General features: G+C 47.1%; 1 long non-coding RNA gene across 2 annotated transcripts; it reads right to left on the bottom strand.

The window, feature by feature from the left end:
• Positions 1-4,323: 4,323 nt before the first annotated feature.
• Positions 4,324-38,760, bottom strand: LOC307217244. Of its 2 annotated transcripts, none has more exons than XR_013839480.1 (3): positions 38,736-38,760; positions 4,899-5,030; positions 4,324-4,450 (listed from the first exon to the last, which is right to left on the bottom strand). It is a non-coding gene; the product is annotated as an uncharacterized lncRNA (long non-coding RNA). The 2 variants fall into 2 exon arrangements; XR_013839481.1 differs by lacking the exon at positions 38,736-38,760 and adding an exon at positions 34,167-34,462.
• Positions 38,761-60,948: the final 22,188 nt, after the last annotated feature.

Here is a 60,948-nt window from a genome sequence, read left to right as displayed (position 1 = left end):
CTTGGCAGGGGGTTGGACTCGATGGCCCTTGTGGTCTCTTCCAACTCTATGATTCTAGGATTCTAAGGCTGCAAGCACAAGCCTGCAAGCAACTGGTGGTCAAAAGCATTGCTGCCTGGATGTCTTTCAAAGAGGATTGGACAAATTCCTGGAGGAGGAGAGGGCTATTGGTGGCTGTCTTCTGGCCAGGATGGCATAGCTGTAAACTTACAGATTTGAAAATAAGGGACCAGCAGCCTCAGAAATAAGGGATCAGCAGCCAAAATAAAGGATTTTCCAAGCACAGGTATATTCAGCTTCTGAGCCCCTCCGAGCCAAAGGCAGAAAGCCCAGCCAGCAGCCAAACGAAGCCTCAAGCGGTGGTTCCCACAGCGCAGCAACCCAGCAAAGGGGATGCAGCAATGAAAACCACCGTCACCTCTCCGCTGGGAAGCGCTGAGCAAAGGCAAGTCCCCAGGCAACGCGGCCAATTTGATTGGCAAAAAGCATGCAAGCTCCACCCCCCAGTCGTTCTTAGACTCCTTATTGGGTGAGCAACGCAGCAAAGCAACACAGTTGGAGCCTCCCTCCTCCCTGGCCGGCAGGGAGGGAGGGAGAGGAGCTGCTTCCTTTGAAACCTGGGAAATTTAAGGGACATCATCAATAAGGGACAGCAGCGGGACACAGGGCTGGGATAAGGGACTGTCCCGCCAAATAAGGGACGGTAGACAGCTATGCAGGATGGTCCTGCTCCATGGTTGGAGGCAGCGATGCTTCTGAATGCCAGCTGATGGAAACCTCAGGAGGGGAGAGTTGCTCTTGTGTTCAAATCCTGCTTTCAGGTTTCCCACTGGCAACTGCTTGGCCATTGGCTGGACTAGATGGGTCATTGGCCTAAGACAGCAGATTCTTCTTATGTTGACCAGCATGGGAGCAAAGCCATCGTGGCTGGTTGCCTTCGACAGGCCTCTCTTCCATGGAATCATAGCATAGTATACCTGAAGGAGCGTCTCCACCCCCATTGCTCAGTCCGGACACTGAGGTCCAGCTCCAAGGGTCTTCTGGCGGTTCCCTCCTTGTGAGAAGTGAGGTTACAAGGAACCAGGCAGAGGGCCTTCTCGGTAGTGGTGCCCGCCCTGTGGAACACGCTCCCATCAGATGTCAAGGAGATAAAGAACTACAGTGGTACCCTGGGTTAAGTATTTAATTCGTTCCGGAGGTCCGTACTTAACCTGAAACTGTTCTTAACCTGAAGCACCACTTTAGCTAATGGGGCCTCCCGCTGCCGCCGTGCCACCGGAGCACAATTTCTGTTCTCATCCTGAAGCAAAGTTCTTAACCTGAAGCAGTATTTCTGGGTTAGCGGAGTCTGTAACCTGAAGCGTATGTAACCTGAGGTACCACTGTATCTGACTTTTAGAAGACATCTGAAGGCAGACCTGTTTAGGGAAGTTTTTAATGTCTGGTGTTTTTATTGTTTTATCATCATCATTATCATCAATTCTGTTGGGAGCCACCCAGAGTGGCTGTGGAAACCTGGCCAGATGGGCACGGTTTAAACAATAAATCATCATCATCATCATCATCATCATCATCATCATCATAGAAATGTAGAGTTGGAAGGGACCCTGAGGGTCATCTAGGCCAACCCCTGCAATGCAGGAATCTTTTTGCCCAATGCAGGGCTCGAACCCTTGACGCTGCAATTAAGAGTCTCGATCTCCTACCTACTGAGCTATCGCATTGTTTTCTTACCACCAGCTCTGTCCCTGAAGGTTTTGCACCTCCACATTCCTTTATATATTTACCTGCCCCCATTTCCCAACCCTCCCTTGCCCTGGCAGAGAGTTTTAGGCAGAGAGAGAGAGGGAGGGAGAGGGAGAGAGAGGCCGCTGCCTCTTCTGAAGTGGCACCGCAGGGTGAGACCAGTGGCAGGTGCTGGGCGTCCGCCTAGCCTGGGGCGACGCAGAAGGAAAGCAGGAGGGGGAGAAAGGGCCGAGGCGAGGGCTGCATTTCTGATTAAACGCAGCAAAACACCTCGCCTGGGGCGACAGGTTCCTCTCGCTGCCTTCCTGGGGAATTGCAAAGCAAACAGCCGACTCCTCCGCCAGGCTGGGCTGCCACCTGTCAAGCGATGTTTGACAATTTATTAAATAAATAAAAAAGAGGGGAGTGGGAGCGGGGGCAGAGAGACAAACTTTCCCCTGTTTCCAGAACAAACTGTTTGCACAGAGTCCCGGGAGGAGTAACGAGACCGTGGTGGCCGCCAAAAGCCTTTTGTGAATGAATGAGCGACTGAATGAATTGTATGGATGGGTGCAGGGGGCGTGAACCAGAGGGCCGGGAGAGCAGCATATTTCTGCAGGGAAGATGGGGGCAGAGAGCACTTAGCGGCGGGCCTTGAGTCAACAGCAGATTAGAGCCACACGCCAGAGTTGCTCTGAATCGCAAGAGCGGCATGCCTCGGAGGCAGCAGCCTGGAAGGAGCAGGCCCCACGCTCCCAGGAGGACGACGGCGGCGGCAGCAGGCAGCCCGCCCGGGGCACAGAGCTGGGGAAGAGCACGTCTCCCAGCAGCTGAGCAAACGCTCACGAATAATAATAATAATAATAATAATAATAATAATAATAATAAAAATATTTATATCCCGCCCTCCCCAGCTGAAGCCGGGCTCAGAGCGGCTAACAACACTAAAATAAATCAGTTCATTATAAAATCAGTTCAAATCAAATTAATGGCAACCATTGGGCTAGAGTTCTCTGAGGATTACCGAAGGAGGGGGTCAGACTGTGCCATGGCCAAAGGACTGGTGGAACAGCTCCGTCTTGCAAACCCTGAGGAAAGATCTCAAGTCCCGCAGGGCCCTAGTCTCTTGTCACAGAGCATTCCACCAAATCGGGGCCACAGCTGAAAAAGCCCTGGCTCTGGTTGAGGCCAGACTAACCTCCCTGTGCCCCGGGACCTCCAAGATGTTTTTGCTTGAAGACTGTAAGTTTCTCTGTGGGGCATACCAGGAGAGGTGGTCCCGTAGGTACAAGGGTCCTAGGCCGTATAGGGCTTTAAAGGTTAAAACCAGCACCTTAAACCTGATCCTGTACTCCACCGGGAGCCAGTGCAGCTGGTATAGTACCGGGTGAATGTGATCCTGCGACAAGGACCCCGTAAGGAGTCTCGCCGCGGCATTCTGCACCCGCTGGAGTTTCTGGGTCAGTCTCAAGGGCAGCCCCACGTAGAGCGAGTTACAATAATCCAGTCTGGAGGTGACCGTCGCGTGGATCACAGTGGCTAGGTCAGGGCGAGAGAGGTAAGGAGCCAACTGCTTAGCTTGGCGGAGATGAAAAAATGCCGCCTTTGTTATAGCTGCAATCTGCACCTCCATGGAAAGGGATGTGTCAAAGATTACACCCAAACTCTTAATGAACGGTGCTGGCACTAATTGCACCCCCACAAGAGATGACAGTTGCCCCCCCCAATCCCATATCGTCCCGACCCAGCCAAAGGACCTCTGTCTTCAAAAGATTTAACTTCAACTAAAAAGGAGAGGAAAGGAGTCGGAAGGGGCCCGAGGGTCATCTAGTCCAACCCACGGCAATGTGGGGGAGGGGAAGGGGAAAGGTCGTTCTCTTCTGCAAGCCTGAGCAGGACTTTGGGTTTGGGGCAACAAGACAGCTGTCCTGAGGTTGGGATAAAAAAAAAGTGGTGGGGTCCTCTTGATTAGGACCCGAGTTCGAAAGGACGCGTGCAAGCTTCTGCACTGCACAGAACTCCGCCACGGGGTTTCTCTACCTTTATTACGTTTAAGAATCACTTTTTCACCAAGGGAACTCGTCGTGACTTACAACCAAGAAACACATATGTTAAAACCAGCATGAAAGAAAATGAAGGAAGATCTAAAGCGCGATCCTATTTTTGAGAGGCAAGATAAGAACATTCCTCCCATTCAAAGAGGCCGCAGATAATTAAAAGCCAAAAAATAATGCATGATCAAGTACAGCTTGCCAAAACATTTGGCAGGGAGCAAGCATCCACACATACAATATTTCTCATGCAACCACCACTTTGGACCTGGTTTACCTTCTATGGTAAACTGGTACTTTAAAAAACCCCAACCTTTCTTTCCACATATGCCCTGGACTATGGTTTATTTATATCCCGCCTTTCATCCCAGGAGTTCAAGGCAGAGTGTGTGGTTCTCCCTTCACCCTCAAGACACAGACACTCATCTTATTTTCACAACATCCCTGCGAGGCGGGTTAAGATAAGCGTCCGTGATTGGCCCAAGCGCCATGGGTCCTAGCCCAACATCCTAACTGCAGCAGCATGACATTGGCTACTCACCCACATTGGGTCTCTGATCTCCGAATCCTGCATCCGAATGCAATCCATGCTGATCTCAATTTTGTTCGCAGGGCCATTTTCCGTTTGCTCCTCCAGGAAATTCAAGTCAATGGGCTGGACCGAGCAGATCGGCCTGCAAAATAGGAGAGGGGTCTGAAAAGTGTTTCACTGGACATCAAAGATGGAAGCCCACACAAGGAGAGTCTGGTTGCTGGATCAGGCCAAAGGCCAAAGGCCAAAGGCCCATCTCGCCCAGCGTCCTCAAACCAGAAACCGAGATGGCATCGGTAAATCCAGGACTGTTCCCGGAAAATAGGGACACTTGGAGAGTCTGCTACTTGGAGACGCAAGGCAGGTGTGCTCCACCACTGAGTTACGATCCAAGCACCTTCAGTTAAGGTGCTTCCAGTCAGAGTAGACACTATTAGGCTAGATGGAGAAATCGACTGGCTGTCTCTGACATTCGGCATATTGGGCAACTGTTGGGTGGGACTCCAAGGCCCTTTCAGTTCAAGAAGTTGAACATAACACACCCCCACACCAGACAATCCCCCGTCCAATTCATCTATCTTGCTACTCACTGATGATCGAGGATATCCCAGATTTGCTGGAAAACTTCCGGACGGCCATATTCTCTCGCCTGCGAGCCTTGAGGCATGGTAGAGCGGTAATAACTCTCTGTCCAGGAGAAGTGGCCTGGAGTGTCCACAAACCTACACAAAAGGTCCAAATCATATTTTTAAATATATATATAGATTTTACCACCTTTCCCCCAAAGTGGATGGCGAAAGAAAAGGCAATCAGTAAAGTATTTTAAACAAAAATGATTGAATTGTCATTTAAAAGTTTTAAAATCTAAGACACAGTGGTAGGATTAAAAACATGCAGTCACAAATCTAGCAGTGCAATCTTAAACATATTTGCTCAGAAGTAAGTCCATGACAAACCTAGACAGCATCTTAAAAGCAGAGACATCACCTTGCCGACAAAGGTCCATACAGTTAAAACTATGGTTTTCCCAGTAGTGATGTATGGAAGTAAGAGGTGGACCATAAAGAAGGCTGATCACTGAAGAATGGATGCTTTTGAATTCTGGTGCTGGAGGAGACTCTTGAGAGTCCCATGGACTGCAAGAAGATCAAACCTCTCCATTCTGAAGGAAATCAGCCCTGAGTGCTCACTGGAAGGACAGATCCTGAAGCTGAGGCTCCAAGACTTTGGCCACCTCATGAGAAGAGAAAACTCCCTGAAAAAGACCCTGATGCTGGGAAAGATGGAGGGCACAAGGAGAAGGGGACGACAGAGGACGAGATGGTGGGACAGTGTTCTCGAAGCTACCAGCATGAGGGAGGCAGTGGAAGACAGGAGGGCCTGGCGTGCTCTGGTCCAGGGGGTCACAAAGAGTCAGACATGACTAAACGACTAAACAACAACAACAACAACAACATTGGCTCCCAGTATGTTTCCGAGCACAATTCAAAGTGTTGGTGCTGACCTTTAAAGCCCTAAACGGCCTCGGTCCAGTATACCTGAAGGAGCGTCTCCACCCCCATCATTCTGCCCGGACGCTGAGGTCCAGCGCCGAGGGCCTTCTGGCGGTTCCCTCATTGCGAGAAGCAAAGCTACAGGGAACCAGGCAGAGGGCCTTCTCGGTAGTGGCGCCCGCCCTGTGGAACGCCCTTCCAGCAGATGTCAAAGCGATAAACAACTACCTGACATTCAGAAGACATCTTAAGGCAGCCCTGTTCAGGGAAGTTTTTAACGTGTGATTTTACTGTATTTTTGGTTTCTATGGAAGCCGCCCAGAGTGGCTGGGGAGGCCCAGCCAGATGGGCGGGATATAAATAATAAATAAAGCTACAATCACACCATGCACTTAGAGCACTATCATACCACTTTAAGCAGCAATGCCTTCTTTCCTTTTCCCTTTTTTGGGGGTACAATTCTTTATTAAACTTTTCTGTTTTACATTTTAGAATATTCATTTAAACAACCTTAAAATATCAATGACTTCCCTTATTCTTCTCTTTCTATTTTGCATAACATAAATCCCTGCATATTTTACATAAACTAAACAATTCATTATTCCATCATTTCATCCATCAAAACCTATTTACAATGTTGAATTGATCTTAATGCTGCCAGTGTTTTCAAGGGTACACAATTGCCCCCCATATATTCAATAAACATTTTTCCAATCTTCTTTAAATGTATGTTCTTCCTGTTCTCTTAGTCTATGACAGGGGTCGGCAACCCGCGGCTCCGGAGACACATGTGGCTGTTTTACACCTTTGCTGCGGCTCCGGGGCGGATACTAGCAAGGGGAGGAGGCGCATTGTGTGCCCCGACACTCCCCACTGTGGCGGGCGCTGTACTGGCTGTGACGTCGCATGGGGCGGTGCGTGCGTTAGTCACGCACCGTCCCGATGTCACCTTTCCGCCCGCCCGCTACATTGTAAGGGGCATGTACGCTGGTCACTGCATTGAAAGGGGGCATGTACACTGGTCACTGTTTTGAAGGAGAGTGAAGAACACACACACAAAAAAGGTAACTTGTTAATTTAATGTTTATTTCTATGAGGAGGAGTAATTCTGAGGGGTCAAACAAAGAAATAATAAAAAAGTGACAAAAAAGTTATTTTTATAATGACGAGTTTTGCGGCTCCCAGTTTTTTTTTCCTTCGGAAACGGGTCCAAGTGGCTCTTTTTGTCTTTTTCTGAGTGCATGTTCTGGAAGTTGGGCAACAGGGGCAGTACAGGATTCCTTTTGGTGTACCGACCCCCCCCCCCCCCGCTGCACCAAGGATTCCCTGTCTGAGCTGCTTCAGGTCGTGGCGGATTTTCTCCTGGAGACACCTAGTTTGGTTGTCCTAGGAGATTTTAACATCCATGCCGACACGACCTTACAAGGGGCTGCTCGGGACTTCTGGAAAGCATGGCCTCCATGGGGCTGTCCCTGAATAAGTTTGGCCCAACTCATAGTCATGGACATGCCTTAGACCTGGTGTTCACCTCTAGTGACGTGGGTGATCTGACACTAAGTAAAAGTGAAACAAAAGAAGTGCCATGGTCAGATCACTTCCTGGTGCAACTGGACTTCTCCGCAACTCTTCCCCTCTGCAGGGAGGTGGGACCGATTCGGATGGTCCGCCCCCGCCACTTAATGGATCCAATTGGCTTCCAGAGAGTGGTAGGGGATGCTTTATCCCATGTTGATGGCCTTTCAGCTGATTCCCTGGTGGCCCGCTGGAATGCGGAGTTAACCAGGGCTATCGACTGTCTGGCTCCGAAGCGCCCTCTCCGATTGCATGGAGCCTGGACAGCCCCGTGGTTTTCTTCGGAGCTGAGGGCGATGAAACAATCGCTGAGACGGCTAGAGCGTCGGTGGCAAAAAAACTCACTCCGAATCTGACCGGACACAGGTTAGAGCTCAACGTCGAGCCTACCAAGTGGCGATAGCGACGGCGAAGAAGACTTTCTTCACCGCCTCTATTGCATCTGCAGAAAATAGTAGCAGGAGACTCTTTCAGGTTGTTCGTAATTTAACGGAACCACCTTTACCACCGGGGCCTTGTAAAGACCCCAAGATCTCCTGCAACGATTTTGCAAAGTTTTTTGCAGATAAAATCACTCATATTCGGAAGGAGCTAGACACCACCGTGGGAGCAGTGCCGGGGCGGGAGAGTGCTAGAGCTCTGTCTGGTCAAGTTGCATGGAATCAATTTCAATCCGTTACCCCCGAGGATGTGGACAGGCTGCTTGGACGCGTGAAACCAACCACCTGTCTCCTGGATCCTTGCCCATCCTGGCTAATAAAAGCAAGCCGGGAAGGGCTGGGCGATGGGCTCTGCGGGGTGGTGAATGCTTCCCTCTGTGAGGGAACATTCCCAGATCCGCTGAAAGAGGCGGTCATTAAACCGCTTCTTAAAAAACCATCTTTAGACCCGGCCAGTATGGCCAACTATCGCCCAGTCTCAAATCTTCCTTTCTTGGGCAAGGTGATTGAGCGTGTGGTTGCTGAACAACTCCAGGCACGCCTGGAGGATGCGGACCATTTGGATCCCTTCCAATTGGGATTCAGGCCTCATCATGGGACTGAAACTGCCTTGGTCGCACTGGTTGATGACCTCCGGCGAGCTAGGGACAAAGGTGAGAGTTGTTTCCTAGTTCTGCTGGATCTCTCAGCGGCCTTTGATACAATCGACCATAACATCCTTCTGGACCGTCTAGAGGGGCTGGGAGCTGGGGGCACTGTTATACAGTGGTTTCGCTCCTTCCTCCTGGGCCGTGTTCAGAAAGTGGTGGTGGGGGATGAGTGTTCAGACCCCTGGGCCCTCACTTGTGGGGTGCCTCAAGGTTCCGTCCTCTCCCCCATGCTTTTTAACATCTATATGAAGCCGCTGGGAGAGATCATCAGGGGGTTTGGACTGGGTGTCCATCAATATGCAGATGATACCCAGCTCTACCTCTCTTTCAAATCAGAACCAGTGAAGGCGGTGAAGGTCCTGTGTGAGTGCCTGGAGGCGGTTGGAGGATGGATGGCGGCTAATGGATTGAGGTTGAATCCTGACAAGACAGAAGTACTGTTTTTGGGGGACAGGGGGCGGGCAGGTGTGGAGGACTCCCTGGTCCTGAATAGGGTAACTGTGCCCCTGAAGGACCAGGTGCACAGCCTGGGAGTCATTTTGGACTCACAGCTGTCCATGGAGGCGCAGGTCAATTCTGTATCCAGGGCAGCTGTCTACCAGCTCCACCTGGTACGCAGGCTGAGACCCTACCTGCCTGCGGACTGTCTCGCCAGAGTGGTGCATGCTCTGGTTATTTCCCGCTTGGACTACTGCAATGCGCTCTACGTGGGGCTACCTTTGAAGGTGACTCGGAAACTACAACTAATCCAGAATGCGGCAGCTAGACTGGTGACTGGGGGCGGCCGCCAAGACCACATAACACCGGTCTTGAAAGACCTACATTGGCTCCCAGTACGTTTCCAAGCACAATTCAAAGTGCTGGTGTTGACCTTTAAAGCCCTAAACGGCCTCGGCCCAGTATACCTGAAGGAGCGTCTCCACCCCCATCGTTCTGCCCGGACGCTGAGGTCCAGCGCCGAGGGCCTTCTGGCGGTTCCTTTATTGCGAGAAGCAAAGCTACAGGGAACCAGGCAGAGGGCCTTCTCGGTAGTGGCGCCCGCCCTGTGGAACGCCCTTCCAGCAGATGTCAAAGCAATAAATAACTACCTGACATTCAGAAGACATCTTAAGGCAGCCCTGTTCAGGGAAGTTTTTAATCTGTGATATTTTAGTGTATTTTTGGTTTTTATGGAAGCCGCCCAGAGTGGCTGGGGAGACCCAGCCAGATGGGCGGGGTACAAATAATAAATTATTATTATTATTATTATTATTATTATTATTATTATTATTATTATAGGTTGCAGACCCCTGGTCTATGAGTTAGGTCTGCAATCTGTGCTTATTCCATCATTTTTAGTTGCCATTGTTCTTTGGTTGGGACCTCGCTTGTTTTCCATTTGGGAGCAAACAAAACACAGGCCATGGTAGTGGCATACATAAATAACCTTTTTTGACACCTGGGGATTTTCATCTGAATTATCCCCAAGGAAAAGGACTCTGTTTTTTTTTGTTTTTTGTTTTTTGTTTTTTTTTTGGAAAAGAACTTTTAAACATTTTTTTTCAATTTATTACAAATGATTTCCCAATACTCTTTTACCCTTTTACAAGTCCACCACATATCACATGTGGAGCAATGTCTTCTTACAGATTATCCCAGGAACTGTAGTTTGCTAAGTGTCCTGAGAGTTGTGAGGAACCTCCCTATTCTCCTCTGAGGGTTGCAGTTTCCACAGTGGTTTAACAACCAGTCCCTCTTTGCAGAGAATGAGAGTAGCTATGGTACTACCAACCTTAATGTATGCTTGTGAAACATGGAGCACTTATAAACACCATCTCCAACTCCTCAAAAGATTCCATCAATGGGGTCTCTGAAAATTTCCACACATGACTTGGGAAGACAGGAGAACTAATACCACTGTACTGGAAAAAGCAAAGATCACCATTGTTGAAGAAGTAATGATTCTTCAACATCAACTTCTTTGAACTGCCTGATTATCATCTTCCAAAGCAACTACTCTATTTTCAACATAAAAATGGAAAGCGTAATGCTGGTCAACAAAAACGGTTTAAAGACTCAAGGCAAATATAAAAAAATGTAGTATAAACATCAATAATTGGGAAACACTGGCCTGCGAGCGCTCCAGTTGGAGAACAGCCTTGACCAAAGGTGTCACGGGCTTTGAAGACACTCGAACTCAGGACGCAAGGGAGAAACGTGCTAGGAGGAAGGCACGCTTGGCAAACCCTCACCGTGATCAACTCCCACCCAGAAACCTCTGTCCCCACTGTGGAAGGACGTGTGGATCTAGAATTGGCCTCCACAGTCACTTACGGACTCACTTTTAAAACCGTGTTCATGGAAGACAATATTACTCGGCTACGAGGGATCGCCAAAGAAGATAAATGAAATCAATCCATCAATTTCATTCTCCCCCTGGCCACTGACTAGCACTGAAGGCCACACAACTTAAGCAAGCAAGCAAGCAAATGTCATTCTGGGAGTTGCATTGAGATCCAATGACCTCTAGCAGGATTGGGGTGCTGGAGCCTGCAGGGAAGCGCTGACCTGTAGATGAACCGAAGAGAGGTTGCAAAGGGGGTGGCTTAAATTGCTCAGGGCCCTCCTTATTTCTGCACGGTGCCGGGAGTTGCATGCCCTCCCTTTACTCTGGGCCCGTTAGCCTATTTGCGAAATTTGAGATGCTCCTGCAAAACAGGATGCAGCTAAAGACTGTCGGGGAACTGAGAGAAAAGAGCTGTGCTTCGTTGTTGGGGTGGGAAGTGGTGATTAAACAGGTTTATTAGTAGGAGAGAGAAGCCTGTTGCCTGTGCAGAATGGGCATTGTTTTAACTATGGAAAGGTGGCATACAAGTTACCATATTTTTTGCTCTATAAGACTCACTTTTTCCCTCCTAAAAAGTAAGGGGAAATGTGTGTGCGTCTTATGGCACAAATGCAGGCTGCGCAGCTATCCCAGGAGCCAGAACAGCAAGAGGGATCGCTGCACAGATTTTTCTTGTTTTCCTCCTCCAAAAACTAGGTGCGTCTTGTGGTCTGGTGCATCTTATAGAGCGAAAACTATGGTAAATGATGATGATGCTCATTTATCAGCTGTCATTCCAGCTGTAGACAGCATTGCAGAGATGCTGTGCTGTGAGTATCATGGGAAGAAGGCCCTTGATGGAGTTTGGAGGCAAAGTTGATTTTCTTTTTTGTGTGTATAATATTTATTAAATTTTCTGTTTTACTTGTTAAAATATTCATTTAGTAAAGGCCCCTGACCATTAGGTCCAGTTGTGACCAACTGGGGTTGCGGTGCTCATCTCGCTTTATTGGCCAAGGGAGCCGGTGTACAGCTTCCGGGTCATGTGGCCAGCAGGACTTCCAGCTTTCACTTCCATACATCACTACTGGGGAAACTATAGCTTTTACTATACAGACCTTTGTTGGCAAGGTGATATCTCTGCTTTTTAAGATGGGTCTAGGTTTGTCATTGCTTTTCTCCCAAGAAGCAGGCGTCTTTTAATTTCGTGACTTCTCTCACCATCTGCAGTGATCATGGAGCCCAAGCTTTATTAGTTTATGAAAAAAACCCCAAACTCTCTTTCCTCGGGGCTGCGTCTTCCTTCTCCTTCCTTCTCCAACTCTTCCCAGACAGATTCCCAGACCGACTGAGGCCACAACCATTACGATAAGTTTGAAGAGCCCTAGCAGCCCTCTCACAGTCTTGGCTCTCCCCATACCTCCCCACCCCAAAGATTCCTGGGAACTGTAGTTGGAGAACCTGAAGGAGCGTCTCCACCCCCATTGTCCATCCTGGACACTGAGGTCCAGCTCCGAGGGCCTCCTTGCTGTTCCCTTCTTGCGAGAAGTGAAGCTACAAGGAACCAGGCAGAGGGACTTCTCGGTGGTGGCGCCTGCCCTGTGGAACACCCTCCCACCAGATGTCAAGGAAATGAAGAACTATATGACATTTAGAAGACATCTGAAGGCAGACCTGTTCAGGGAAGCTTTTAATGTCTGATGTTTTATTCTGTTTTTAATCTGTTGGGAGCTGCCCAGAGTGCCTGGGGAAACGGTTTGGCAGATCATACTACTAGACTGTGCAGAGATGGCTAGACTGACGGGGAAAATCAGGAATCAGGAGGAAAAAAAACCTCAGCAGAGAATGGGATAAATACAGATTGTATTTGAAAGAAGACTGTAAACACTTGAAGTCTTTGGCAGGCTTTGAATAACTCTTGCGATGTTACAAGGCCTTTGGACATTTTGGATGACTATAACGACATTTTGGATGACTATAATTGGGATGAACTGCAATATGCAGTTGATTAAAATATTCAAAGGACCCGCGGAGGGGAGGAGAGATATTGAATATTTTGTTGGAAGCAGCCCAGAGTGGCTGGGGAAACCCAGCCAGATGGGTGATGTATAAATAATAAACTGTTACTATTACTGTAATTATTATTATTATTATTATTATTATTATTATTTATTTATACCCCGCCCATCTGGCTGGGCCTCCCCAGCCACTCTGGGCGGCTTCCATAGAAACCAAAAATACAGTAAAATCACACGTTAAAAACTTCCCTGAACAGGGCTGCCTTAAGATGTCTTCTGAATGTCAGGTAGTTGTTTATCGCTTTGACATCTGCTGGAAGGGCGTTCCACAGGGCGGGCGCCACTACCGAGAAGGCCCTCTGCCTGGTTCCCTGTAGCTTTGCTTCTTACAATGAGGGAACCGCCAGAAGGCCCTCGGCGCTGGACCTCAGCGTCCGGGCAGAATGATGGGGGTGGAGACGCTCCTTCAGGTATACTGGACCGAGGCCGTTTAGGGCTTTAAAGGTCAGCACCAACACTTTGAATTGTGCTCGGAAACGTACTGGGAGCCAATGTAGGTCTTTCAAGACCGGTGTTATGTGGTCTCGGCGGCCGCCCCCAGTCACCAGTCTAGCTGCCCCATTCTGGATTAATTGGAGTTTCCGAGTCACCTTCAAAGGTAGCCCCACGTAGAGCACATTGCAGTAGTCCAAGCGGGAGATAACTAGAGCATGCACCACTCTGGCAAGACAGTCTGCAGGCAGATAAGGTCTCAGCCTACGTACCAGATGGAGCTGGTAAACAGCTGCCCTGGACACAGATTTGACCTGTGCCTCCATGGACAGCTGTGAGTCCAAAATGACTCCCAGGCTGCGCACCTGGTCCTTCAGGGGCACAGTTACCCCATTCAGGACCAGGGAACCCTCCACACCTGCCCGCCTCCTGTACCCCAAAAACAGTACTTCTGTCTTGTCAGGATTCAACCTCAATCTGTTAGCCGCCATCCATCCTCCAACCGCCTCCAGACACTCACACAGGACACTCTCACAGGACACTGTTACTGTTACTGTTACCACACTGGAGAATGCTAACCTAAGCTATTGGGGAATGCAGATGTGTTCATGGAAAGTCTTGCACAATAGGCACCATGAAGCTTGTTCAGGGTTTCTTCTTGCAGGGAGGAAGTTTTCAGGACCTATTAGCTACAGGAAAGGAGATTCCAGCTAAATATTGGGAAGAGCTTTTTCCGAGGGCAACGGCCACTCGACAGTGGAATGCATGACCTCAAAAGGTGGTGGAATCTCCTTACCTGGAGGTTTTTATGCAGAGGTTGGATGGCCACCTGTTAGAGTTGCTTTAGCTGAAATTCTTGCATTGCTGGAGGGTGAATTTTTATTTTTATTTTTTATTATTACTGTGCCACTTTTTCTCCAGACAGGGACTCAAGGAGGCTTTACAAATAAAGCAGAAGTAGCTAAACCATAGCAGGGAAAAATCACTAGAAAGCAATTAAACACAATTTTTTTATTAATGAATTTGCACACCACCCTTCATCTGTAGATCTCAGGGCGATTCGTGATATAAAAATGCAAAATAACAACCTCAAGATAGATAACAAGAAGAAAAGACACAAACCAATAAACCCCTCTTCACTAATAATTATTAAATTAGAATTAGAACTATATATGAACTGCTGTATCTATCACTGTGTGAGAACTACTAAAACATACAGCTAAATACATTAAAAAACATTATATAGAGAAGGTGTGCCAAAGGCCTACTCAACGCAACAAGAGGGTAGGAGGCGATTGCAAACGTGTTCCAAATAATAAGCAAAAGGGGGAGGTGAGAGGAGGTCTGGGAAACAAGGTAATGGAAATAGGTAATAGAATATGATATTTGTTTTAATTGTTTCTTAATTTTGTATTTTTGTTACTTTTTGTGTATTTTTGTTTTTTGTTTCTTTTGTATTAATTTGGAAATTCTAATAAATATTTATTTAAAAAAACAAATAATAAGCACTGCAGGTACTATTATTATTATTATTAAACAGCAAACAAACCTTGTCTAAACAGCTGCTTAAAAATATGTAAAATGCCTTGCTTCCTTTTCTACCCCCCCCAAAAAAAAACCCCAGATGCAACCATTTATAAACTGACCTCAGTTTTTCCACATGTATAATGGAAATAAACTTACTAAACGGACTTTCCTATCTACTTGCTGGGGCAATAGATTTACTGCCTTCACGTTTTGTCATCTCTTCCATTGGAGTTTATTTACATATACCAAATTCATTTAAAGTGTTTGCAGACTTAGAATTTCCCGTTAGCTTCCTCTCCCAAACTCCACTCTGGGAGGGGGTCAGAGTGTACAAAATTGGCTCCTTCCACACATAATCGGTCACCTGACCAATTTGAATGGTAATGTCCATCAACTTGGGGGTGGGCCTGGCCCCCTCAAATATTTTATTTTGGGGTGGGTGCAAAGATCCCTCGGCCCCTAGGAGTTGGCTCCTAGGAGTTGGAAGGGATCCCAATCTGAACATATTGCCAGTTATGCAGATCTATAGGTTTATGAAATCGGAACACAACATACTAGTCTTTGTGACTGTATCATTTTATTGCAAAAGAGTTCTGTGTTGGCAGGTGTGCTGCACCAACAAGTACAAAATAACCCCTCTGCAGGGCCACAAATCCAACTCAATAGTGTAACGCTGGGAAATGTTGATCACTTCTCCTACCTAGGCAGTTATCTTTCCACACGGGCCAACACTGATGCTGAAATCCAGCATCGCCTGAGCTCTGCGAGTGCAGCTTGAAGTGCAGAGTGTTTGAGGACTGGGACGTTCGCAGGGAAACCAAAATGCTTGTTTACAAAGCTATTGTACTACCATTTTTACTGTATGCTTGTGAAACAAGCCATCTCCAACTCCTTGAAAGATTCCATCAACGGTGTCTCTGATAAATTTTACACATCACTTGGGAAGACAGGCGAACTAATGCCAGTGTCCTGGAAGGAGCAAAGACCGCCAGTGTTGAAGCAATGATTCTCCAACATCAACTTTGTTGGACTGGTCATGTTATGCGGATGCCTGATTATTGTCTTCCAAAGCAACTACTCTATTCCCAACTTAAAAATGGAAAGCATAATGCTGGTGGTGAACAAAAGAGGTTGAAAGTCTCTCAAGGCAAATCTAAAGAAATGTAGTATAAGCACCAATAACTGGGAAACACTGGCCTGTGAGTGCTCCAGTTGGAGAACAGCCTTGACCAAAGGTGTCATGGGCTTTGAAGACGCTCAAACTCAGGACGCAAGGGAGAAACGTGCTAAGAGGAAGGCACACTTGGCAAATCCACACCGTGATCAACTCTCGGCCAGAAACCAATGTCCCCACTGTGGAAGGACTTGTGGGTCCAGAATTGGCCTCCTCAGTCACTTATGGGCTCATTGTTAAAACCGTGTTTATGGAAGACAATCTTACTCGGCTACGAATGATGGCTGAAGAAGAGAAGAAAATTGCAAGAGAGTTCTGTGTTGGAAGGACTGCAGTTGGGAATGGCAGTATGGGGTTATAGGTAGGATAGCAATAAGGCTGGACTTGAACCAAGGGCTTCAAGTTACAAAGGAGATTCTGACTCAACATCGGGAAGAACGTCTTGACAGTAAGAACTGGACTGTCTTGGAAGGTGATGGACTTTCCTTCCTTGTAGGTTTTTAATCAGAGGCTGGATGGCCATCTCTCCTGGATTCTTCAGCTGAGATTCCTGCATTGCAGAAGATGACCCTGGGGGTCCCTTCCAACTCAACAATTCCATCATTCTATGGCTGTTCCTAGCACCCCAGTTAGAGGCTGCAGACTTGGGGAGAGCAATCTAAGCCCCTGCTTGCTAGCTGCGGTTCGAGCAGCTCAGCCACAGGATTTCTGAAGCCTTCAGGACCCCCCCCCCTGGGAAAAATGGTTGTAATGATTATTTATTGCATTTTTCTACCTTCCTCACTGAACCCCCACAAGAATCCTATGAGGTAGGTTAGCATAGCTGTCAACTTACAGATTTGAAAATAAGGGACCAGCAGTCTCGAAAATAAGGGATCAGCAGCCAAAATAAGGGATTTTGCTTAGCTTATACATAAATCTGGCACTGATGGAGCCAGGCTGCTTTGGCTGCGACTGACTGTGTTTTGCAGGGGGTTGGACTAGATGATCCTAAGGCTCTACAACTCCGACCAAAGAAGAGTGGCGACAAAACTGATGAACGACGTCGAGATGGCAAAGCTTACAGGCAGACTTAGAAACCAGGATGAGGACCTCTTTAATAAAGAATGGGGGAAGTTTATGATTTATTTGAAAAGCTATTGTAAAGAGTTACATACATTGGTAGGATTGACAGAAAACTTGTAGTAAAAATTTGAACTATGGATGGACAAATGATTTATAAAAATAGAGTTATGAAAGGGGTGCAGAGGGGGAAATCACTACATTAAGATGCTGCACTGGTTGGAGGGGATGCTAAGCAGCACGTCGGGGATGCCGTCGTCCTGGCGCAAGGAGTTCCATCGGCCCTTCCCTGCCCGAGAGAGAGGGGGGGAGAGAAACTCTCGCCCAGGCCACCCGCGAGCCCGGCATGAGGCGGTTGTGGCGCCGTGGCAGCCGCTGAAGCGCCGCCCTTCTACATCCCTCCCCATCCCTTCCTTTTCCTCCTCCCTCAGGCCGCCGCCTCAGCCGCTGCCACCACTGCCGCCACTGCCGCCTCCGGCATCCCCTGGCAGCGCGGTGGAAGTCTCAGAAGAGAGGGGCTGCCTACCCGCCCGCCGCCACCCGTCTCCTCATGGTGCACCCCTGAGGGGGAAGAGGGAGAGACGGAGACGCAGCAGCTTGTGTGCTCTCTCTCTCTCGAGGCGGAGGACCCCAGCCGCTGCTTCCCTCCCGAACCGGGCGAGCATGAAACCCGGGAAATTTAAGGGACATCATCAATAAGGGACAGCAGCGGGACACGGCACTGGGATAAGGGAGTTTCCCGCCAAATAAGGGACGGTTGACAGCTATGTAGGTTAGGCTGAGAGATGACTGGCCCAAGGCCACCCAGTGAGAGCTTTGAGGCCGAGCGGCGATTCGAACCCGGTTCTCTCTCCCAGGTCTGAGTCCCAACATTCTGTTTTATCGTGTGTTTTTTTAATATTCTGTTGGGAGCCGCCCAGAGTGGCTGGGGGAAAACAGCCAGATGGGTGAGGTATAAATAAATTATGGGTGGGGTATAAATAAATTATTTATTATTATTATTATTATTATTATTATTATTATTATTATTACCACTGCATGGCATTGCTCCCAGTTTGAAGCTGGCCTCTTGTTCCATTGATGCTCCAGGCAGAACCAGGGTCAGGAAAGCTGCTTAGGAAGATGGAGGGTGTCCATTCGGCCACGATTGCCAGCCAGGCCCTGGACTCTGTCCCTGTATTTTTAGCCCTTGACAGGGGGTGGGGAAGGGGGGGCGAAGGCACGTCAGAGCTTGAGGGTCTTGGCAGCGCCCAGTGTGCTGGAATTCCCCTCTGCTGCATTTTAACATGCGGGTGATTTGTAGACAGCAGGCAGGCTATGATATGGAGCGCGCAGCTGTGCGAGGGGAGAAGGAGGGAGGGAGAGAGAGGATTTTTCTGGATGGGCCAACCAGTTTCAAGCAAGGCATCCCATCATCTGGAATTCCCCTAATTCTGCAGGGTCCCATTTATTCCTCACATACCCCTGACTCCGCCATCCTATCGCCATCCGGGACAACCGAGTCAGGGACTTAAAAGCTGGCTGGCTGGGAGCCCACCCTCCCATATCTGCCCTGGGAGGAAACAGATTTTAATTGGATTTAGTATTTGCATTCTGCTCTCCCATTGACAAAGGGACTTGCAATAATTGCAATAATGGCATAGGGGACAACGACAATGTTTTCCATTTTAATCTTTTCCATTGCTAGAATCCCCAGGAAGGGAGAGCTCTCTTGTATTTGAACTCTTGGGAATCCCATGGAAGCAAAAGTTTGAAGATTCAGGGCAGGTGACATGAAGGGACTGCTCAGCGTGTCGGACTATGACCTGGGAGATCAGGGTTCGAATCTCTCCACTCAGCCACTGAGTGACCTTGGGGGGGGCAGTCACTCCCTCTCAGCCTAAGCTACCTCAAAGGGTTGTTGTTCCGAGGACTAAATGCAGAGGGAGAAAAGAACCTTGAGCTCTTTGGAGAGAAAGGTAGCATATAAATGCAAAGAATAAATGTTATTGTTACTTACCCACCCCCTCAGGCCCCAAGGCAGGTTACGACCCTTAAATCACATAATTAAAATCACTTTTAAACAGCTTTCCATCACAGAGATATAGTGGGGCCGAAAAATATGCATTTCAGTTGTCAAAAGAGCTGCGTCTTCGACATCCTCCGAAAGCTGGACAATACAGTGGCCAAGACAACTCTGTCCAAAAGAGGCCCTGGTTTGAAAGTGGCAAGATCACACACATGGGAAAATTTGCAGCGTAATCCTGTATAGTTCTACTTGGAAGAAAGCCCCATTGAGCTCAGTGGCGCTTACTCCCAGGGAAAGGGGTGCAGATTCGCAGGCACAGTCTTAGCTTCTAAAGACCCTGGGAAAGGGCTGAAACTTGAGGGATGGAAACATGGACTGTCCCTGGTAAATGGAGAATAGTTTGTGCTGGATACTGTTCTGATATCTGTTTCTGAACGTGTTTGTGTGTGTGTCTAGTGGGGGAGAGAAGAGTTGCTGTGGTTTGCATGGGGAATCTGCACCTCGAAGTGTGAACCTTTTTTTAATTAAAAAAAATCTATATTTCTTTTAAATGGCGAGTGTTGCGTGTTGAGTCCCACAATGCCACCCCCCAAAAAATTCACACTTCACACATCAATTTTTGTTTAAGGTTTTTGGCATAATTTTGGCCATAACTTTATTCAAAATACAAAAAATGTGAGTGGTTGCTTAGGCATTGGTTATGACTATCTGTCCTTGCCCTCAGGGACAGAGCTGGCCTTCCGGACACCAACGGAAGCCAGCGTGGGAAACAAGTATTGGGTGAGAAATGAAGCTGGGCATCAGACCCTCACTTCTCACCCTCATGTTCCTGTGAGGCTTGCACGGCCCAAGTCCGACGCCAGGGACAAGGACGAAAAGAATGGCAAGCCCCTGGATTCCTTTAACGGAATTCCCTTTCCGCATCATTTGGAGGGATAGGCACTTATCCCTCCAAGCACCAATTTAACCAATGCCTAACCGCCAACCTTACAAGTTGTGACGGCTTGCTACGCAGTAGGCAAAAACCAAATGGCTCCAGCCAATCGGCCAAATGGCAAAATTCCTACCAGGCCCCCGCTCCAAGGCAGACGACCCCATGACAGGCATAGCAAGGTCAAGCGATCAAGAAAAAACCACCCTATTAAAAGGGAGGGAGGGCGGGTGATCCGGTGCAAAACGGCCAAGAGGACGTCCAACGTCTGGCCCCTGTATTTAAAGACTCTGACCCCTCCTCCAAATTGGCAACAGTCAAAACTCCCCAGCAACCCAATTTTAACCACTTAAAGGCTTGGGTTCCTTACCAAATTTGCCTAGTAACGGCAGGGTGGCTTGTTCCCCCAACCGCAACACGGTCTCTCTGTTAGGGAGAACACGCTGATTTTGTGTGCACCAGGCTTTCGCTTTGAGGGGATCTCTCTTTCTGACTGTGTTTAAGGCAACTCAATTTGTCAGCAGAGTCTTGGCACCAGAACATGAATTCTGAACTTCAAATATCAAACTTACAAAATGGTCCCCGGAAATATCCTTGTGCAATACTTTACATTCTTCTGTCTGGTAGTTTGTAATTTTCTTTTTTTTCCCTGGTCTGCTTTGCAACATACCCCAAGAAGTGAAGCGCATTTGCCAGGGAGAAATTCTGAGGCACCTATTTGCACTTCGCAACTGCATCTCCAATACCTGGACTCTGATCTGTATTGGAGACAATATACTGAGATTCCAATAAACTGATATCCTGCATTCATGATTTGGAGTTAAAGCAAGTGATGGCATCTGCCCTACACTGCCTGGTACTGGTGGGAGGTGTAGTTCAGCAGCACCTGGAGGTGCCAAGATGCCAAAGGCTGAGACGGGCCTTTGGTTTGATTTAGCAGGACATCTTATGCAAGGGGACATGTAACATAACTGAGTAGAGAAGAAGAGTTTGGATTTGATATCCCACTTTATCACTACCCGGAGGAGTCTCAAAGCAGCTCACAATCTCCTTTTCCCTTCTTCCCCCACAACAAACACTCTGTGAGGTGAGTGAGGCTGAGAGACTTCAAAGAAGTGTGGCTGGCCCAAGGTCACCCAGTAGCTGCATGTGGAGGAGCGGAGACGCAAACCCAGTTCCCCAGATTACAAGTCCACTGCTCTTAACCACTACACCACACTGGCACTCAGAGTATTTATTTCTCACCACACTGGCTCTCGGAGTATTTATTTCTCATCATGCTTCTAAGCCAGCCTTCAACTCAACAAATCCTGGAGCAAATATATTTGTTGTTGTTTATTCGTTTAGTCATGTCCGACTCTTCATGACCCCCTGGACCAGAGCACGCCAGGCACTTCTATCTTCCACTGCCTCCCGCAGTTTGGTCAAACTCATGCTGGTAGCTTCGAGAACACTATCCAACCATCTCGTCTTGAAGATCCTGAAGCTGAGGCTCCAAGAGTTTGGCCACCTCATGAGAAGAGAAGACTCCCTGGAAAAGACCCTGATGTTGGGAAAGATGAAGGGCACAAGGAGAAGGGGAAGACAGAGAACCAATGACAGAGGATGAAATGGTTGGATAGTGTTCTCGAAGCTACCAGCATGAGTTTGACCAAACTGCGGGAGGCAGTGGAAGCCAGGAGTGCCTGGCGTGCTCTGGTCCAGGGGGTCACGGAGAATCGGACATGACTAAACGACTAAACAACAACAATGTCCTGTCCTTTATCCAGATGTAGAGATGGGTCTCTCGCCCGCTTTGCAGGCATGGCGCAACGCCAAGATCAAATGCATAATAACTACCTCTTACAGGAGTCACAGACCGGACCTTTTCAATTGGCCGAGGTCAGGCCCAGGAGTCGGGACCTCGACGAAGCGCCGGCATCAGGCTGATCTCGATACATTTGACAGACCCATGTCTCTATTTCTCCCCCATGCCTCCTTGCGACAAATCTCAAGGTTCTGGAGATGGTCAGCCTGGTGAGAGTACAGTGGATGCTCAGGTTGCGAACATGATCCGTCCGGGATGCACGTTCGCTACCCGCAGCATCCGCAACCCGCAGTGCCGCATCCACGCACGTGCGGGTTGTGATTCGGTGCTTCTGCGCATGCACAAAGCATGATTTAGTGCTTCTGTGCATGCAAGAGCATCAAAACCCAGAAGTAACCCATTCTGGTACTTCTGGGTTTCGGCGCATCCGTAACCCAAAAACGCACAACTTGAAGCATCTGTAACCCGAGGTATGACTGCACTAAGGGTTGCAGTGCTTTGGAGAGAGCAGGTGCTGAAGGGTTGCTATCACAGGTCAGGCAAGGCAGACATTTCCCAGATTCAGGCGCTGTGAGAGAAGCAAGAGTGACAGCCAGCCGAGGTGACATCATTCCCTGGGGGGGAGGGAATTAAAGAGGGGACCCCCCCATCTCAGAGAGAGAGAAAGGCTGTCGCAGAAACTGACGCCTCCTGGACGAAATGACAGGGAGCTCAAATTTAGAAGGCTAGCCTCAGAGGAGTGGGATTGTTACCACGCACCCCAGGCGTGAAATCGAGGAGGCTGTTGAAAACATAATAAAAACAACCCCCGGCAGGATTCGCACTGGTGCTACGCTGTGCTTTTATCGGTGTACAAAGCCCTCGGACGCCCAAGACCAAAGGGAGGTAACTAAAGGAAGGTCACCTTGCTCCTCTGGGCTCACCAGACCGCTTTGACTCCAAAACCAGCTCCTTCGCAAGTGCCACATAGTTTTTGTTCTGCTCTTGCGAGAAATCAATATTTTAGTTTTGCAGGTCTTTTTTTTAATATTAATTTTTTGAGAAAATTTTTCTTTTACAAATTATATAAACACACTCATATTCAATATGATAAACAATTTTTTAAACTTCCCCCCGCTCCCTCCGCAATCCTCATACTTTTATATTTATTCCACATTTCCTTTATAACTGTATTGCCAGTTTGTAAATCTTTACGGCTCTTTTCCCTTTTACAATACCCTTTCTCATTCACAAAGCCTCTTTAAAACCAACTAGCGTTGTCTGCTCATCACAAATATTTTCCAGATAAATCGTAAACTTTCTCCAGTCCTGAGTGAACTTGTGGTCTTTTTGGTATCTAATTTTTCCTGTCAATTTGTCTAATTCAGCAAAGTCTATCAGTTTCCGTCTCCATTCTTCCAGTGTCGGTAGTTCTTCTTGTTTCCATTTTTGGGCCATTAAGATTCTTGCCACAGTCACTGCATATTGAAAAAGTTTATAGTCACTTCTATTAATTTCTCTTCCTGTAATTCCCAACAAAAAGGCTTCTGGTTTCTTCACAAACGTATATTTAAACATCTTTTTCAGCTCATTATATATCATTTCCCAGAAACCTTTTACTTTCTTACACTCCCACCACATATGGTAAAACGACCCTTCCCTTTCCTTACATTTCCAACATTTATTACAGGTTTTATACATTTTTGCTAGTTTAACGGGAGTGATATACCATCTATATACCATTTTCATAATGTTTTCCTTTATCGTCATACATGCAGTGAATTTCATATTTTCCTTCCATACTTTCTCCCAATCTGCTAACTGTATACTATAACCAAAGTCCCTGGCCCAATGTATCATAACCGATTTAACTTCTTCGTCTTTTGTTTGCCATTCCAGTAACATTTTGTACATTTTTGACAGTACCTTATAATCATTATTTATTATTTCTTTTTGAAATCTAGACTCTCCTTCAATATATCTCCTCTCTTTACAATCCTTTTTAAACATTTCATTTGTTTGGAAATAGTGCAACCAATCATATACATATTTTTTGACTTGTTCATATGGCTTCAGTTTCCACTTCCCCCCTTCTTTAATTACAATGTCTCCATAAGTCATCCAATCCTCTCTCATATTTGTCTTTTTGACACTCATGACCTCCAGTGGGGATAACCAATGAGGTACATTCGGTTCCAAAATATTTTGGTACCTATCCCATATTTCTATTAAAGGTAAAGGTACCCCTGCCCGTACGGGCCAGTCTTGACAGACTCTGGGGTTGTGCGCCCATCTCACTCAAGAGGCCAGGGGCCAGCACTGTCCGGAGACACTTCCGGGTCACGTGGCCAGCGTGACATCGCTGCTCTGGCCAGAGCCAGAGCCGCACACGGAAACGCCGTTTACCTTCCCGCTGGTAAGCGGTCCCTATTTATCTACTTGCACCCGGAGGTGCTTTCGAACTGCTAGGTTGGCAGGCACCCCACCGTAGGGATTCGAACCGCCGACCTTTCGATCGGCAAGCCCTAGGCGCTGAGGCTTTAACCCACAGCGCCACCTGCGTCCCCATATTTCTATTAGGCACCTCTAAAAATGTGATTAGCAAAACCTTTATGAGCTTTCTTCTTCCCCAACCATAAGTATGCGTGCCAACCAAACCTGTTGTCAAACCCTTCCAAATCCAATAATTTATTGTTTTTTAGTGTTATCCAGTCCTTTAACCAACAGAGACAAGATGTCTCTCTTAGTTTTGCAGGTCTTGCTCTTCGGGCAGACATCTTCATTGTACTGCTTTTGATGCCTCCTAAAAGATTTCTTTCCCTTTAGGCAAGCCTACAGAGGCATTTCACTATAGAATATTAGAATTATAGAAATGGAAGGGACCTGTTGCTAGCCAATTAACTGCTTTTCATGACATTATTATTATTATTATTATTATTCAAATTTATATACCACCCTGTACCCACAAGGGCTCAGGGAGGTTCACAAGACTGAAGATTAATATTATTATTCATCTCCAAAAAAGATTCTGATATCTCCTGATATTAATTAATATATAGACAAAATAAACCAATGATAAAAAGCATAAAGAAATACCACAGAGCAGGTTGAAAACAGCCTATGTTTGGACATTATCACAGATCAGGTTCAAACTATTACAAAAAGCATACATTTCCCCATAAACCTGTTAGGCTGATTTATATGCATTCTTTTGTAATAAATTAGCTCGGTCCTAATTAGTTTGGGCCAATTTCCCCCCATCCATTCAGGATGTATCATACAATTTTTCTCCAATTCACTCCAATTTTTAGCCATTATAATCTTAGTAGAAGTTGTAAGCTTGAACACTGTTTCTTGAGCTGAATTTAGCTGGATCTGAATTTTGCGGATCTGAATATTCTGATTTCTCTGTGTGTGGAAGTCCTCCCATCATTTCCAAGTGAATCCAAGGTGACCTGGACGAATTCACCCACCTTTAAGATAAACTGAAATGTCTAGATGTTTGACAGGTAGGACTCGAACCAATGGATTCAAGTTACAAGAAAGGAGATTCCGTCTAAACGTTAGGGGAAACTTTCTGATGGTAAGAGTCATTCGACAGTAGAGCAAACTCCCTCAGGTGGTGGCAGACTCTCCTCCCTTGGAGGTTTGTAAACAGAGGTTGGGTGGTTATCTGCCATCTGCCTATGTAGCCTAGGACCCACATACCTACAGGGCCGCCTCTCCTGGTATGCCCCGCGGAGAGGTCCCCAAATGACAACATTTTGGAGGTCCCGAGCCTCAAGGAGGTTAGATTGGTCTCAACTAGGGCCAGGGCCTTTTCAGTACTGGCCCCAACGTGGTGGAACGCTCTGTCCCAAGAAACCAGGGCCCTGCGGGACTTGACATCTTTCCACAGGGCCTGCAAGACAGAGCTTTTCCGCCTGGCCTTTGGTTTGGACTCAGTCTGACCCTCATGTTTCCCTCCCCTTACGGTTTTGATCTATGGGCTACTTTTAAAATGAGGCTGCATTTTAAATTGCATTTTAACCTGTATTTTAAATTGGGTTTTTTTAAAATGTAATCTTACTGGTGTTAGCCACCTTGAGCCCGGCTCTGGCCAGGGAGGGCAGGGTATAAATAGAATTATGATGATGATGATGGATGCTTTAGCTGAGATTCCTGCAATACAGGGGGTTGGACTAGATGACTTTTGAGGGTCCCTTCCAACTCTACAATTCTACAATTCTATAACAGATGCTCAGGGCTGGCAATGGCACCCTCTGGCTTCTCCTCCTGAGCCCTCAGACATGCTGCTGTGCTGTCACAAGGATTCTTAGCATCCTGTCTCCAGTGCTGAAGTAAGATTCATTTTTCGACCACCTTGTCCTTTGCCTCAGCCATCCAAATATCTCACGCCAGCCCTGTTTCTCTCCATCCGTAATTTGCCACCTTGCTCCAAACTTCTCCACATGAAGCAGACCTCGTCTCTTTACATATAGTCGTACCTTGGAAGTCGAACGGAATTCATTCCAGAAGTCCGTTCTACTTCCAAAACGTTCGACTTCCGAAGCGCAGCTTCTGATTGGCTGCAGGAAGCTCCCGAAGCCAATCGGAAGACCCATCGGACGTGCGGCTTCCAAAAGAATGTTCAGAAACCGGAACACTCACTTCTGGGTTTACAATGTTTGGGAGCCAAAACGTTCGGGAACTAAGTTGTTCGACTTCCAAGGCACTTGGAGCCATAATTGGGGCGATCCATGGGGAAATCCCTCCTGGCAAATAGAAGGGGAAGAAATAGAGGCAGTGAGAGATTTTACTTTCTTGGGCTCCATGATCACTGCAGATGGTGACAGCAGCCACGAAATTAAAAGACGCCTGCTTCTTGGGAGAAAAGCAACGACAAATCTAGACAGCATCTTAGAAAGCAGAGACATCACCTTGCCAACAAAGGTCCGTATAGTTAAAGCCATGGTTTTCCCAGTAGTGATGTATGGAAGTGAGAGCTGGACCATAAAGAAGGCTGATCGCCAAAGAATGGATGCTTTTGAATTATGGTGCTGGAGGAGACTCTTGAGAGTCCCATGGACTGCAAGAAGATCAAACAGATCCATTCTGAAGGAAATCAGCCCTGAGTGCTCACTGGAGGGACAGATCCTGAAGCTGAGGCTCCAATACTTTGGCCACCTCATGAGAAGAGAAGACACCCTGGAAAAGACCCTGATATTGGGAAAGATGGAGGGCACAAGGAGAAGGGGACGACAGAGGATGAGATGGCGGGACAGTGTTCTCGAAGCTACAAACATGAGCCTGACTAAACTGCAGGAGGCAGTGGAAGACAGAAGTGCCTGGTGTGCTCTGGTCCAGGGGGCCACGAAGAGTCAGACACGACTAAACGACTAAACAATAACAACATGGGGAAATCTGCTGTTGTTGCTTTTTGACAAACAAACAAACAAACAAACCAACAGAACCCAACCAAATCCTGCAGAGGCGTACAAAATGGGCACAGCAATTTCACTTTTAAGGAAGGAACCTGTAGGCTGATACGGCAGAAATTGCGTTTCCAGGCAAACACAAAGCACATCTGAAGAACCCGGCTATTGAGCCCTTAATTCCCATTCCCAGCTTTCTCCAAGGCAGGGACCACATGAAAGATCAGGAATAGTTAGCTTGCCTCCCCCTTTAGGGCTTAGGTGGGGGTGTTTTTTTTGGAGTGGGGGGGGGAGAAAAGAAGACAGAGCAGTAATGGGGGAATCAGCTCCTGTGTAATCCTTTAAAAGACTCGATCTGGGCTTTTCTCAGACAGGCAGCTTAGGAGCCTATTCTCCTTCCAAATCTCCTTTAGAACATCTAAAGCCCCCTGGATGGCTCAAAGAGGAGGCAGGTGAGATCCCCGCGAGGAAGGAGGGAGGAAGAACAGGGCGAGGCAGCAGAAAGGGGGGCAATGTTCTTCCCAGTGCCGACCGCTGCAGGCTGCCTGCTGGAGCCTGGGGGATTCATTGCATCCATGCCACACCTTTCCTCCAGGGGGCTCAAGGTGGCGTACATGGCTTCTCTCCCTCCCCATTTTATCATCACAACAATCCTGTGAGGTAGGCGATGCTGAGAGTCAGAGGCCAGCCCAAATTCGCCGGATGAGGGGGGATTCAAACTCTGGTCTTTCCTAAACGGCTTCGGCCCAGTATATCTGAAGGTGCGTCTCCACCCCCATCGTTCTGCCCGGACACTGAGGTCCAGCTCCGAGGGCCTTCTGGTGATTCCCTACCTGCGAGAAGCGAAGTCACAGGGAACAAGGCAGAGGGCCTTCTCGGTGGTGGCGCCCGCCCTGTGGAACGCCCTCCCACCAGATGTCAAAGAGAACAACAACTACCAGACTTTTAGAAGACATCTGAAGGCAGCCCTGTTTAGGGAAGCTTTTAAATACTACTGTATTTTTATATTCTGTTGAAAGCCAGCCAGAGTGGCTGGGGGGACCCAGCCAGATGGGCGGGGTATAAATAAATTATTATTATTATTATTATTATTATTATTATTATTATTATTATTACTATTACTACTACTATAAGCCACACAGGCTTGTTCACATGTTGCACTGAACATAGGGACAAAGCGGTGTACATACATTGGCTATACATTGATTGACTGATTGATTGACTGACTGACTGACTGACAGATTGATTGATTGGTGTTGACTCTCCTTCAGAAGTTTTGAACCAGAGGTTGGATGACTATCTGTCCTGGATGCCTTCGTTGAGATTCCTGCATTGCAGGGGGTTGAACTAGATGACCACCGGGATCCCTTTCAACTCTATGTTTGTATGATTTTACGGTTGTTTAAGATCCAACCTCTCCATTCCTAAGGAAATCAGCCCTGAGTGCTCACTGGAAGGACAGATCCTGAAGTTGAGGCTCCAGTACTTTGGCCACCTCATGAGAAGAGAAGACTCCCTGGAAAAGACCCTGATGTTGGGAAAGATGCAGGGCACAAGGAGAAGGGGACGACAGAGGACGAGGTGGTGGGACAGTGTTCTTGAAGCTACCAGCATGAGGGAGGCAGTGGAAGACAGGAGTGCCTGGCGTGCTCTGGTCCAGGGGGTCACAAAGAGTCAGACACGACTAAACGACTAAACAACAACAACAACAATCCTCAAAGTGGTGTGTTTTTATTGTTTTGTTTTTAAAGAAACCCAAACAATAAGCAGAATTACAAAAAAGAGAGAATTTATTTTATTTTATTTTATTTTTGAAATACCAGTAGTCTGGGTAGGCAAAATATTTTTAGGAAGCACTGAAAAGAGTGCAGCAAAAGTGACTACCTGATGTCAATAGGCAGGGAGTTCCAAAGTTTAGGTGCTGTTGCCCTAAAATATTGATTTCTTACAAATGTGGAATGGGCATTATGGGGTATCTGTAACTTTGCCAGTTCTGCTGATCAACGGGGTCGAATAGGCATCGACAGGGATGACGATTTCACAGGGATGCTGGTTGCAAGTTGTTAAGAGCTATAACATACTAATAGGAAAGCCTTGAACTCAGAGCCTGCTCCCCTTTCTGTTGCCCTGCAGCCAGGCTCGCTCACTCGAGCCACCTGCTGCCAGCGCTTCTACAGGCCTTTTCACACGACCCACTTAGCAACCAATGTGGTGGGAAGAATTATACAGACGTTCGCGGCTGATGGCGGTTTTGTGTTGAGGACTTTTAGGCGCTGGGGGCAGGGAGGGATGGAGCAGAAAGCACCATGTTTTAGAGGGAACAGGTGCAACAATTTCAAAGCCGCCCTTAATCAGAGCCCCTACACCTCGGAGTTCCAGCATCGTCTGGCTGTCATTTCCGAAATGGGAGTGGCTGGTCTGCAAACAACCCTCCCCCTGTCTAATCTCTGGGCGGGGGGCAGGAGGTGTAATTGCATAGCTGGGAGCATCGGGCCTTTGATCGCAATTACAGAGCCATCGTGGACTTGGCTGTGGTTGCATTCCGTCCCAGCGGCGGGAAAGAGACATTTCTGGGAAGGCACATAATTCCGCCTCCCGGTAACATGTCACAGAATCATGGAATTGTAGCGTTGGAAGGGATCCCAGGGGTCATCTAGCCCAACCCCCTGCGATGCAGGAATCTCAACTGCCCCTCCTCTCCATTTCCCATCACTGTCCAAACCCAGAGAGCCCCCTTCAGTCGGGCAGCTGAGATTTCCTTCCTACCAGAAGCTGGTAAGGCACTGTCTGTTGCGTGGATGATTTCAGAAGGAAAACAGACCTGCCTTCTACTCCCATCTTATCTCCTCCATGCTACCCTTTTCCTGGGCTGGATTCCACATTCCCCAAGCCTTGCCAGCTGATTGCAATTTCGCACCGCAAGTTCCCTGCTAGATCTAGCTTGGGCCGTCTCCTTTTTGCACAGGCCTGCCAAATGGGGCAGCGAAGAGGAACACAGCAAAGAGAGCCGAGCAGATTAAAGAAGACCTCCATGCAAGAAAAATTCCCATTAAGCTAAAGAAAGAGGGGGCTCACCTACACTTTTTTATGTCAATTCCTGTACATCCATTAATTCTCCATTGTCCGTATTTATCTTATTTTATTTATTTTGCATTTTGTTTCCACTTTACTCTCCATGGAGCTCAAGGTGGCATACGTGGTTTTCTCCCCCGTCCTCATTTAATCCCCCAAACTGTGAGGTAGGTTTGGCTGAGAGGCAGTGAGTGGCCCAAGGTCACCCAGAGAGCTTTATGGCGGAGTGGAGGATTTGAACCCCGGTCCGCCAGTCTGATACTCTAACCACTACACCACACTGGCTCTCCTCCAAATCAGTGCCTTCCCACAATTCCCCCTCTCTCAGTCCAACATTTTCAGAGCAAAGGAACTCCAAAAGGGAGAAACTGTATGGAAAAAAACTCAGATTGAGGGAAGGGAAAGTGTGGAAACAGAGATTTGGAGGATAATATCATATGGACAACAGAGATTTGGTGCAGGTACAGTGGTACCTTGGGTTACATACACTTCAGGTTATGTACGCTTCAGGTTACAGACCCTGCTAACCCAGAAATAGTACCTCAGGTTAAGAACTTTTTCAGGATGAGAACAGAAATCATGCTCTGGCGGCGCAGCAGCAGCAGGAGGGCCCAATAGCTGAAGTGGTGCTTCAGCTTAAGAACAGTTTCAGGTTAAGAACGGACCTCCGGAACGAATTAAGTACTTAACCCGAGGTACCACTGTACCTTGAATCTTCCTATCTACCTTAAACAGCATGACCACCCTACCCAGTCAAATGCTATATGTCTGTACAGCCCTGTGATATTTGCACCAGCGATGAAAGAGACCCAGGCACAATGATGTGCCCCAGACTGCAGTCGTAACCACACTGAGAATCACAGAATTGTAGAGTTGGTAGGGACCCCCAAAGGTCATTTAAGCTAATCCCCTGCAATGCAGGAATCACAGTTCAAGAATTCCGGACATATGACCATCTAACCTCTACTTGAAAACCTCCACTGAAAGGGAGTCCACCACCTAACCTGGCAAGCGAGCCCCTCTGATTTCAGTAGGACCTATTTCTGGTTCAACGTGGTTAGGATTTCAGCCTCAGTCCATTTCTTAGGCAATGCAAGAGGTCTTGAAAGGAAACCTGACTTTGCCATGGATGGGTGAAATTCCAAAAACCAGCTTTAACATCACATTTCATCTAACTGGGAAGCTCTGCTCACTAATGACACATAGGTAAAGGTAAAGGGACCCCTGACCATTAGGTCCAGTCGTGGCCGACTCTGGGGTTGTGGCGCTCATCTCGCTTTATTGGCCGAGGAAGCCGGCGTACAGCTTCTGGGTCATGTGGCCAGCATGACTAAGCCGCTTCTGGCGAACCAGAGCAGCACACGGAAACGCCGTTTACCTTCCCACCGGAGCAGTACCTATTTATCTACTTGCACTTTGACGTGCTTTCAAACCACTAGGTTGGCAGGAGCAGAGACCGAGCAACGGGAGCTCACCCTGTCGCGGGGATTCAAACCGCCGACCTTCCGATCGGCAAGTCCTAGGCTCTGTGGTTTAACCCACAGCGCCACCCGTGTCCACATACCAAATAGCAAAAAAGAATATACACTGCACATACTCAGAGGCACACTTTCTTTAGTAGTATTAACCCTATAGCAGAGCTCGTCTTGGCTCTGCATGGAAATTTTGTTCCCAAACCATTTCCCCCTCCCAATGTCAGACTAAAGCTTTGCAACAAAGGTAGCACAGAACAGCCCACCTCTGAGCATATGCAGAGTCCTTTTCTTCCTCATGCTTCCCAGCCTCTGCACACATTAGACTGGGGGAATGCCTTCCGGGTCAAAACAAACATTGGAAGCTGCCTTATAGTAAATCAGCTCCATCTTGTCTAAATGGGCTGGTAGCAGCTCTCTGAGATTTCAGGCAGGGTTGTCTTCCAGCCGTGTCTTGAGATGCCATCGGAGGCTGAACCTGAGATCTTCTGCATGTAGCGCAAACACTCAATCACTGAACCACAGTCTCCGAAGATCAGATTTCCAAGCAAATCAGAACCCAATAACTTCTTTTAGAAACTGAGAGCTTGACACAACCAGACATCCGTCAGAAATGGCAAGGACCAATATATAGATCCATAAGCAGGTGGTTTCCTAGGAACTGAGACCTAGTACAAATCCAGGGCAGGATAATAGGGACTGCAATCCTAGCCACGTGCACTCAAAGGTAAAACCCACAGAATTCAATGGGGCTTCCTCCCAGGTAAGTGGGATTTCAGTCATTATAAGTATGGCCGCCTCTGAGCACATGCAAAGTGCCTTCCGTCATCCCCAGCTCACCACAACCTGGAAAAACCATCACAACATCTGGAAAAGCCAAAACCAAAGCCTATGTCTATCCAACTGTCCTCATGCTGATATGATTAAGCTAAAACACTGAAAGCTGAGCAAGCGATTGTTCAAGCAGTGGGCCATTAACTTCTGCAACCCCCAGGCACGAGATGTGGGGGACAGAGGTGACTAGATGGTTTGAAAATAGGATAGCGGGCAAGGTGGAGCATGCAGACAATGGCCATTGGAGCAAAATGGTACCCATGCAGCATATCTCTGCATGCCAGGTATGTAAAACAAAAAAGAGAAGAAGGATTACCAGCATTTAGCATGCTCTGCTTGTGAACCACCCCTCTTTGGAAACAAAATTCTGCACAGATGATGGGAGGTGGCAGACCTACATTAGGGGGGCCCTGAAGCTTGAACTGTTATGGGGGCTCCTTCACAACCAGCAAAGAGGTCCAGGTAACCACTGTTATCTTCTTTTTTAGAAAGCCCTCCCCCCAATAGTGATTCTCTGCCCATCATTGCTTTTTCCATCGCGTTGCCATATACCTGAGTTTTCCCTTAAAGGTAAAGGGACCCTGACGATTAGGTCCAGTCGTGGCCGACTCTGGGGTTATGGCGCTCATCTTGCTTTACTGGCCAAGGGAGCCGGCGTACAGCTTCCGGGTCATGTGGCCAGCATGACTAAGCCGCTTCTGGCGAACCAGAGCAGTGCACGGAAATGCCGTTTACCTTCCCGCTGGAGCGGTACCTATTTATCTACTTGCACTTTGACGTGCTTTCGAACTGCTAGGTTCTGGGACTCTCCCTGGAAAATAGGGACTCTTGGAGGGTCTGCAATGTGGATAAAAGACACTTTTGGGGTCCCTCTGGGATTAGGGCCCCCAAAGGTTAAGCTCCATTAGTTTCATAGTAGTTTAACCCTGGGGGCTGTTCTGATGCAGCCCAGCAACCCTGAGGTTCTTAGGAACTATCCACAGCATTCAAGCATCTCGGATGTTGGGACCTGCCCTGATCATTCTGATGCACACACATTCCTTTGCATCCAAAGATTGCCTTTTTCTCCCCTGAATGAGATGCTCAGGGCGCTCTCTCTCAGTGTACGCCCATGCTGGAATGCACATGGAATTCTGGAACTATTTATTTAGCTAGGAACACACTCAGCTACACTTGCTCGCTGTATCTTCTCTGGGTCTCCTGCAGATGTCAACATACAGATTGACACAGATATAGATATTATTATATTTTTCTCTGCTGGCAGGACCCAAGGTCCTTTCTCATCTTCAGTCACTCTGCGTGACACTTGTCAAGCGATCTGTCCTCCGGGCAGGCTTTTCTGCCTATCCTCCCCTCTTTATTTACTCGGAAGGAGTTGCCAAAACGGAGGGTTGCCTCCGATGGAACAATAACTAACCGGGTGGCCAAAAATAATAATCAGCCTTGCAGAGCGTGAAGCAAGTGGTATATTTCTTCAGAGACACACAGAACAGACAGGCGTGCAGGGAGCCCGGCCCAGCCAGCTGCCACCATCTGATAGCAGAAGAGATAAAAAAAAAATTTGCACAGCAAATGCAGGCTGACAAAAAGAAGAAAGAAGAGACTCACCGCTGGAGGTAGGCGTCAGGGCAGCATGGCAAGGTGGGATACGGGGCAGCTTCAAAAGTCATTTCCTCCCAGGATGTCCTCTCTGGGTGTCAACCAAGCCAAATAAATAAATATCTCTGGGCGTATAATAAGGTCAGCCGGCAAAGCGCGATGGGGTCAAGAGGCATTTGGAGATAGGGTTTTCCGAAGGTTTCTTTTACACTTGCAGAGGGGTGGGGCTGTCCGGGGGGCTGGCCAATGGGATCTGTCCAGTGGCAACCCCCCCCCCCCCGGCACCAGCCTTGCAAAGTGTCACTCTCCCCAAACCAAGCATCTCTCCTCTCTCTCTCTCTCTGCAAAAGTTTCTCACCCTCCCTCCCTCCTGCCTGCAGGACACAGAATAGTCACTGGCAGCCCTGAAGACCAGGTTTTTGGGAAGTGGTCCAGGCCATCGCTGAACTTCTGATCTCGACGCTGGTTGGCTGTTTCCGACAGATGATATCAGGGCGTAATCCTGGAAATACGGAGCAACTGCACCTCAAATCAGTCCCCCGCAGAGGTAAGGCCGCTTTGCAGCTTTCATAGAATCATAGAATCATAGAGTTGGAAGAGACCCCAAGGGCCATCGAGTCCAACCCCCCTGCCAAGCAGGAAACACCATCAGAGCACTCCTGACATATGGTTGTTAAGCCTCTGCTTAAAGACCTCCAAAGAAGGAGACTCCACCACACTCCTTGGCAGCAAATTCCACTGTCGAACAGGTTCAGGTTCAGCTGCCTCTGCAGGAAACTCTGAACTAAAGGATCTTTCTTTCTAATATCGCTGGCCCGTTATTTTGCAGTTACAGGCAGTGGTTTTAAAAGCAAACTTAGGGAAATCCCACTGGGTAGTTTCTCTCTCTCTCTCTCTCTCTCTCTCTCTCTCTCTCTCTCTCTCTCGCTCTCTCTCTCTTATAAAAAGTCCAGGGACTCAAGCACCACCAGTCTGCCATAGAACCATAGACTCAAAGAATCGTACAGTTGGAAGGAAACCCAAAGGTCATCTAGTCCAACCCGCTGCCATGCAGGAATCTCAGCTAAAGCAGCCATGGCAGATGGCCACCCAACCTCTGTTTACAAACCTCCAAGGAAGGAGAGCCCACCACCTCCTGAGGGAGTTTGTTCCACTGTCAGAAAGCTCTCACTGTCAGAAAGTCCTTCCTGATGTTGAGTCGGAATCTCCTGTCTTGTAACTTGAAGCCATGAGTTCGAGTCCTACCCTCCAGAGCAGGAGGAAACAAGCCCGGTCCATCTTAATCACCTATTAGACCCAAGCACCTATTAGAAAGATCTCAAGGAGGTTTCTATAGCCTGTTTTTTCTGCTCACCCTTCACAGCAAAATGGAACCTCCAGCCACCTAAGCACTACACCTCTGAATATGAGATAAGGGGAAGGAAGGAGAGAAGGAGGGTTTGGCACCACCTTGCAGTCTCTGCTTGTGAATCAGCCCTTGCTGGAAACATGATTCCACTTTGGATACACAGATATTTTTAAAGCAATTCCCAAGGAGAGAACTGTGAATGTAGAGGGGAATCAGTCCCTCAGTGGACCTGATCTCCCTGGTTATCAGAGGGGTGGCTGAGACGCCACCAACCTCTGCAGTAGAAAACTGAGCCTTGACAGAGAGAGAAGGAGAGAGAGAGATATAAATAGATCCGATCAACATCAAGAAGAAAACAAGTTTTACAATGCCCCTTTCTCAGGGCAGACGTAACTGATTAAGTTCCTCCTCGTCTCGCTCAGCAGGGCAAGCTGCAAACCTAGACTACTTTGTGGTTTGGGGGAATGAACGGGGTATTAATCAGGAGCTAAATTAAAATGGATTCCAGGGGGTGGGGGTAGCCAGACGGTGACTACGTGCCTATGCTCCACAGAAGACAATGCCATGCAGGCCTGCATGTGCTTTGCTCACACACTCATGTGCCACCCGAGAAATTTTATACACCGCTAGGTTATAGGCAAATGAAAAATATACCCCAAAGCAGTTTGCAAATAGCATTATAAAATTATCAGCTGGTATGGTTAAAGGAAGCAAGCGGGTGGCACTGTGGGTTAAACCACAGAGCGTAGGACTTGCTGATCAGAAGGTTGGCGGTTTGAATCCCCGCGAAGGGGTGAGCTCCCGTTGCTCGGTTCCTGCTCCTGCCAACCTAGCAGTTTGAAAGCACGTCAAAGTGCAAGTAGATAAACAGGTACTGCTCTGGCGGGAAGGTAAACGGCGTTTCTGTGCGCTGCTCTGGTTTGCCAGAAGCGGCTTAGTCATGCTGGCCACATGACCCGGAAGCTGTACGCTGGCTCCCTTGGCCAATAAAGCAAGATGAGCGCTGCAGCCCCAGAGTCGGCCATGACTGGACCTAATGGTCAGGGGTTCCTTTACCTTTTTACCTATGGTTGAAGGATGAAAAATAAAATCAGCAATCAACTGAAAACAGATTAAAGCCTATGTCAACATGCCGCATGATGTTTCCAGCAACTCATCATCCCTCTACTCTCTCTTTTTGTGGAAGCGCCGAGAGAGGAGGTGTCTGCCCAGTTCCTTCCTTGGAAGGCTGTGGCGTGGAATAAAATACCCTCTGCCGCTTGCGCCTGAGTGGCAGGAGGAAGCTATTTAAAAACTTGACATTCTCCACCGCCCACCCCTGTCTCTGATGAGTCCTCCGCATCTGTGAATTGTGGACTCAAGGAAGGCGAGGGGAGGGGGAGAGAATTGCTCTCTTTTGGTCCGGGTCCAAGAAACAAGGAAGACTTGGCTGCAAACATGGAGAGCAGTGGCTGGAGAAAACCTTTGCACTAATTGGGAAGTATCTCAGCAACGTGCAGGGGGCCTTTCCATCAAAAAGCCCTCCGGGTCGACATTCGGACAAAAACATCCCCATTCCTCCCCAAAAATAATTGCTGATTTATTAGCACTGGTTAAAGAGGCCCCTTCCGAGCTGATGGATGTTAGCATTCTGTTCCATATCTTGGTCCAAAGTGTGGTTTTGAATTATTATTACAGTGGTACCTCGGTTTACGAACTTAATCCGTTCCAGAAGTCCGTTCTTAAACCAAGAAGCGAAGCGCTTTCCCGAATGAGGCCTCCCTCCGCCGGTGTCCTTCCACCGTTCGGATTCCATTCTTAGACCGAGATAAAGTTTGCAAACCGGGACACTACTTCCGGTTTTGTGGAGTTCGTAAACCGAATCGTTCGCAAACAGGGCTGTTCTTAAACCGAGGTACCACTGTATAGAGTGACTGGGGGAAACCAGCCAGATGGGTGGAGTATAAATAATATATATATAAAGGTAAAGGTAAAGGTACCCCTGCCCATACGGGCCAGTCTTGACAGACTCTGGGGTTGTGCGCCCATCTCACTTAAGAGGCCAGGGGCCAGCGCTGTCCGGAGACACTTCCGGGTCACGTGGCCAGCGTGACATCGCTGCTCTGGCGAGCCAGAGCCGCACACGGAAACGCCGTTTACCTTCCCGCCGGTAAGCGGTCCCTATTTATCTACTTGCACCCGGAGGTGCTTTCGAACAGCTAGGTTGGCAGGCGCTGGGACCGAGTAGCGGGAGCGCACCCCGCCGCAGGGATTCGAACCGCCGACCTTTCGATCGGCAAGCCCTAGGCGCTGAGGCTTTAACCCACAGCGCCACCTGCGTCCCCTAATATATATATATATATATATATATATATATATATATATATATATTATTTATCCCATTTCTGTATTGCCCTTCATCCAAGGATCACAGGGTGGTTCAGAATATAAAAACACAAGAACACATACCATTGCAACAAACAAAAACCAAATCCAGAACAATCTCTTTTAAGGGTACCATACAGTGGTACCTCGGGTTAAGAACTTAATTCGATCCGGAGGTCTGTTCTTAACCTGAAACTGTGCTTAACCTGAAGCAACACTTGAGCTAATGGGGCCTCCCACTGACACTGTGCTGCTGCTGCACGATTTCTGTTCTCATCCTGAAGCAAAGTTCTTAACCTGAGGTAATACTTCTGGGTTAGCGGAGTCTGTAACCTGAAGCATATGTAAGCTGAGGTACCACTGTATATGAATATTTGTTTTAAGAAGTAGTAATTAGGAGGGGGCAAAGGGAATCAGGAGAGTGCATTGTTAAACTATGGAACTCACTTCTTCAGGAAGCAATCTTGGCCACCAGCTTAGATGGCTTTAAAAGAGGATTGGACAAATTCATGGAACCTGCTGGTGAAGAAAGGCAGGTAATAAGTTCATATCATCATCATTAACCACAAGAAGGGAGGGCAGGAGCCTTGAAGATGACCATCCACAGGGAGCAGGTACAAACATTGGTCAACTTGGTCTCAGCCTCAATGATGAGACGGACTGCATAGCTATCTTTTGAATCCTTTCTTATTGCTATTTTCCAGCAGCTCAGGACCTACAGCCTCTTGCATGCTGTTTGAACAGAGATTTTTCACAACGAAACATCCCCTTCAACTTCAGCTTTGGAGACCCTATGGCAGGAAACGTAACACAAAAACAACAAGCAAATTACTATTTGTTACTCAAATCCACAAGTTGGCACTTACCTCTGGGGCTAACTTTTCATTTCCTCAGATGCTGCTGGTGCACATTATAAAGTTCCACCCATGCTCCGGCAAAAGTGTCCTCGTGTTTTCGTTCCTTTTGCTCATTTCAGTTTTGCTGTTATTTTCCTCAGGAGAGCGATTATCCCTGAAAACTTGGGTGAATAAAAATGACTATATCCGACACTAGAAGACCAACCATGTCGGAGACTGAAATATACTCGGAGTCGAGAGTGGATTTCATGCTCTTTATTCAGCTCATAGTGGTGAGGAGGAATGGAAGCTCCCCCAGAATGTCTGCTTTATATACATTATTTACACAATGGGCACCACATGATTGGCTAATTCCTGGATTCTCCTGTAGGCCAATCAGGCTGCAGATTCACTTCCACCTGGAGCTGGATTGGGTGGCTCCTGTGAACCAATCAGACTGCTGCATTCTGGATCCTATTGTTCTAGGACCAATCAGACTGCTGCATTCTGAATCCTATTGTTCTAGGACCAATCAGACTGCTGCATTCTGGATCCTATTGTTCTAGGACCAATCAGACTGCTGCATTCTGAATCATATCGTTCTAGGACCAATCAGACTGCTGCATTTTGGATCCCATTCAACTCAGTACATAACAGAGAGAGATGCACCTCTAAAGGAGGAGGGTCACAGAGAAGACAGTTCTTTGGGTTCCCTCCCCACAAATCCTTACAGGGACCTCACCGCGTGCATTTTTCAGAGCCACAAACAGTATCACAAAATTCAGATAAAGCATGAACTCTGAAGGATAATTCTTTTCCAGCCGGTCTATTAGGCTGGGTGGTGTAAAAAAAAAAAAAAAGTTTTTAAAAGTAGGTTTTGCTTCAATAGGTAGATCAGATGAAAATTCTCCTCCATCCCTCCCAATGTTAACCAGAGTAAGGCAAGATTCCCTGGGAGTGACAACAGGCCCAGCCAATCAGGACACTTTATCCTACCCGCCAGTCACAAGGGCTGATGTCACACAACCTTCTTCCATCTTTGACCATGCTGAGGTTAGCTTAGGTCCTTGTGTGCAGAAAGACAATTTGTATTACATGGCACATGTATGGGTGCCCATTCCACTGATCAAAGTGGAATTGCAATCCTTATACGACGCGAGAGCTATTCAGTGAGGCCTCAGCCTCTCTGCCTGGCTGTGGGGTTTGGGGATCCCCCGACAGCTGAGGGCAGAGATGTGCCGGCCACAAACATCTGAGCCGGAGGATTTAGAGCTCAGAGACTCTGGGGACAATATTCAGGTGGCTCCAGCAGCTATGTCTGGAGAATGTGTGTAGGTGGACTCAAAATGCAGTGACTCATTTGCCGTTGCCGTTTTTAAGTCCGAGGGAAGCAGACAAAAGCAGGACGGCAAGTTGGAAGGGGCGTTATGGTGGCCCAACTGTTCCCACGCAGCGCCGTCCCCATCTTTGCGGTGAATATTTCCTGGAAGGGGAATCCGGGTGATTGAAAATGCCCCCCCCCCCAATGCTCAGTGCATTTGATTCTCTAGTTGTGCTAGAGAAAGAGGAGAGAGAGGTGACGGAACTGGGCCAGAGAAGAGTGTGCGTAAAAAGAGGCAGCGGGGGTGTAGTGGTTAGAGCGTCACACCAGGAGCTGGGAGAGGCCACAGTTTGAATCTCCCCACTCGGCCACAGCTGAGCTCACTGGGTGACCTTGGGTGACATGCGCAGCCCTCACAGCCTAACCTACCTGGCAGGGTTGTTGTGTAGGGATTAAATGGGGAGCTCCTTTGGGACGCGGGTGGTACCGTGGGTTAAACCACAGAGCCTAGGACTTGCCAATCAGAAGGTCAGCCGTTCAAATCCCCATGACGGGGTGAGCTCCTGTTGCTCGGTCCCTGCTCCTGCCCACCTAGCAGTTCGAAAGCACGTCAAAGTGCAAGTAGATAAATAGGTACCGCTCTGGCGGGAAGGTAAACGGCGTTTCCATGCGCTGCTCTGGTTTGCCAGAAGTGGCTTAGTCCTGCTGGCCACATGACCCGGAAGCTGTACGCCGGCTCCCTCGGTCAATAAAGTGAGATGAGCGCCGCAACCCCAGAGTTGGTCACGACTAGACCTAATGGTCAGGGGTTCCTTTACCTTTACCTTACCTTTGGGGGGAAAGGTGGAATAGAAATATGATATAAACCAATGTCAATTCACAGTAACTGGTTAGAAAAATTGAACTGTAGACCTGGCAGGGATCCTGAGGATCTTCTAGAACCAGCCCCCTGCATGCAAGGATCTCAACTACTTCACACATGACAGAGGGAAGTCCAATCTCTGATTAATGGCTGGTTCCCATCCTAGCTGCCAGAAGTAAAGAGATGATAATTTCTTTACCATTCTCCAAGGCTGCCTGGTTTAATATCACCGAACAGAACAGCTAACAGATCAAGTGTCAAATTATATATCTCACTGTGTTCCTTTGAAAACAAAACTAGAAAAACTGAACTGTTCCTGCTCTGGGCTTCTGTGTCCTGTTGGTGACACCACTTGCCATGCATCAAGGAACCTAATGAAAGATCTGCAGCAGAATCAGGCCCACAGGGATGCCGAGAACAGATTCTAGTCCCAGTGGAGAAAGCAGGGTCGTCCCCCAGCAAGCACGGAGCAGCTAAAATTATTTACTCAGGATTTAAAATAGATGTGTGATCTCACTTTTATGCTAATGAGAAATATGGTAATGTTAGGTCCTTTTAGAGAAGGTTAAGATCCTAATGGCTAATTTTGATAATATAAGCAGCCCCACGATGGCTACTGAACTAAGCATACATTTTGGTGAACTAAAACCAGTGTACTGGAAGAAGCAAAGATCACCAGTGTCGAAGCAATGATTCTTCAACATCAACTTCGTTGGACTGGTCATGATGTGCGGATGCCTGATGATCATCTTCCAAAGCAACTACTCTGTTCCGAATGTAAAAATGGAAAGCGTAATGCTGGTGGTCAACAAAAGAGGTTTAAAGACTATCTCAAGGCAACCCGCCCCCCCAAAGGTAGTATATACACCAACAACTGGGAAACACTGGCCTGCGAGCGCTCCAGTTGGAGAACAGCCTTGACCAAAGGTGTCATGGGCTTTGAAGAACTCAGGACGCAAGGGAGAAATGTACTAAGAGGAAGGCACACTTGGCAAATCCACAACGTGATTGACTCCCCCCACCCCGGAAACCAATGTCCCCACTGTGGAAGGATGTGTGGATCCAGATTTGGCCTCCACAGTCACTTATGGACTCACTGTTAAAACAGTGTTCATGGAATACAATCTTACTTGGCTATGAGGGATAACCAAAGAAGAAGAAGAGGACATTTTGAATGTTGAACATGTCTGTGTAACACAAAGGAATGGGCACTGCACAACCACTGGAGAAACCCAGCCAGATGGGCGGGGTATAAATAATAAATTATTATTATTATTATTATTATTATTATTATTATTATTATTATTTGTTGTTGTTGTTGTTGTTGTTGTTGTTGTTGTTGTTTTCGCACGGTGTTCACAATTGCAGCCATGCATCAAGAGGAGATGGCAGTGTCTCAGAAGACTGCCTTATTCAACATGTGCCCACTTGACCACTTCAACTGGCAGAATTGCCACTGCTACAGGTGCCACACAGGGTACCCATTCTACATTTCATAGAATCATAAAACTGTAGAGTTGGAAGGGACCCTGAGGGTCATCCAGTTCAACTCCCTGCGATGCAGGAATCTTTTGCCCAACCTGGATTTCGAAAACACAGCCCTGAGCTTAAGAGTCTCATGCTCTACTGGCTGAGCTAATGTGTAAGAAACCAATCTTCTAGCGCGGCAGCACCTGCACTTTGGAACTCCCTGCCTATTGGTATCAGTCAAGCACTTGCCATGTATTCTTTGCAGCACCCGCTAAAATAATTCCTTTCTGCCCCGTTCAGGTACTTTGAAAATGGACGTGAATTTTAACCTGTATTACTATGTTGACTTCTTGTATGCTTTAAACTATTCTTGTACAGTGGTGCCTCGCAAGACCAAATTAATTCGTTCCACAAGTCTCTTCTTCTTGCGGTTTTTTCGTCTTGTGAAGCACGGCTATTAGCGGCTTAGCGGATTAGTGCTATTAGCGGCATAGCGGCTTAGCGGCTATTAGCGGCTTAGCGGCTTAGCGACTTAGCAGCTTAGAAAAAGGGGGGGGAGGGAAAAAACTCGCAAGAACTCGCAAGACGTTTCGTCTTGCGAAGCACGCCCATAGGGAAATTCGTCTTGTGAAGCACCTCAAAAGACGGAAAACTCTTTCGTCTAGTGAGTTTTTCGTCTTGCGAGGCATTCGTCTTGCGGGGCACCACTGTATGTTTTTTCTCTGTTTTCCCATTTTATATTGTTGTAAAGCACTTTAAGGTGCTGGTTATTTTTACAACCAAACAGTGCATAACTTTTATGAAATAGCTTTTGCATGGAGTCAGAAACACTGGGTGGAATTTGCTGACTTTTACAATAGAGAAGTAATTGTAGTACTAAGAAAGATGAAAACATACGCAATATAATTGGGGCCCGGGCCCCTTCCAGACTGGGGCCCCCAGCTTCCCCCCACCCCGCCCTCATCAGTCCTGAGGCCCAATGGCCCATTTAGTCCAGAATCCTGACCTCAGTGGCTTGCCAGATGCCCCCAGTGGGAAACCCCCATAGATTCAGGAGTCCAGGTCGCATTGAGCATGGCTATGTCTCCTGGTTGAGATTCTTTTTTCCTTTTTTCTTTACCTGGGGGGGGGCATGCTTGCACCCCTGATGAATGCTGGGCTACAGCCAGAAGCTTTATAAGATTTTAACTGAAGTGAATGCGATTACTGACGCCTTCTTAAAACTTTGGGGTAGATGGACAAAATAGAGGTTCGGATTAATCACGGATGGTGCAAAGGAGGGGAAGTTCAGCCGTTGAAGAGGCAGGCGTGAACCATCTTATACAAGACCAGCAGAACCAGTACTGGGTGTTCAGATCGCAAGGAGATAGAGCAAAAGCAAGAGTACAAAACAGCTACGGCAGCAAATCAATTAGTTCCAAAAACACTTGTGAAATAAGATGCAAACGAGGACGGGATCGAGCGTCACAGCCGCTCCTTCGGTCTTTAAGTCTCTTCAGCCAAAAATACTCTGCAAAGCAGTTGACAGCAGACCTTAGATAGTAACACACACTTGGCCTTAAACTGAACGGGATTGTTTTAGGCTGTTTCGGCAAAATATCGAGAGCTGCTTGGTGTTCTTATTGCCTTTAGGGCTGCAGTTCTGTTCAGTGGTTGGCTCAGAGCCCGGGGATTGGTAGTGGGACAACGATGAGCGGTCACAAGCAGAAGAGGAGGCGACAGAGGTTGAAGAGGTAACAGGGTTTAGTGAGCGGGGAGAGTCTGAGGCAGAGAGAAGTCCGGAAGCAAGAGCTGGAGCTGATGCAGGATAGGAGGGTGGCCAAGAGGCAGAGATCAGTCAAGCTGGTGAGGGAGCCAGGGGGTCTTCTGCTCCTTCTGCCACCAGCTACCCCTCCTCGCTGGCCTTCCAGAACCAGAAGAGATATGAAGAGGGTGGAGCAAAGACAGACAAGGAGACAGCGTCTCAGATTGCTTGAGGAAGACCTTGGGGAGGAGGAAATTTACGCAGCTGTAGGAAGGTGGGGACCTTTGGTCTCCACAACTGCCTCAAAGGGGCAAGATACTGTGAAGGTTGTTGTGACTCCTCTGGCCAGACCTTGTTTCTGCTAATAAAGAGTTCCTGTGCTCTATGTGATTTGTTTCTGGTTAGCTCCCTGATATCCACTCCCCAGCTGAAATTGCCACCCCCCACTACCTTTGCCGGGACGTGGGTGGCACTGTGGGTTAAACCACAGAGCCTAGGATTTGCCGATCAGAAGGTCGGTGGTTCGAATCCCCGCAACGGGGTGAGCTCCCGTTGCTCGGTCCCTGCTCCTGCCAACCTAGCAGTTTGAAACCACCTCAAAGTGCAAGTAGATAAATAGGTACCTAGCAGTTTGAAAGCACCTCAAAGTGCAAGTAGATAAATAGGTACCGCTCCGGTGAGAAGGTAAACAGCATTTCCGTGCGCTGCTCTGGTTCGCCAGAAGTGGCTTAGTAATGCTGGCCACATGACCCGGAAGTTGTACGCTGGCTCCCTCGGCCAATAAAGCAAGAGGAGCGCCGCAACCCCAGAGTCGGTCACGACTGGACCTAATAGTCAGGGGTCCCTTTAACTTTACCTTTACTGCCTTTGCCACCCTACCCACTAGACTTCCGCCTTCCCCCTGCCCCATGGCTCAACCTCTGAAATCTTCTCGCAGGACCAAGCAGCTGTCCTCCTCTTCCTTGTTAGCCTAAACATCCCTGTCATCCAAAGTCAGTTTGGGCAGTGACCCCATTCCACAGTCTCTCCCCACCCCTTGGGGGCAAATAATGGCAATCTGCGGATTACGCCTCTCCGAGATCTCAACAGACCTTGACACCTCCTTTGCTAACTTGCATGGAATTGAGGAGAGGTCTGAGCTTTGGCAAGCAGGAGAGGCCATGCCTCGCTCTACCTTTTTGCTGACAGAAAGCACCCTGATGCTGGGAAAGATGGAGGGCACAAGGAGAAGGGGACGACAGAGGGCGAGATGGTGGGACAGTGTTCTTGAAGCTACCAGCATGAGTTTGACCAAACTGCGGGAGGCAGTGGAAGACAGGAGTGCCTGGCGTGCTCTGGTCCATGGGGTCACGAAGAGGCGGACACGACTAAACGACTAAACAACAACAACAACAACATTTCATATCAATCCAGGCTGATGAAAGCCTGTTGAAATCAGGGCCACTGAAAGTGGGTTTGGGTCTCAGTTAAAAACATCCCCCCTTCCCATTCTGGGCTGGAGAAGGAGGCAAAGCCCTTTTCTCTATTCACACCACAAATATAATTGGATAGTGCTTTGTCCTATCTGCTTTTCCTCGCTGGATCTGGGCTGCGACCCCTCATTTTAAGAACCCAGGGACCAAGAGGTTGCCCATGCGGTGCAAACCAGTGAGGGGTTTCTCTGCCTCGCACTGGCACACAGACAACTGCGAACAGTTCGAAAGACGCCACCGAAACTTCTCTGTTCCTGCCCAGCACGTGTTGGGGACTGAGGATCTTTGAGGAGGGCTCTCAGGAATTTCCCACTGACCTGTTGCTCTTGAAACTGCTGGGGGGAAATCCCAAGTGCCCAGCAGTGAAGCGGGCTGGGTTTAAAAATAAAAATAAATGACATACTCAAGAAGAGAATCGTAGAGCTGGAAGGGACCACGAGGGTCATCCAGACCAACACAGGAATCTTTTACCCAGCGTGGAACTCGAACCCACAACCTTGAGATGACGAGTCTCATGCTTTGTTGGCTGAGCTATCCCCCTAGTCGGTAGCCAAGCAAGAGAATAAGTTCTTAGAATGATGGGAGTTTTTCATAAGCTATTGGAATCAAAGAGTCAAATGGGGAACATCTACCCTTATAAACTATTTTCAATTATCTGGCTATCTCTCCTCTGCAAAATACACACACACAATTTTTTTCTGTTCCCCCCTCTTCCCCTCTTTCCCCATTTTCTCTTCTCCCCCCCCCCTTTTTCTCCTTTCCACCCCCTTTTTCCTTCTATGTGACTCCTGCATTGAAGGCGTTTGGACTAAATGACCCTTCCAATTCATTTTTTAAAAAATGATTAAAAAATTAAGTATCTGCAAGTTATTTTTAACTGGGCTGAGAGGTAGTGCTGGTTATAGAAAGAGAGACAGGAATTATTTTTTTTGAGATCAGGACACTCTGCAATAGTAAACAGCAACAAATTGATTCCGTTAACCAGCGTCACCTCAGTGTTCCTAGAGATCTTCCATCTCAAGCTGTATGTCTTTAAGAACTGGTGCCTGGGTTTGCTCATTTTTCTTTTCCCTCCCCAACCCTATTTCCTTTCCTGCTTCACCTTTGTCTGAGGGTAGGGAGGCACTGCCTCGTTTTTGTTGCTCTGTATGATGCTCCATGCAGGACACGGGTGGCGCTGTGGGTTAAACCACAGAGCCTAGGACTTCCCGATCGGAAGGTCGGCGGTTCGAATCCCTGCGACGGGGTGAGCTCCCATTGCTCGGTCTCTGCTCCTGCCAACCTAGCAGTTCGAAAGCACAAAATGTGCAAGTAGATAAATAGGTACCGCTCTGGCGGGAAGGTAAGCGGTGTTTCCGTGCGCTGCTCTGGTTCGCCAAAAGCGGCTTAGTCATGCTGGCCACATGACCCGGAAGCTGTACACCGGCTCCCTCGGCCAATAAAGCGAGATGAGTGCCGCAACCCCAGAGTCGTCCGTGACTGGACTTAACGGTCAGGGGTCCCTTTACCTTTACGATGCTCTACAAACAATTTGTGCTGAAGAGCAGAGTAAAAACTGACCAAGCCTTCCTCAAACTTGGTAATTTCCAGATGTTGTGAACTACAACTCCCATCAGCCACGGACAACACCTATTGACTTTGGCTGAAAAGCACCAAGCAAGAATGGCAGATGAAGATGTTGGACTTTTTGGAGTTGGCCGACCTGACTGGTAGAATCCGCGACTAGAAAGAGGAGGAGTATCAAGAAGACTGGAAGAAATTTAAAGATTATTTAGCCAAATATTGTAACATAAGATAATTAGAATTAACTTGGAAGTATCAAATAGGCTTAGGATTAGAATAAGAATTTATTGTAAAGTATTAAGGATTCGAATACCAAGAAAAGAGAAGAAGATAGTAAATTGAAGAAGTAAATTATATTAGAAGTATATATTTTGGAGAACTATTACAAAGTGATACAATGAAATTCAGTTAGGGGGGATGTGAGGAAGTCAGTTAACAATGAAAGTTAAATTAGGTTTTAGAAGTGAGAAGTGTCTTTATTTCTTTTTTCTTTCTTTTTATTTAGTATTGTAATGTGTTTTCTTTTGTATGTTTTGTATGTTATTTCTGTTATAAATGTGGAAAACTAATTAATTTTTTTTTAAAAAAAAGCACCAAGCAAGCAACAGTTTAGGGAAGGCTTACAGCTCAGTTGGCAGAGCATGAGATAATAATGATAATGATGATGATAATAATAATAATAATAATAATAATAATAATAATAATAATAATTTATTACTTATACCCCACCAATCTGGCTTGGTTTCCCCAGCCACTCTGGGCAGCTTCCAACAGGAGATTAAAAATACATTATCTGAGGGTCAAGGGTTTGAGCCCCATGTTGGGCACAAGCTTCCTGCATTTCAGGGGGTTGGACTAGATGACCCTTGTAGCCTTTTCTGACCCTACAGTTCAATGATTCAAAGCCCGTTTCTGTAAGGAGCACTAGTAGTCAGAAGAAGAAGAAGAGTTTGGATTTGATATCCTGCTTTATCACTACCCGAAGGAGTCTCCAAGCGGCTAACATTCTCCTTTCCCTGTGAGGTGAGTGGGGCTGAGAGACTTCAGAGAAGTGTGACTGGCCCAAGGTCACCCAGCAGCTGCAGGTGGAGGAGCAAGGAAGCGAACCCGGTTCACCAGATTACAAATCCACCGCTCTTAACCACTACACCACACTGGCTCTAGTCAGTTGCTTAGGAATCTCCTGGCTAGAGGGCAAGTCAAGGAAATGATTCTTTCCATTAGGGCCGAGAGAAAATGAAAAGGAAGCAGCTTTGGGCATCAACTCGGAGAGCTTTAAAGCGGTTCGTTTATTTATTTCATTTACTTCATGCAATCTGTATCCTGATTGATTGTCAAAAGAGAAAGCTCACCAACTTGGAGACCTTTAGAGGGTTTCCTTTATTCACTTCCGTTAACCTCAAAGTGGTATATAGCAAGGTAAAACAAGAAGATTGGGGAAACTAAGAAGACGCGGGAGGAAGTGGAAGATAAAATGAAGAAGAGAAGAAGGGAAGTCCTTCAACAACGTTGTTGTTGTTTTGAATGTAATAGAATGTGTAATATGTAATTTTCTTTTTCCTATTTCCTATTACTTTTGGGGCGGTTGTTGTTGCTTTCCTTGTGCTGAAATGTATCAGAAATAAATTTTAAATAGTAAAAGAAAAAGAATATCAAAGGGGAGGGAATCACAGCAATGCTTTAAAACGTACAAAAAATTAAATTCGCTTGGACTTTTTAAGCATCTGGTTTGGCTCATCTAAAAAAGGATGTTTTTAACAAGCACTGAAAATGATACAAGGAAGGCGCCTGTTTGATGTCAACAGGCAGGGAGTTCCAAAGTATAAGTGCCTTGAATTATATTCTGTCAGTCATTCTGCATTGCATGAGCCAGAATAACAGTCTTCTGTATTTTCCAATTAAACTTTGCATGATCTAAAAGCAGTTCTGGCGATTTATTTTTGATAGTTTTTAAACAGCAACGCAGCAGGCTTGAAGTCTGATGCGAAATCCTTCTCTTTCTGACAACGTGGAGTTGCTTTTGGACGCTGGTGAAGCTTCGCACACATTTCCTCTCTGCAGGTTTTCTGGGTTTTTCCTGCGCGAGGAGACCAGGATGCAGCCGAGTCTCATATTCATACTGAGAGTAGCTGGAATGACTCAGCCCTGAGACTCAAAGGGATGGTGTCTTGAACATGGGTTCCTGGGTTCATGGGTGGTTCATGGGAACATGGGTTCATGGGTGGCCATGAACATTTATCCAGAGCCAGCAAAGCCCATGGTTGGGGAAGGCGGGGGAGAGAAGACAAGAAGAGTCCTACTGGATCAGTCCCATGACCTATCTAGTCCTGTCCTCACAGTCTGGGCCAGATTTAGGTTTGATGAGGCCCTGAGCAACTGAAGGTAATGGAGCCCTTTATATGTCCAGCTGCCCTTTGTCAACAACAAATTGTCACTGTTTTTTTGTGTTGAATATATTCTATATGGTAATTTATGGACGTCATATGCCTGTTTTCTTTGTCCATGGAGTTTTCTTGGCAGGGATACTGGAGCGGCTTGCGGGTTCCTGCTCCAGGTGGATCACGTTTGGTCAAAACTCTCCACTATGACCTGTTCATCTTGGGTGGCCCTGCACGGCATAGCTCATAGCTTCTCTGAGTTATTCAAGCCCCTTCGCCACGGCAAGGCAGTGATCCATGAAGGGGAACTGATGTATGGAAGTGAGAGCTGGACCATAAGGAAGGCTGATCGCCGAAGAATTGATACTTTTGAATTATGGTGCTGGAGGAGACTCTTGAGAGTCCCATGGACTGCAAGAAGATCCAACCTCTCCATTCTGAAGGAAATCAGCCCTGAGTGAACACTGGAAGGACAGATCCTGAAGCTGAGGCTCCAATACTTGGGCCACATCCTGAGAAGAGAAGACTCCCTGGAAAAGACCCTGATGCTGGGAAAGATGGAGGGCACAAGGAGAAGGGGACAACAGAGGGCGAGATGGTGGGACAGATGGTTGGGCGAGATGTTACTGTACAGTCATACCTCTTGTTACTTTTGCTTCAGGTTAAATCTTTTCAGATTGCATCCCACAGTAACCCGGAAGTACTGGAAAGGGTTACTTCCGGGTTTCGCCGCTCGTGCATGTGCAGACGCTCAAAATGACATCACATGCATGCGCAGAAGCAGTGAATCGCAACCTACGCATGCGCAGATGCACAGACACAGGTTGCATTATGCTCATGTTGCGAACAGGGTTCTGGAACAGATCCCATTTGCAACCAGAGGTACCACTGTATATATTTTCCCCAATTTGAACTACAAAATGGTGATTTTCTTTAGTCAAAATGAGAGTACCCCTAAACATTTTTTTTTAGGGGGGGGGAAGCATTGTATAGAGTAGAAAAGATTTCCAGTCTTCTTTAAAATATTCTAAGTTTATTCTCTTTTATCAGTGCCATAATTGTATAATCTTCTATCACGTCACCTCTTGTCCTTTCTCTGAAGCTGAAGTTCCCAAACTCTGCCATCTTTCCTCGTGGAATTACACAAAACAAATGAAAAGCCGTGAAAATCCCTGAAACGAGAAGTAATCAGCTATAGAGTTAAACTAAATAACAAAAAATCAAAAAGTTTAAGGGAAAAAATTAACCTAGAATTAAACAAAGACTTAACGAGATGCCGGCTACAAAACTCGTTTCACTGAACTAATCGGTTTCCTCAGAAGGAAATAAAGAAATCACAAACCTTCAATGATTTTAAACAAACTCAAGAGCAGGGCTGAAACGCTTCCCTGAGTTTACAAAAAAGGTATGAAAACCTCAAGGACAAGTTTTAGACATAGCCCTATTCAAGAGAGCCAAGATGATCAGTCTTGAACATCAGCAGTCAGGAGTGCTTCAGCCCTGTTTTTGAGTTTGTTTAAAATCTAAAACGGCTTATCTCGTATTCCTTTGTAAGTTTTTTTAAAACCTTTTTGTAAAGGCAATTTCTTATTACTACTGCTTGGCTCTCTTAAATAATTTCTTGGTTCCACGACTGTCTTTTCCCCCACTGACATCTTTCCCCATGGAGCAGTCAGTCCATCCCTCAGATTGCCCTTGCCCGCTTCTGAGATGGATTTGTTGTCAAGAGGTTGGGGGAGAAATTGAGTCACCTCTCTCTGAGTCAACAGTTCACCAGGTGCCTGACAGCTTTTGCTGGTGCAGCAGAAAACACCATTTCAATACGTCTGGATTCCGCCAACAGGGAAGAAGTGTTCATTAGCATCCGGTGACAGTGCTGGGAGCGGCTGAGGCAATACTGACTTTACGGTATTAAGAAACTGCCTGAAATTTGGGTATATTATCAGAAGGTAACTGAAACCATCAGCAGAACTGTACGGAAGAACCTCACATTTACAGAGCAAAATGTCCTCTTGAATTACATACCCAGCACATGGAACCTTACGAAAGGACAATACGAGTGGACTCTCCACGCCCTTTCCGCAGCAAAAAGACTGAAATTATTTATTTATTTATTTATTTATTTATTTATTTATTTATTTATACATACCCTGCCCATCTGGCTGGGTTTCCCCAGCCACTCTGGGTGGCTTCCAGCAAAATATTAAAATACAATAATTCATGATACTGATGAATTGGAAAAATAAAAATGTGCTGGCTCCCTTCTACGACTGGATTGAAGACTCATCGGGTCCTCCCTTAAAGAGGGCATGTATTGCGGTGAGACCCTGATAACCAACACCCTGTGTTGTGGGTGGGTTCTATTGGTCAGCCACAACACCCGATTGGTAGGTCCCTCGTTGCTGGGTGCAATCTGGCCAATGGGACGCAGTCCAAACAGTTCAAGGGACCTATTTATGCCCATGCATGTGACCCAGAGCTTCTTCTTTCGGCACATGCATTCGGAACACCCACCCACCTCTCCCTATATTTAGGGCTTTGCGCTTGACCTTGCTATGCCGTCGTGTGTCGTCTGTCGTTGGGACAGGGGCATGGCAGGAATTTTCCCCACTTGGCTGATTGGCTGGTGCCATTTGGGTTTCGCCTGCCGCATAGCAAACCGTCACAACTTGTAAGGTTGCGGATAGGCTCTGGTTCAGGTGATAGGGATGGGAGAACGCTCTCGCCATCCCTATGTGAAGGCCATTCCGTTAATGGAATCCAGGGACTCAATGGTTTGGTCAACCCTTGAGAGGGGGTTGTGCCCGTGCCTGAGTCCAGGGGGATATTTGGGTGGTGGAGATAGCCTGTTCCAGGCTTTCCGCTTATCCAGGTGTTCACCCTTGGCTGACCTATGTTGGAACCCTGGGTCAGCATTACCTGCATGGCAGGGAGCTAGTCGAACCACAGCCTATGCAACCACTCACTTGCTGTAATCAATAAAGTTGTGGCCTAAATTCTGCCAAAAACCAAAACCAAAATTTGAGTCAAGTATGAATTTATTTAGGGGGGGAGGTTTCTGGGTCTGAACATGCAAATACAAACCCGCAACATACGAACAACTTGCATATAAACGCAGACTTGCCATGGACAAATTCAATGATACAGTGGTGCATCGCAAGACGAAATTACGGTAATCCGTTCCGCGATTCTCTTCGTCTAGCGGTTTTTTCATCTTGCGAAGCAAGCCCATTGACGGATTAGCGCTATTAGTGCTATTAGCGGCTTTTAGCGGCTTTTAGCGGCTTTTAGCAGCTTTTAGCAGCTTATCGGCTTATCGGATAAGCAGATAAGCGGCTTAGTGGCTTAGAAAAAGGGGGGGAGGGGAAAAAAACCCACAGGAACTCGCAAGACATTTTCGTCTTGCGAAGCAAGCCCATAGGAAATTCGTTTTGCGAAGCGCCTCCAAAACAGAAAACCCTTTCGTCTAGCGGGTTTTCTGTCTTGCGAGGCATTCGTCTTGCGGGGCACCACTGTATTTGGAATCCATTCTTACAAATACTGCAATAGGTTAAGATCTGATGAAGTTGTACAATAACAACCTTGTAAAATATACAGTTTTGGGTCTGTCCTCCCCTTTGTTTTCCCTTTGGCATGGGTTCCAGTTCTCTTTCTCATTTTCTGTTTTTGGTTTGTGTCTCACCGTGTTTGGTGCATTTATGGTTATGTACTTTTTGAACTAGAAAGAAAGAAAGAGCCTGAAATGGAGATTTACTTAGGGCAGGAGTGATGGATCAGTAGGGTGGTCATTGCAGGAGGCTCTGATCTGCATAAAATTCACTTTTCCTAATGCATACGTATACATGCAAATTTAGAAGTGTTCGTTCTGATTTAAACCAGGGGTTCCCCAACTCTTTTGAGCCACAGGCCCCTTGGTTCCACGAAGTCATCCTCAGTGCTTTCCACTCTATAAAAAGTGTTATTCAGAATAACCCGCTTAGGAAGATAAAACAGGACAAAATTCAAAACAGTGACAATCTGTTGCGCATTCATTCAAAATCCAATGAGAGGCATTTCCTCTAATTCCATAAATGGATGAATTTGATCCAGGGAAACCAGCCTTTCAAAGTCCTATATTCATTTACACCCCTTGCCACCCCTTTACTTTTAGCACCCCCAGGTAATTGCACTGACTCCAGGGGGCGCTACTGTATTTCCCATCAAACCCCTGCTGCTAATAATAATAATAATAATAATAATAATAATAATAATAATAATAATTTATTTATTTATACCCCGCCCATCTGGCTGGGTTTCCCCATCAGCAGCGTAGCGTGGGTTGTCAGCACCCGGGACAAGGCAAGTAATTTGCGCCCCTAACCCCTAACCTGCCGCCGCTGCCAGCTTCTTCTTGCTGCTGCCTGGGCTTTGGTATTTACGGTAAGGTAGCCACGGCGGCGGCAGTGGGTCCGTGTCAGGTGATCTGAGGCGAGTTGCCGCTGGCGCTGCCGCCCAAACGACGCCGCTTGCCCGGAGGAGGAGGAGGGCAGAGAGGCAAGGAAAATGCAACATGGCCCAGCAGCTGCAGCAGCAGTGGCGGGGCTGTGAGGAGGGGCTGCCTGGCGCGCCCTCCACGGCCCTGACACGCGGGGACCACGGCGAGCGCTGAGAGCCGCTGCCTGCCGGACGCCTTCAGCCCGGACGCGCGCACAGCTCGTCAGTTACGCGAGACATGGGGCTCTGCTACAGCCTGCGCCCGAGGCTCTTCGGCGACTCCGGAGGCGGCGAGCGCGCCCCCCCCCCAGATGTTGCAGCCGGTGCGGCCGGGCCCCCCTGCACCCCCCACGCTACCCCACTGGTCCCCATCCACTCTGGTCAGCAACCAACCAAACATTAAAAATACAATACAGCATTAGACATTAAAAACTTCCCTAAACAGGGCTGACTTCAGATGCCTTCAGCTGTACATAGACAAAATCCTCTTTTTCCTCAGAAACTAGTGTAAAAAATGTGGCAGGATAAGGGCTTGGGGGAATCTCATCCAGGTGGTACAGGGTGCATGGAGACCTCTGAACTAGGCTCCACACACCCCACAAGGCTCCACCCTCATCTGACAGGCACCGCCCCTTAGCAATTAGGCTCCTCCCTTTGAGTCTACCAGAGTTTGAGCCTCAGGAGACATGACAACTCTCAGCCCCCGCTGTTCTTATAGAGTAATTTTTTTAAAGCATGTAATAATTCATCCTTGCAGGAATCCTTTTATTTAATTTATTCCATAAAACTTATACACCGCTTGATTGCATGAAAAAGAAAAGAACCTCAAAGCAGTTTACAGAAAGTTATCAACAAGAGAAAATTACAACTATTTCAAAAACTTCAAATAAACAAACTATGTTCAAATACTTCAAATAACAAAAGGCTAAAAACAGATTAAAACTCATTATATGTATGATATCTCACATCTTTTTAAATGTTTGAGACGTTTGGGGAATTTCGCACCAAATAAATTTGCATTCATGTGTAGAAATGTGCTGCTGTTCCTCCCCCCCTCCCCATTATTTTGGGAAACTTTTCAACTTTGGAAATATTGATGCCAAAGTTGTTTCACATGGTCCCTCTCTTTTTCTGAAAGGAAGCCCGCTTCGAGATTTCACATCAGACAGGGAAAGGGGGAAAGCGGCTTGCAGGAAAGACGCTTGTTTGCAATACAGTATATGTTCCCCAATTTCGCTTTCTGTATGAGTCAGGAAGGTGGAGCCTTCCTGGAATGGGTGGGGATGTTCAGCACTTGGAATGCAGCCTAAATCACCCTGGCTCTCTCTTTATCGTTTCCCTACAGTCAAAGACATAAATCATGTTCATAGGAATGTCTTGCACCCCTGGCCAAAGTTCTCCGTCTCCAGCCTGGAGGGTGGGGGAAATCCTTTTTTAAAAAATAAAAATAAACGCTTTATTGAACTTAGAAAAATGTAACATAAAATCAGAGTTATCCATAGGAAAAAAAAAAAAAAAACATCTGATACACCTTATCACAGTCTTCTTAAGGTTCCAACAACTTCTCGCCCACTCCTTATGTCTTAAAATGTTCATTTACCTAGCACAGTTTTTGGTTGTTAATTATCAGAAAGATTGTACTTTCTTACACTTATCCACTATATTGCAGAAGTTATTCGAAGGCTGCCACAGGCATCATGCTGTTACAACAGTCTTTCAGGTGCCTTTTAAACAAACCCCATTTATTAATAAATGCTTGTTCTGTATGGTCTCTCCTTCTTTCTGTTAATTTAGCCCGCTCTGCGTATTCCATTTATTTTTGTTGCCACTCCAACTCTGATGGTATTTTTCCACTGGAGGGTGGGGAAAATTGCTTGCTTGCTTGTTTTTATGCATATTGTATTATTTATATGATGTTAGCTGCTCTGAGCCCGGCCGGGGAGGGCAGGGTCTAAATAAAAATGTATTATTTATTATTATTTACTATGTTATCTGCAGTGTAAGGGACATGGGTGGTGCTGTGGGTTAAACCACAGAGCCTAGGACTTGCCGATCAGTAGATCGGCAGTTCGATTCCCCGCAACGGGGTGAGCTCCCATTGTTCGGTCCCTGCTCCTGCCAACCTAGCAGTTCGAAAGCACGTCAAAGTGCAAGTAGATAAATAGGTACCGCTCTGGCGGGAAGGTAAACGGCGTTTCCGTGCTCTGCTCTAGTTCACCAGAAGCGGCTCAGTCCTGCTGGCCACATGACCCGGAAGCTGTACGCCGGCTCCCTCGGCCAGTAAAGCGAGATGAGCGCCGCAACCCCAGAGTTGGCCACGACTGGACCTAATGGTCAGGGGTCTCTTTACCTTTACCTTTATGTTATCACAGTGTAGTCTTGCACCCAGCTACTCAGGAGTAAGCCCCACTGTCTTAAATGGGAGCTAGGGTGTGCCTGTAGCGCTGTTCTCGCCACAGTGGGGTAAGACTGCCTCCCCTCCTTTTGCCCCGGAGCCAGAGCACATTTGACAGCGGCAGATTTAATGCATCCGTGATCTGAGCCACCTGGAGTCATCGCCGAGGTCACGGAAAACGGTGCGCACACACTCACGCCGGCCCTTCGCCTCTCTGAGTCAAGCCACAGAACGATGAAAGCCTAATCTCTGCCTTTCTTTGCTTAAGACGTTTTCTGAAGTGAGCCTGAGGTCGGTTTGTCATCTCCAGAGCCTTAAATCCCAATATTCTCTTAAGACCAGGTGCTCAAACAAGAATGGGCGGAAAGACCCAGGAAGGAGTTATTCATAATATATGTGTGTGTGTGTGTGTGTGTGTGTATCTATCTATCTATCTATCTATCTATCTATCTATCTATCTATCTACCCTTTATATATACCCTTTATTGGTTTGCAATATAGTCCCCCCCCCCCAAATATGCAGTTTAATGTATAACTCAGCAGAACTACACACACAGAGACAAAAGTGGGCACATTTTTCAATACTGGTAAGTATAATGTATGTCGTTTCGTATTGTTTGCTGCAGGTCTGTCATAACTCATGAAAAGCCCAAGTCAAACTTCTGTGCTGTGTTGGTGGGCATTTGTGCAAATATATTAAGGAAGGTTTTAATGTTTAATCAATTATTAAATTGTTGTATAAAATATTATTGTATTTTAATATTCTGTTGAAAGCCGCCCAGAGTGTCTGGGGAAACCCAGCCAGATGGGCGGGGTATAAATAATAAATTATTATTATTATTATTATTATTATTATTATTATTATTATTACTACTACTACTACTAATGGCAAAAATCTATGTGATTTAATTCCTACAGGTTAGCAGGAGTGTCTGGCTATCATAAATTTTCCCTTTAGTATTATATTCATTCTGCTTTACTAGTTATAGTTTTTTTTAAAAAAGAGCCAGACCTGCAAAATAGAGCAGAACTTGCTTCCGAATAACAGCAGAGAATTGCAGCAGAAGGTTGGAAGCCTATGGCTAATTTACCTGCGAGTAAACCCCACTGAATGGGATTTGCTTCTTGGAGTCAGTAAACGTGTACAGGATTGTGCCTTAAACCTTTGCCTCGTTGCACCAGCAGGACTTGCCCTCCTCTTTTCATCACTGAAGGGGGTTGGACTAGATGACTAACCCTTTGGGGAGCCCTCTGCCTCTGCAACCCTGTGTTTCAGTTGAATCTGGCCCAGATTAACTAAATTATAAGGGGAAATGGGGTGGTTCAAGGTACTGTTCGGCATATCAGAAAGCAATGTCAGCAAAGCACCCTGACTCACAGCAGATCCCCCCACGAAGCTTTGTGCTGCTCTATTGTCACCCAGTGCCCTTTTAAAATGTTTTTTTTTGGGGGGGGAGAAGGTTATTTTGTTATTTCTGTTTTTATTTTGATTACGTATTCCGTGTTTTTATATTGCACTTTCACCATGTGAGCCACCTTGAGACCTGCTTGTATAGGGCAGTATAATCATCATCATCTTCATCATCATCACGAAGAGTCGGACATGACTAAATGACTAAACAACAACAACAACAATAATAAAGTTTCTGTACTTTGCTTTCCTGTACACTACGCATCTATGGATTGCTGTGTAGCTTTTTCTTAAGATCTATGGGCTACACGAGAACTGAGCCTTTCCAGAATCTGGTTTAGGAGTCCATCATCCTATTGGCTCCCAGTACGTTTCCAAGCACAGTTCAAAGTGTTGGTGCTGACCTTGAAAGCCCTAAACAGTATACCTGGAGGAGTGTCTCTACCCCCATCGTTCAGCCCGGACTTGGAGGTCCATCGCTGAGGGTCTTCTGGTGGTTCCCTCACTGCGAGAAGTGAGGTTACAGGGAGCCAGGCATAGAACCTTCTTACTATGTATACCCCGCCCATATGGTTGGGTTTTCCCAGCCACTCTGGGTGACTTCCAACAGAATATTAAAATACAGTAGTCTGTTAAACATTAAAAGCTTCCCTAAACAGGGCTGCCTTCAGATGTCTTCTAAAAGTCTGGTAGTTGTTCTTCTCTTTGACATCGGGTGGGAGGGCGTTCCACAGGGCGGGTGCCACTACCGAGAAGGCCCTCTGCCTGGTTCCCTGTAACTTGGCTTCTCGCAGGGAGGGAACCGCCAGAAGGCCCTCGGAGCTGGACCTCAGTGTCCGGGTAGAATGATAGGGGGGGGGAGATGCTCCTTCAGGTCTACTAGATGTCCCTTGGCTTCCCCTTCCAACTTTAAGATTCTGTGACTTTGGGCCTATTACTCACTGTGTGTCCAGCCTACCTAACAAGCTTGTCAGGAGGGGAAAAGTGGGGTGAGCCAAGATCAGAAACACAGCTCTGAGCTCCTTGGAGGCAGGATGGCATGGAGACAAAACACACAAAAGGAACTTCTTGACGTCTCTCCTCTTAACAATGGTGCTGAATTTCTCTTGCAAGAAGGCAAGGCTAGCTCTACGATTCAATGAGTCTGTGATTCTAGGATCCTCTGAAATCTGCACTTCTCTGAATTTTGCAGTGCTCTTCTCTAGCCATGTGACGTGCCCCCTAAAATCTTTGGGTAACAGGTGCATTAAAAAAAATGCAACAAACTGTCTTGGAGGTCCCAGGTCACAGAGAGGTTAGGCTGGCCTCAACTAGAGCCAGGGCTTTTTCGGCTGTGGCTCCGATCTGGTGGAACGCTCTGTCACAAGAGACTAGGGCCCTGCGGGACTTGACATCTTTCCACAGGGCCTGCAAGATGGAGCTCTTCCACCAGGCCTTTGGCCAAGGCACAGTCTGACACCCCTCCCCTTTGGCAATCTCCACAGAACCCTAGCCCAATGGTTGCCATCAATTTGATTTGAATTAATTTTATAATGAAATGATTTTAGAATGTTGTATTATTTTAATGTTGTTAGCTGCCCTGAGCCCGGCTTCGGCTGGGGAGGGCGAGATATAAATAATAATAATAATAATAATAATAATAATAATAATAATAATTATTATTATTATTATTATGGGACATTGCTTTGTAAAAATGTGCTTTTGGGTGAATTGCATGCAAAAATACGCACACATGGGGAAAATTCGTGCTAAAACGTTGGCGGGTATTCGCGACTTTTCGTTTCATTTTTGAAATCGTAATTTGCTGTGGGAATGTAAAAAACTGGATTGGACACCGGAAAGCTGAAACTAAAGAAAGATTTTTCCCCGGTGGGAAGCAGAAGGATGAGCCCTAAGCTGTCCATCTTCTGTCCACAGGTTCCATGGGTTGTTCTGTGTGAATAAGTACTTTCTTTTGTATGCCTTTAGAAAGAGAAAGAAAGGGAAGCTTTGGTTCCAAGAAGCCAGTGAGTCATAACCTCGTTACTTTTGAAAGCTGGTTATTTCAGCCATTTTAGCTGCTCTCCGTGGCTTATATTAGCTGTCATTGCTGTCTGTGTTGACTTAAGCATTGTTTGCAAAGCCTGGTGACAGAGAGATGAAGGATTCTTCACCAGGCGCTGATGTCAAGGCACAATGAGGAGAGTTGGGCTGTTCTCCTGGCTCAGCCACGCAGAACCCTTCGCTCTCACCCAAAAGGAAAGGGAACTTTTAACCAAATCTGAACTTGGGCCAGGTTTCCAAAACCTTTCCAGTCAGAAATGTTAACAAGTTCATAATTTGTAAGGGGTGGGGTTGGTTTAAAAATGTGAACCAAAAACTGAATTTAGTTGGTGTAGTCCATTTGATGCCTTAAACATCCAACGGTGTTACTTAAAGTTCAGTTTGACTGGAAAGCCCTGATGGTGAGTTTTCGTAATGTGCAAATCCAGTTTTCAATTCATTTATTCTTTAGCCTAACTCAGAACTTCACCAGCCTGAATTTTGAAACCCTCTTCAATACACAGCACCATCAACACCACCATGGAGAGGTTTGATCTTCTTGCAGTCCATGGGACTCTCAAGAGTCTCCTCCAGCACCAGAATTCAAAAGCATCCATTCTTCGGCAATCAGCCTTCTTTATGGTCCAGCTCTCACTTCCATACATCACGACTAGGAAAGCCATAGCTTTAACTATACGGACCTTAACTATATGGACTACATTGGTGCACCAGACTGAAGAAAGCTCATTTACAATTTGCCCTTGACGGCGGCAAGTTCTTGGGGCTGCCAGTTTGCACCTCCTGCAAATTGCCAGTAAAATTTTGCTGCCCCGTTCCGCACGCCAGCCCCTTCCTGGCAGGTATTCTTGGCTACCAGCCCCTGTACGTGCCTCTCGTAAATCCCGGACTCTGCAGAATTATAGGTGAAATCTCCCCTGGCTTAGCCAAGAAAGGAGATACTAACCAGTGATTAATAATCAAAATATATAAAAGAGAAGACAGTGAGTTACCAGCCCAGGTATAATTAAAATGAATAGGGTTTTTCTCCCTCTCCAGCACACATACACAAGCAAATCCCCGTGCGCTGACTTCCTCTGCGTCACGCCCAAATACGCCCAGGCCTCGCCTTGCA

Source organism: Podarcis cretensis (genome assembly GCF_951804945.1).
Source record: "Podarcis cretensis genome assembly, chromosome: 5".
Lineage (NCBI taxonomy): Eukaryota > Metazoa > Chordata > Lepidosauria > Squamata > Lacertidae > Podarcis > Podarcis cretensis.
This window is presented reverse-complemented; position numbering and strand designations above follow the sequence as displayed.